Source organism: Lutra lutra, chromosome 8, assembly GCF_902655055.1.
Source record: "Lutra lutra chromosome 8, mLutLut1.2, whole genome shotgun sequence".
Lineage (NCBI taxonomy): Eukaryota > Metazoa > Chordata > Mammalia > Carnivora > Mustelidae > Lutra > Lutra lutra.
Window position 1 is genome coordinate 102,628,520 of NC_062285.1, and position 72,089 is coordinate 102,700,608.

The 72,089-nt window shown below is 38.7% G+C and overlaps 1 protein-coding gene, 1 long non-coding RNA gene and 2 pseudogenes across 2 annotated transcripts; 2 read left to right on the plus strand and 2 right to left on the minus strand.

The window, feature by feature from the left end:
* Positions 1 to 497: 497 nt before the first annotated feature.
* Positions 498 to 836, plus strand: LOC125106982 (putative uncharacterized protein C6orf52). The gene has a single exon (XM_047741536.1). It carries the CDS (start codon positions 498 to 500, stop codon positions 834 to 836), a length of 339 nt encoding a protein of 112 aa, XP_047597492.1.
* A 1,619-nt stretch (positions 837 to 2,455) lies between these two features.
* LOC125106983 (14-3-3 protein theta-like) lies at positions 2,456 to 36,323 on the plus strand (annotated as a pseudogene).
* On the minus strand, positions 31,662 to 31,805 carry LOC125108152 (uncharacterized; annotated as a pseudogene).
* A 443-nt stretch (positions 36,324 to 36,766) lies between the features above and the next one.
* Positions 36,767 to 42,622, minus strand: LOC125107726 (uncharacterized). The gene is made up of 3 exons (XR_007129643.1): positions 42,523 to 42,622; positions 41,110 to 41,184; positions 36,767 to 37,758 (listed from the first exon to the last, which is right to left on the minus strand). It is a non-coding gene; the product is annotated as an uncharacterized LOC125107726 (long non-coding RNA).
* Positions 42,623 to 72,089: the final 29,467 nt, after the last annotated feature.

The window sequence follows — 72,089 nt, forward strand, 5'->3', positions numbered from 1 at the left end:
TTATAGGGCCTGCAATCCCTAGGTAATATTCAGCTCTGTCACCGCCAAAAATAATAGGAAAGGAGGAGAAAGCCTTCAATAAAGAAGAAATTTCTTTTCTTCTTAGAAACTACTTGGAAGGCAGTAGTGGGAGGGACGCCTGGGTGGCTCAGTGGGTTGAGCCGCTGCCTTTGGCTAGGGTCATGATCTCGGAGTCCTGGGATCGAGCCCCGCATCGGGCTCTCTGCTCAGCAGGGAGCCTGCTTCCTCCTCTCTCTCTGCCTGCCTCTCTGCTTGCTTGTGATCTCTCTGTCAAATAAATAAATAAAATCTTTAAAAAAAAAAAAAAAAGGTAGGAAGGCAGTAGTGGGAAACAACGCTGAAGCCCCAAGCTCAGAGCAGCTGACAGCTGTGCCATCCTTTTCATCTTGCTGGGCGTCCCAATGTAACAAGAGGAGTGAGGAATTGAGGCCTTGGAAGCCTAACATTTAACCCATCTCATGGTTAACTTCTGTCTAATGGCTGGACGGGAGAGTTTTGCAGGTTTTGGCGTGACTCAAAATAATTATTACTGGTATTGGCAAAGGGTGAAGCCAAGTTCTAACCCTGACAGGATTACCCCTTTGATAAATAGTATGAGCAACAGCATAACTGTTACTCTCTTTCTGGCTATAGTTGCAGCTGTCATAGATGGAAATGGACACCACCTTACTTCTGTTCATGAGAACTCTGGACACCCAGCTGAACCTTTGGTTACACCTGAGGAGACCACAGATTTAGCTGAAAAACAAGATGAAAAACCACTAGAAGATCCGTGTCTTCATTTGAATATTGAGAAGTTAAATAGTTTATGGTGAACCTGCAGAAATTTACAACTTTCTCTTTAATTGCCCCGGCAACCTCTGGACACATTTCACTCTAAAATCCCAGATGAGACCTCAAAGAAGCCATGTTCATTAAGTTACCAACTATTATATTAATTGTATCCTGGCTTGGGAGGATACACACACACATGCACACACACAAATTTCCAGAGTGTAAATGTGATTGATGTGATAAAGTGTAATGTAAATAAATTTCATTAGCACAACAACAAAAGAAGTGAGACCTGCCAGAGACATGGCATGCCTAATTGCCCACCCCAGCTCTAACATAGGCCTTCCTTTATGAATGAGAGCAGGGACTGTGGAGAAAAATGTAGAATCAGGAAGCTGGTCCTGCCAACCAATCAACGAATAGCTCCCCGTGAAATAGATTTTAGGTGGCACACAGAGTAGAACCTTAAACAGAAGGGTTGAACTCTAGGGGCACCTAGGTGGCTCAGTCTGTTAAGTGTTTGCCTTTGGCTCAGGTCATGATCTTGGGGTGTTGGGATGGAGTCCCTGGGATTGAGCCCAGTGTCAGGGTTTCTGCTCAGCAGGGAGCCTACTTCTCCATCTCCCTCTGTACCCTCTCTCTCATTCTCTCTCAAATAAAAATCTTTAAAAAAAAAAAGGTTGAACCCTAAATCTTCTCTATGGCTCCTTCCAACTCAAATATTCTAAGACATGATGGATAAGAAATCTTCATCTTAAATGTTGGTACTTAGCAAAGTACCAAAATATAGATTTATTTATTTTATAATTTTATTTATTTATTTATTAAAGATTTTGTTTATTTATTTGACAGACAGAGATCACAAGTAGGCAGAGAGGCGGGCAGAGAGAGAGAGGAGGAAGCAGGCTCCCTGCTGAGCAGAGAACCTGACGCTGGGCTCGATCCCAGGACCCTGAGATCATGACCTGAGCCGAAGGCAGAGGCTTTTACCCACTGAGCCACCCAGGTGCCCCTAGATTTATTTTTTTTTTAAGATTTTTATTTTATTTATTTGACAGAGACACAGTGAGAGAGGGAACACAAGAGGAGTGGGAGAGGGAGAAGCAGGCATCCTGATGAGCAGGGACCCCAATGCGGGGCTCAGTCCCAGGACCCTGGGATCATGACCTTAGGTGAAGGCAGACTCTTAATTACTGAGCCACCCAGGCACCTCAAAATACAGATTTAAGTGAAAGTGAATGAAATGGTCAGTAAGAATTTCATGATGATTCTAAAGGGGACTCTGAACAACTTTCAAATATATTAGATTGAATTTTTCTGTTATCATTGATTTTACCCCCAGCATTGAGACTCTCCTGCAGGAAGGTCAAGAGCATGATCCTCAAGGTGGTAGACACATGGACAGTACTCTTTGAGATTGTAAAGGGAACAAAGAAAAGTGGAAGTGAAATTTTTCTATGAGTGCACCAAGATTTGGAAGCAGGAAGAAAGACCAGTTGAAAATGGTGTGTAGGCCATGGCCCGCTCCTTGCCTCCAGCAGGGTCCTCTGCTAAATCCAAATGTAGATCAAAGTGGCTGCAGAGATGAGTTCTCTTGAGGAGGACTCCTCCGTACACTATTGGTGCTCATACCCTTGGTGTCTTGCCCTCACTGTCTTCCATGTCCTGGTCCTGGAACACCACCAGCCCCGCACGCAGCCTGCTCACCAAGGAAGACAGAGGCAAGCTGGCTGAGCAGGTTGAGTACTCTGACATGTTCACCTGTATGAAGACCATGACGGAGCATAGCACCAAGCTGCCCAGTCAGAGTGTAGCCTGCTCTAGGCGGCCTATAAGAATGTCTTCAGATGCCCCTAAAGGATTTTTTCAAATATGGAGCAAAAGATGAACACCTCTGATAAGAAGTCACAGCTGAAAAGTCTGAACTGAGATTCATTTGCACCACTCTCTGACAATTGTTGGTAAGAACTTAATAGCCAATGCAACAAATCCAAAAAGTAAAGTCTTTTATCTGAAAATGGAGTTTACTTCTAGTAACCTTTGTTGAATATGGTAATGATTAAAAACAAACTATAGATAATTCTGGAGGAGCTTTCCAAAAGGCATTTGATATAAACTATGAAGAGAGGCAACCCATACACCCAATCCACATGGGGTTGGCTCTTAACTTCTCTGTACTCTACTGTGAGATCCTTAATAACCCAAAGCTTGCCTGCATACTGGCTAAAACTACTTTTGCTGTTGTTCTGTTTTATTGAAGTATAATTAACATACAGTGTTAAATGTTTATAACATAAACATTATACAATGATTTTACATTTGTATACATTACTCAGTGCTGGCAACTATAGGTGCACTTTTAACCCCCTTTATCTATTTCCCCATTTCCCCACCAACTTCCGCTCTGGCAACCATCAGATTGTTCTCTGTATTTAAGAGTCTGGATTTTTTCTTTGTCTTTTTCTTCTTTCTTTGTTCATTTGTTTTACTTCTTAAATTCTACATATGGGTGAAATCATATGGTATTTGTCTTTCTCTGTCTTACTTATTTCACTTAGCATTCTATCCTCTAGGTCCATCATTTATATTGTTGCAGATGGCAAGATTTCATTCTTTTTTTTTTTTGGCTAAGTAATATTTCACTCCACATCTTCTTTATCCATTCATCTATCGATGGACATTTGTATTGCTTCCATATCTTGGATACTATAAATAATGTTGCAAAGAACATAGGGGTGCATATATCCTTTTGAATTAGTGGGTAAATAACCAATATTTAGTGGAATTACTGGATCATATGGTAATTATATTTTTAACTTTTTAAGCCACCTGCAAACTGTTTTCCACAGTGGCTATACCAATTTGTATTCCAACCAAGAGTGCAGGAGGGTTACTTTTTCTCTTTATCTTTGTCAATGCTTGTTTCTTATCTTTTTGATGCTAGTCATTCTGACAGGTGTAAGGTAATGATATTGCATTGTGGTTTTGATTTGCATTTCCCTCACGATTAGTGATGTTGAGTATATTTTTATGTGTCAGTTTGGCCATCACTATGACTATTTTTTGAAAAATGTCTATATGAGTCTGCTGCCCATTTTAATTGGATTGTTTGTTGTTTTCTTTTTGGTGCTCAGTTGTGTAAGTTCTTTATATATTTTGGATATGAATCCTTTCTTGGAAATATCATTTACAAAGATCTTCTCCTATTCAGTAGGTTACCTTTTCATTTTATTGATGGTTTTCTTTGCTGTGCAAAGGCTTTTTAGTTTGATGCAGTCTCAATAGTTTATGTTTGCTTTTGTTTCCCTTGCCAGAGAAGACATATCTAGAAAAAATGTTTCTAGGGCCAATATCAAAGAAATTACTCTCTATGTTTTTTCCTAGAAGTTTTATGGTTTCAGGTCTCACATTTAGGTCTTTAATACATTTTAAGTTTATTTTGGGGTATGGTATAAGAAACTGGTCTTGTTTTATTCTTTTGCATGTAGCTGTCCAGTTTTCCCAGTACCATTTATTGAAGATTCTGTCTTTTCTCCATTGTATATATCCATTGATCTATTGTCTATTTTTTTGCCATGCCTAAAACCACTTTTGATGAAGCCATCACAGAACTTAATGCACTGAAAGAAGACTCATACAAAGACAGCACCCTTATCATGAGATAGCTTAGTGACAACCTAATATTATAGACATTGGACAATGCAGAAGAAGAAGGCAAAGTGCAAAAGAGGCAGAAAACTAAATGTATACAGGATGTCATCCTTTTTACCTTCAAGAAAACTTTTTACAATCTCCATTCCTTGGATTTTCTTTCTTTCTTTCTTTTCTTTTCTTTTTATTTTTTTTTCAAGATTTTATTTATTTGTTTTTGCAAAACAGAGAGACAGAGAGGCTGTGAGCCCACAGGCTGGGGGAAGGGCCAGAGGAAGAAGCAGACTCCCCACTGAGCAGGAAGCCCCCCATGTGGGACCTGGGAAAATGACCTGACCTAGACATGACCCTGAGATCATGACCAAGAGCTGGACACTTAACTGACTGAGCCACCCAGGTGCCCACCTCTACTTGGATCTCCTATAGTAAAGAAACCCGTTCATGTTTATGGAATCATCCATTTGATATTTCACAATGGATTACATTTCTTAGGGTAGGTGTTTTACTATAGATGTCTCATAAGCCATCTATTACTTAGATAGAAATAATATATATTGAGTTCTGTAGAGAATAAAGTGGATATTTAAAACCAGAATTAAAGCGGTGAAGGCAATGTAGAACAAAATCCCACTAGAATAGGATTATAGGTAGGGTACCGAGTCAGACAGTTCCCCATGCTGATCAACAGGTGGCATTAGAGTAGCTTGGATGTCAACTGGAACAGAGGGTGGAAATATTCAGGATCAAGGCAAAACCCTGGGTGAATGTGTGGGGAGGCAGTGTGACTGGTTTTCTATATTTAGGTATGTCTTATCTCTCCAAATTGTTTATTTCTTAAATCTAGGAACATTCTCACATACAACTAAAGGTTGTACTGAACTTTTCTGTGCTTTATTTTTCTCCCTTTAAAATGGATATAACAATGATAGCTACCTCATAGGATTATTGTGAAAACTGAAGAGTTAATGCATGTAAATGAACAATACAATTGCAGGGTAAATGCTCAATAAATGTTAGTCAGTATGACTGCACAATGACCTTGAGGTACATAGTAGGTACATGTAATATCAGCACGTATTAGTGGATGCATAAATGGAATGATGCTCTTAAACCTGATATTTATAAAACTCAGAGACTACCTGGCATTAAAATACTCATAGAACATATTGGTAAGGGAATAATCATTCACACTGGTAATATGATACTTTACTTTAAAAAGTATATAGTCTTGGGGTACCTGGCTGGCTCAATTGGTAGAGCATGCAACTGATCTTATTGTTTGAGCCCCATGTTGGGTGTAAAGATAACTTAAAAATAAAAACTTTTTTTAAAAAAGTATATAATCTCAAGAGTCTATTGAAATGGTATCTTCCTGAGTATCATTTAGAGTTTATGCATAGTTCATTGATCCTTTCCAGAGAGGTGTTATATCAATATTGCAAAACTAGGCAAACCGCTTATAGTTTTTCCTCAGGTAAGAAGGATGGTCCCTACAATGTTCAGCTCTGTCCATACACATGGACATGACATGTCTGTTCAGCTTTATGAATTCAGTTCTATCCCAAAAAAGAGGCTGGAATTAGTCTTCCTGTTCTAAGCTTGATAGTCAGTGGACCAGATGAGGACTCTAGGATACTTGCTTAGCCTTCAAGCTACATTTTCCCTTCCTAATTTTTGACTCCAGGAGTTCAGGTGTTAGAGTGGGGCTTCTACCCAGATGCCTGGTTTTTATGTCAAATTTTTCTGAGATTATCACTCAATCCTGGACCCCCAGCTAGGGCCTTGACAACCTACCTATCCATTTTTCACTTTCTTATCCTGATACCCCAACTATGCCACTGTCCCTTAGATGTTAGATGAGAATCTGCTTCAAGCATCATGGATTCCTGTGGAACAACCATCACTGTCCCTTTGACAAAAACTTCTGTAGTCTAAGAGACAGTAACAATTATCACATCCCCTCCTGGATGTGGATCCAAATTAACCCTGAATTCCCCACACCACTTCAGACCCTATTAATTGTGATTTCTGACAGGCTAGCAAAGGCTGGTCAAGCTACTGGGTTAATCTTCCCTTCCCTAGTCCGTGCTCATTTCTATCTTCCATACTGGCTCAGAAAGCCTCATTCATGGCTGATAGGAAAGGAAGATTGGAATGGAATAAGAGAAAGGCAGATATTGCAAGGAAGAGAAGTGATAAGAATACTTTTAGCTCCAGAGATATAAATTCTATATGTGGAAATGGAAAATAAAGTGATTCTGAAATTTTACCATGATTTCATAGAGGCAATATGGAAATAAAATGGGATTTAGCTGTTTGAGTTCCACCTATTCCACTTACAGGTTATTTGACTTTTGTGCAAGCCTAAGCTCTTTGAGTCTCAATGTCCTCATGTATAAAATGGGATTATAAAAATATTTATTTTGCAGGGTTGTGAGGATTAAGTAAGATAAGGCATGGAAAAATGCTCCATTTTGGAGTGATGCTTGTCCCCTTTTTTTCTTTTCCTTCCTTCCTTCCTTGCTTTCAACTTAGTTGCCATTCTTCAAAAATTAAGAAATTTCACTCAAGATTCCAAGTTCCTGGTGAAAACTCAGATATTGTGGCAACCATAGATTCATTTTTCCACAAGGAAAATTGGCAGTCCCCTTTAAATAAGACTTAAATTCCTTTAAATTCACCCCATCTCCATCACTGTCAGTCTTTTCCTTGTTGAGTAGAGTGCCGGTTGCCATTTAATGTCATATTTTTGTAACTGGCCATGAGCTGCTTGAACCAGGAGTGGCCAATGGACCAGAGTAAAGGAGAAAAAAGCAGACATGTGAAATACCAATGAGTCATGGTAATTAACAATAATACAAAAGGGTCATTTTTATGAATTTTTGCTGTTGAGGTCCCAAGAAATGCCGTGAATCCAGAACCCCATTTCTTGCACTATTACGGCAATTACTTATGGTAATGTTGTTGATATGACAACACTTTTATTGCAATGTACTATATAAACCCCTTTCATTAAAGTTAACTTGAATTAGTCTTTGTTCCTATCCACTCACAGATTACTGACTAGAATAGTGGAAATGTAAATAAAACATTGCATTTATTGCGAGTTAGTACTTTTTAAATCAAAGTTATTGCTATCATCGTCACTGCCAAGAATAGTTGGAATGGACTAAAATATGTCAATAGAAAGGTAAATCTTGTTCAAAGGAAATAGGTCTAATGAATATTCAAGTAGTTCTACGTATCAGTGTATATCCACTTATTTACTAACTCAACAAATGTTTACCAAACACCTACTATGTGACAAGAAAATACTATATAACAAAGTAAAATTTTATCTTTATATTCCTAGCATCTAGAAAAGTACCAGGCATGGAGTTTGGATTCGATAAATGTTTCCTGACTTTAAAAATAATGTTCCCTTATAAGGAGATCTAGAAACCCAAGCATAGAGATAATGAAAATAATTTTATTCTGTACAAAAAGGGAGAAATGCAAGTGATATATTACTTTAGGATTATGCTGCATGTTACCTAACTAGACAGATGTTTGAGATGCTGCTTTCTAATTCCAGTTAAAAAACTGGCACCAAAGCAGTTTAGAGGAGGGACTGCAACTATTCCAATGTGTATTGAATGTTTCATTCTACTAAAGGCAAAGAATTAGAAAAATTCTTTACTTGTCTACTTGATAATTTTATAACTCAGAAGGCTAAAGAAGCAATTAGGGAAGCTTACACTCTAGACTTGACTTTTACTAGTAAGGAAAAACTAGTTAGTGAAGTATATAGAAGCTACAAGAAGATCAAGAGAAGAGCAATGTCACATTAGAGTTGGACACTGGGAGTAGAGTCCGAATTTGTTAGTATTTTTAGTTGTCAGTGGCAAGAATCCAATTCAAATTGACATGGGTTCAACATGGGGCTCCAACCCAGGATCCTGGGATCATGACCTCAGCTGAAGGCAGACTCTTAACGACTGAGCCACCCTGGTGCCCCAGCTTATTTATTTTATTTTTGATGTTGTTGTTGTTTTGTTTTTAAAAGATTTATTTATTTTTCTGATTACCAAACTTAAATTTAATGTAAAAATAACAGAGGGATGATAGATATGATTACATAAAAATGTAGAGGTTTTATACATCAAAACACAAAATAGAAATAAAATACAAAGAATAAAATACAAAGAATAAACTGACAATAATATTTACCATATATAAGACAAAAACTTGATGTAATTAGTATATAAAGATTGCATACACATCTATGAGAAAAAAGTGGTAAAGTGGGTAAAGTTTACCCACAAACTAGTTCTCCGCATTTTTGAAAAATGGCTAATAAGCATAAGAAAAATGTATTCAACCCTAAGAATAATCAGGAGAATGTAAATGTTATAAGCTATAATTTTCACGAGTTAAAGTAGCAAATTGTTTTGGATAAAATATTTCATACTGGCTTAGGTATGGTGAGACAAATTCTTGTGTGCTTTGTTGGAGTGAATACAAATAAGGACATCTTTTCAGGAAAACAGTTTGGTTGTTTGTCTCAGAAGTGTAGGCTTATTTTAGATTCCAGACATATAACAGTGAATAATACAGACAAAAATCCTTTTTTATTGGACCTTGCACTCTAGTTGGGATGAGAAAACAATAAACAACTACATTAATAAAATATATAATATTTCAGGTAGTGATATGTGCTGTAGAAAAACATCAGGAAAGATGAAATTGCTGCAATTTTATGTAGGGTTATCAGAGAAGGCCTTATTGAGAAGGGGACATTTGAGCCAAAGCAGACAAGAGAATGAACTCTGTAAATATTTGGGGAAAACGGGAGAAGGAAAGCAGTGCATATGTGGGTTTTTATCTTGCAAAAGTGAGCCAGGGGAGAGTAAGAGATGAGGTCAAATATTGCAAAAGGCCTTAAAGGCTATTGACTTTGATTTTAATGAGTTGAGAAGCTGCTGGAGAGCTTGAGCAGAGTAATGACGTGAGGTAGCTGACATTTAAAAATGTAAACCAAAGGGAGGGCACAAGAGATAAGGAAAGAGATCAGTCCAGTAATCCAGATTAGAGACGTTCATAGTTTAGACCAAAATGGTAACAGTGGACTTGGTTAAAAGTGGTCAGATTCTGGATGTATTTTCAAGGTAGTGAATTGTGGGGGCCAGGAGAAGTAAAGGAAAGTATCAAGGATAACTCTGAGGTTTTTGGCAAGAGGGATCAGAAGGCTGGCATCGCCATCAACTGAGATGGAGAAAACTGTCAGAGGAATAGGTCTGGAGAAGAACAGGAGTTCCGCTGCATTATTATTAAATTTGAGATACTTGTTGAGGGTTCAAAGTGGAGATATTGATGGGCAGTTGAATATATGAGTCTAGGATGCAGGTAAGAGTTCTTGGCTGCAGAGTTTATCAGTATACAGATTATATAACGGCACAAGACTGGACGAGATCACTGAAGGAGAGAGTATAGAAGAAAGAACTCCAAAAATGAAGTACTTCAATGTTTAGATGTCAAGGTGATGATAAGGAATCCCTAAAGAAGACTGTAGGCTGAGAAGCAGCAGTCACTGAGATAAGAGGCAATCTAAGAGGATGAGATATCCTAGAAGCAAAAAGAATAATATGCTTCAAAGAGGGAGAGATCACTCTTCAAATGAAGAGAGGTCAAGTGAAAATAAGGACCAACTTTTGGATTTAAATACTTGGAGGCCTTGCCATGAGCAGTTTAAATGGTCTGAAGGTAAAAAAAAAATCTCTATAGAGTCTGTTCGAGAGAGAATGAGAAGGGAATTTGCAGATTGCAAATATTAAAAACTACAACATAGTTTGTGTCTGTGTTTTGCAATAAAACAGAGCAGAGAAATAAGGCAGTAACTAGAACAGGGATGCCAAGAGAAGACTTTTTTTTAAATGGAAGAAATTTATATGTTATAGAATGATCCAGTAGAGAGAGGAAACTGACAATATAGGAAAGGCAGAATTGATAGAGCAGTGTTCTTGAGGAGACATGCAAAACAACAGATGTCCACTACAAAAACATATGGGAGATTTTAGAAAAACAGATTTCTCAAAGCCCAGAGGAAGGCAACTATGGTTTTATGGCCAACATCATTTAAAAAGGACAATAGATTAAGAAAAAGGAGAGAGACTAAGGGGTAGAATTCTGATGCAGTGGAGGATTCTGGCTCGAATCTAAATTTTAATCACCATTTACATTCAGACACGTCTGCATGTGTAATGTCTGGGTATGAATCCCCTGTTGTGCATGACAGGAAAAGGAGTCTCCTGGGAAATAATTCATTCTAAAGGAAGAGAAAGTAGTATGCTTAGGTTTGGACCAATAACTGGTCACACAGGAGGGACAATTAGTAGAGCATGATGTCTATCTGGCCCAGAGGCTCTAAACCCATGTTAGAATCCTAAGGAGAGGGGACTACAAGAGATGAAATCTCTGTTTCAACCAACTATGTAAGATACCACGATAACAAGACAATGCCATCTTGTTACTCATCTGTTAATGTTACGCACAAAGGAGAAAAGCCTTGATCCTACTTTGGTGCAGCAAGCTTCAGTGCATTAAAGATTCATTAAAAATTGCCTCCTCCAACTTTGACATTCATTGAGTCTGGTAGTGGTGGCTACTAGAGGCCAACCCCCATCATCCTGCAGCAGTGAAAACCAGTTCCAAGAGTGGGAGATATTTTAATAGTTTGTAGCTTCAGGAGAAAATACCTTTAGTATGGATTTCACCTGCAGTAGTGGCAATGCCCGGACACTACCAAGTATCTTCATGGGAAGCAAAGGTTTTGTCAGCAGATATCTCCAAAGGTAGCCTGAGTCGGAAAGAATCATGGCAGACAGAGGAGATTGCTGACATGACTTGTTGATGGGCACATGTGTCATATCACCTATGAACTTCACAGAGACAACTGGATGAGACTTTAAGAGTAGCTACAAGTCCCACAGTAGGATTGGGGCAAAAACCAGAAAAAAGAATACTATTTATTACTGTCATATGATTCCATTTTATCCTTAGGTTGGTGTGGTTAGGGAAACATGGGTTACAAGAAGTTACAATCACACAAAAATTCGATGAGGAAGAAAATACCAAAGAAACAACCTGTGGCTGAAGAGAATGGGCTCTGTTGAGATAGATGCTGATGATAGAGGTGTGTACAACCAAGGACACAGGCGGAGGGAAAACTCAGAAGGATAAAGCACAGAACAAGCTGAAGCTGAGGATAAAAAAACAGTTCAGTTAAAACGAAACAAAACAAAGCTATGTTTGGAGGAAGAAAATGATGTAATGGTGACAGATGGCAGAGAAAATATAACCACTTAACTATTGGTTTACTTCTTTTTTGTTGTTTAAGTAAAGAAAATGGTCTTCAAAGGGGAAGGTAGAAAACATAACTAAGCTGGAAAATGAGAAATCCTCCTCATTTTTACTTTTCTCCATTTTTTAAAGTTTTAGAGTGAGTATTACCTTTCTTTACTTAAACAAAGGTTTTTTAAAAATATTTTATTGAAAAACAAGGAATTAGAATTTGAAATATATATTTAGTAAGAGTCCAATCAATGCTTTAGATGATGCCAAGTCCATAGTTCCAGATGAATTATAGCCTAAGGTATTGGGAGAGTACAGAGGTAATAATGGGACAACAGCTGATAGTCTTTAAATCATGATGAAGAACAAGAAAGTTGCCAATAGATTATATCTAGTATTGATATTTTATAAAGTAACTTTATATGTCTAATATTAGCTACTGATATCTGCTACATGCTAGGCATTGTGTTAGACCTAAGGTCAGTAAAGTAGGGCTCATAAACCAGTTTCAGCTCACTGCCTATTTTTATGCTAAGAATGGTAAATTAAATGGTTTGCAAAAAATTAAAGAAGAATATTTCATGTCATGTGAAATTTATGTGAAAACCAAACTTCAGGGTCCACCAAGTCTTATTAGAACACAGCCATGCCCATTTGTTTACATGCTATCTATGGTTGCCTTTGTGCATCAGTGGGAGAGTTGGGTAGTTTGTCAGAGACTTATGGCCTGCAAAGCCTAAAATATATATTTAGCCTTTATGAACAAAAAAATTCACTGATTCATGGGTTAGATATTTATCTGATGCTATCTCTAATCCATGACAACTATGAAAGTTTGTATCTCATTGGGTCTTCTCCAGGTCTTACCCAGGGATGTGGGTTATACAGCCACTATTATCCCTGTGATAAAATGCAAGCTTAGTACATTTAAATAACTTATGCAAGCTCACACAGCTCACATGGGGCTTGTGTTGATCTTCTGTTCTCAAAGCCCATGGTCTTTATAGCATACCAGACAGCCAGAAGATGAGCGATGGCAAAATGTTGCCTTTTTTCCCCCCAGTGGAGAAAAGGATACTAAAAATTTTGTTCTAATGAGTTTCATTTTATAAAGTTTTTATTTATTTATTTATTTGACACACAGAGAGAAAGCATGAGCAGGAGAGAAGGGTAGAGGGAGAAGCAGATTCCCTGTGAGCAGGGAGCTTGATGAACTACTTCATCCCAGGACCCTGGGATCACAATCTGAACTGAAGGCAGACATTTAACTGATTGAGCCACCTAAGCGCCCTCCAGTGAGTTTCATTTTAAATCTCAGAAAAAAAAAATTAAATTGCTAAATGAGTGACTATTAAAATGTAAGAAAAGTATTCACTAAGAATATTTTCCTGCTGGGGCACCTTGGTGGCTCAGTGGGTTAAAGAATATTTTCCTGCTTTGATCATGTTTCTATTTTATAAAACATTTCATATAATATAAATGCCTTAAAATAAGATTTATGATTGAAAAAATTATAAAGAAGGACTTTGACTCTTACATTTAGATAGTGCTTTACAGTTTTCCAAACAGCTTTACATTTTTCCTGTGCTTTGGAAAAATAAAATTAAAGTTGTATGATAAAAATAAAATAAAATTGTATGATAGTATGGTGTAATATTCTTCACCATTTTATGGCTGACTTTTGTAGTACTATCATAAATTTGTAACAAAAATAATTTGAGGCCTTCATTATTTCCAAAACGTTTCTTCTAATCTTTGATAGCCGAATCATTCTCTTTTGAAGTACTTGTCATCAGACCTGTTGATTTTCTTTTAGTACACACACATCAGGTGGAACTTGCTTTTCCATGGCTTTTATGTGATCCTACAGTTTTCCAACATTATGTTCATACTGACTTTATGAAGTATACCTTGTTTTTAAAAAATTCATAATCCACTTTAGGGTCAATTTCCATTACATTTGTGTATGTTTACATCCAACATTCAGGCAGTGGCTGCTGGAGAAGCACTTTGACAGGATGGGTGGGGATGAAACCTAGGGTTAAATTAGAGGATGTTGCGTATGTTGGGTGGGGGCAAATTTTACCAGTGGTCGGGTCATTAGCTGAATATGTGCATATTCAGCTAACTACTGGTTTATTAGGTAGCCTCCTAAATGGGATGGTGGGATAATGGAAACTCAGAGAACAATGACGCAAATATTGAGCGTAACTATCTCCAGGCAATACAAGTCCATGTAATTTTTATTTCCTTTTTTGTCCATATCAGTATTTTCTAAACTTCTTAGAATGAATGCATGTTATTTTTGCAACCAGAAAAAAGACCTCTATTACTTAATTATTTTTAAAATTAAGGTATAGTTTATATGACATGACCCGATCCGGTGGAGGCCGGCGAGGCTGGCAGTGAATGAATTCACCCTAAGCACAAGAAAAGAGAAGTTTATAGATACATTGCTAGGGAGAAGAGGGCAGGAGGGGAAAAGGTGAAGGAGATATGGGAACGAACACAATTTTTCTTTTTTCATACCTGTTCCTGGGTGTAAGTAACCCATTGGTCAGCTAGAGCTTTTGGATATTTTGAAGTGAGTCACCTAATGGGACTGTTTGTATTCAGCCCAGTGGTACCTGTGGACCCCTTTAGCTTACTCAGGTTTCCATTGCTCAAGTTGATCACTTAAAAGCAGCCTCCACAATTTACATTCAATAAAATACACAGAGATCCCGAGTGGTTAGTTCAGAGTTGCAACAGTTGTATACACCTGTGTACCCATCACTCCAAACAAGATAGGAACTATTGCCATCACCCAGAAGGTTCCTTTGTGCCCCCTTTAAATCAGAAATTACCTTAATATATCGTTCCTTCTGTGATAGACACTGCCTCCACGGCTTTCTAACCTCTACAGTTATTTCAATGTACTGCTCTGGCGCAGCACTCTATTTCCTTTCGGATTTTAGCAAATAGACGTTTGTGTTGGCCTCAAGCACAAAACTTAGGTATGCAGAGGGATCAGTGCTGCAGTCTGTACATCTTTCCATATATTCCTCTTTGTGTATTTCCAACTCAGAGTGTGTAGAAAATGAGAATAATTTCCCCTCCCCCATAGCCTTTCCTTTCTCTTTTTCCCTTCCTGCTTTGAAATAGCTGCTTACTGAACTGCCAACAGACGATTCTATTAAGATGAAAGCTTTGTCCTTGCCACCGCAGACAAAGGACTGTAAATAGAGCTGCTTGCCAGTGTCTAGGAGAAAAAGAGGCATGTGTCGCCCCTCTCTCCCATATCATGTCCCCACTGACATCCACATCTGCCCCTCAAATGTCCTTTATTGTTCTGGTTCATGGTAACAGTTGAAACTGCAAAAATAATGTTGAATAAAAGACAATAACGTTTAAAACACAAAAAGCTCTTTCATAAAGGTTGTCTCATTTTGTTAGGCATCCCTGCAATACCACTTAAATTCTGTGGGGGAAATACTAGCTTTCATTAGTTCATTCCCTTGTTCATTCACATAGCACATATTTATATACATAGTTACTGTGTTCTAGAAAACATATTAGGAACTAAGTAACAGTGGCAAAAAAAAAAATAGTCCCTCACAAAACTTATTGTACAGTGGGGGAAACAGATGAATAAATAGGTATTTCTGACTCAGTGTAACAGTTTGTGTTGTAAGACACTGAACTAAGTTAATTATAATACTGAAAAATTGGAAACAACCAAACTATCTTAACAATAGGAAGATGTCAAATTACAACAAAGCTGCTTGATGGAATGGTTTGTAACCATTAAAAGTCATTTTTGGGGAAGATACATTTGGGGATATATTAATAAACACACATTACCTTTATAATTAGGTAAAAAAAATTGTAAGGTGAAAAACACAATTGTTAAAAGTATGTTGAAGTACCACCCAGCCAACGCATAAAGATGGCAATATTTATCTTCATATACACCTTAAACAGAAATTTATTTTCTAATGAAGTTTTAATTTTAAAATGTGCCCTTATAATTCTTCTTTTAATAGGTTATCTATAATTAGTTTTTTTGGGTGTGTGTGTGTGTGTGTGTGTTTCAAAAGATTTTATTTATTCATTTGAGACAGAGATATAGACATAGATATAGATGAGACAGAGAGTGAGAGTGAGAGCATGAGCAGTGGGAGAGGCAGAGAAAGAGGGAGAATCAGACTCCCTGCTGAGCTGGGAGCCCTACCTAGGGCTTGATCTCAGGACCTGGAGATCATGAACTGAGCCAAAAAGAGATGCCTAAGCATCTGTGCCAGGTAGGCACCCCTAGTTTTTTATTTTAAAATCTAACATTAAAAACAGAGTTTTCAAATAGATACCTATATTTGTATAACTGTTTACAGTGTTTTCATACATTATTTCACTTCATCTCAAAAATAATCCTGTGAGGTCAGTGTTGTTAACCCCCTTTACAGAGGGAAATCAAGGCTCAGTGATATTCAAGAAAATAACACCAGAGTTAGTGGGTAGCAGATCTAAAACTCCAATTTAGTTTTCTTTTCTTTTTTTTTTTTCCTCCAAATCCAGAGTTTCTTGCATTTCACATTGGTATCTCACTAGTTTTATTACATCCCAATAGGCTGCAGACTTTTCAAACAGGGGTGTCTGAACTAGCATTAAGTATATGTTCTTAAATTTATTTTCACTGTTGCTTCTTAGAGTTAATTACCGAAATAAAATAAACTTAGTAAGTGCCTAATACATAGAAGCACCGTATCAGTGAGTCCAACTCACATATGCTTTATTTATGTATTTGAAAGTATTTTTAGTGTGTATTTGTATTTTCCTGATTACAAAAGTAACATTTCTTCATGTAGAACTTTTTATAATTAGGATTATTGTTATAACTGGTAAAAAAAAGAAAGAAAGAAAGAAAGAAAGAAAGAAAACAAAACCTTTTTCCTCCTCAGCGTGGTGGGCCTGCTATATAGTTTTTTCAAATTCAATGTTTTATCAAAATAATACATGGATTCAGATTTAAAAAGTCAAATAGTATGATTAAAGTTATAGTGAAAAAGAGCAGTCCCTCTTCTATTCCTCTTAATCCCAGTTGCCATTCTCCAACAGGTAACTAACTTCTTTTGCAAATTTTTAGCTACTTGGCGGGTTTATACTTTGATAGTCAAAAATAACATGTGTATACCACTATTTTCTTTCTTCTTCTTTTAATTGCAGTATTAGCTTTTACACGTTGGTGTTTGGGGGGCCGTCCCTAGCTCTCTCCTTTGGCACTCACTCCTCCAGGAAGGAGTGATGTACCAGACTAGCAAGCAGGACTGCCTTTGCCCACTCCTCTTTTCTCTTACGTGCATCTGCCCAAGGCAAGATACCTCCTACTTCCATTCCTCCAGCTGAGGCAGAGTCTGCCCTATGCCTGAGGCCTGAAGGGAGCAGCTAAGTGGGCATAACTTCTCGTTGAACTATTAGGAAGCTCACCCTTCATGGTTCAATCCAGCTTCTGTTTGACAGGAACTGTTAACACCCCACCCCATATGCCACACGCATCTCTATCTAAGCTTACCTGCCTGTGGATGTAGCAAAAACTTGCATCTGCCTTCCTCACACCTCCTGCATCTTTGTTTCTTCACAGGAAGCCTTTCTCTGGCCCCACAACTGCTCTTTGTACTACTGGAATCAGAAATGCAGAGTCAACACCATCTTCAGCTAGTGGAACCAGCTTCCCTATTCCCTGGTGTGACAATTCTAAGGTGGGTTCCACACAGTTTTTCAGAAGGCCCCCTCAGGGATTGAGTTCACTGATACATATTTTACTGGCTTTTTTTTTTTAATTCTTTCTTTCTCGTTTTTAATTCACAAATTTTTTTTAAAAAGATTTTGTTTATTTATTTGAGAGATAGTCAGAGAGAGCATGAGAGAGGAGAAGGTGAGGGAGAAGCAGACTCCCCATGGAGCAGGGAGCCCTATGCAGGACTCTACCCCAGGACCCGGGGACCATGACCCGAGCCGAAGGCAGTCGCCCAACCCACTGAGCCACCCAGGCGCCCTTAATTCACAAATTTAAAAAAATTGTAATAATTAGATACAATACTTTTTTTGGTGTTTATCAGCCATTACTAATTCTTATTTTAGAAAATACCTTTCATAGTTTTTTAGTAGGCAAGAAATAAAAAATAAACCAGAACAAATGCTAAAATTCTTCTTTGGCTCACAGAAAAAATGTATTCATTTAAACACTTATAAAGCTTTGCAAACTGAAGTCAAAATGATACGGTGAAATATAAAAACACAAAAATTCCCCTCTTCAGCCAACCTAAGATTTATTCTTCTTCTTCTGGCAGAGTCTAGTATTTATAGTCTATATTTCTTTTAAAGAAGAGAATAAATTCCCATGAAATGCTTCTTACCACAATCATTACTACCAAGTGTCCTGTAAAATTTCTGGGTATCTGTGCTGCCAACAGACTTCTTAGGTAGAGTCCAGTGTTACTGAAGAAACAGTCCTTTAGTGAAGCAGGCACAGGCAGCTTAAGTAAGAGGGAGCAAGTGCTTGACTTGAACTAACAAAAATTACCTGAATAACTTCTGGCAGTTATTTTTGAATTATAAAGACCTGACCAGAAGGTTAAGGAACAGATGGAGGCACTAAAAAGGTTTCTCTAGGAGAATCCTCAAGGAAAATATTGTCCACAGGTGAATGCCAGTTTTTGAAAACACTGAGCAGTCTGAATCTGATTACTGGGATCCAAATTCTGTCAACCCCACCCCCGCATCCCAGCCAGTGACTTGGCCTAGTGGTTTCCCCACTCTTAGGAGATCCTGAGATGGGTATTGTAGGGTATGTCTTAGCCGTTATTGAGACAAAGCCTGTGTTTGGCTCATTACCCCAGTGATGATTCTGCCAGACTCAGCTGGATCCCATTGAAAGGTAGCGGATATGGCTGCATTTATGAAATTGACCCCTAGAAAAGACTTCTTACTGAAAGTAACTTTTCTTGTACTAAACAGCACATGGATGGTGCTCAAGAAATAAAACAGCACTCTCTGAAAGGACTGAAAGCCTCAGAGAGCATCAGGAAGAATAGCTTTGGGTCCATTTTTATAGGTAGATAGAGGACTTTAGTGTATAGTTGTACACCACATATTTCAACAATATTTGCCAGAGGCCTGTCTGGGTTATTGGGAAAGGTCCCCAATAGTTGAAAATAAAGGGTTAAGCACTTGAGCATGGTATCTGACAGACATGGATTGAATTCCAATTCTACCACTCACCAAGGGCAGGCCCTTTGGTGAACTGCTCAACCATTTTGTTTGTTTCATTCATTCATATCGAATGGGGACCAAAGATGTTAAAACCTCATAGACTTTTTATAAGGATCAAAAGAGAAAATATATGTGAATGTTAACACAGTGCTTTGCAAGTTGAATTGTAACACTGCTTTGCTATCAGCTTATATCCATTTATGAAGATTGTCATACAGTTACTTTAAACTATAGACTTTTAAGTACCAAGAGAGACATGTGAGTGACTCAACTTCTTGAGAAAAATGACAGAAATAAATATTTTGCTTGCCTCTTTGGACATAGCAAGTGATAAATCTCGGCTTGTGAATCACCATTCTGGAGTCCCCTATAGGACAGAAAAACCAGGCTTAGCAACAATCCAAGCAGCAATTTACAAAGCTTCCTTGAGAGAGGGTGGTTCTTGTTTCTTCCTAAGAGTCAGTGACCAACCATGAACAAAAGTCCTCAGAAATTATAAATAATAACATTAGTGATTAAAAGAAACAGGCAACAGAGGCAACACAAATTGGTTCTGAGTCAAACTGATAGGGATGGGTCCTGAAAATTCTTATACTTTTATTTCATTATTTTGAAATTTTTGTGTTTCCTTTTGAAGAGTCTTCCTTGATGTGGTGAGGGAACAAGGAAGATATGGCAGGAGGGCAAATGAGGGGGGGATCTACAAATGAAATTGTAAGTTTCTTTTACATGATTATCATCTGTGTTGCAAAAGGAATTAGGTAAAGCTGATACTTGTTGCTGATCTCCCTCTAAATTGGGAGAGCAGACCTGCCCAGATTTTTTTGCTTTGTCTTGGAGTCATTTGTCTACATGAACACTGTAAGAGTAATTCTTTCTGCAAATTACTAGTTGTTTTTTCTTTTAGCTATCTTTTTTTTTTTAAAGATTTTATTTATTTATTTGACAGAGAGAGAGAGATCACAAGTAGACAGAGAGGCAGGCAGAGAGAGAGAGAGAGAGAGAGAAGCAGGCTCCCTGCTGAGCAGAGAGCCCGATGCGGGACTCGATCCCAGAACCCGGAGATCATGACCTGAGCCGAAGGCAGCGGCTTAACCCACTGAGCCACCCAGGCGCCCATCTTTTAGCTATCTTTTTGATGACGATGATGATGATAATGATGACATCAGATTTTACCTTTAGAGACAGTGTGAGTGTTGCAGTTAGGTTGATGTCTCTGAGCCTTTGTTTGTAAATGACAATGCCAGTCCACAGCACTAACATATCTGTACTTTATTGACACGTATCAAGAGAGGCCCATTTTGTTTATATATCTATCACTGAATTTCCTAATAATCATTTGGTTCTATAATGGTCAAAAGACCAGCGTAAGGGAAATGTCAAGATGATTTAAGTGAAACCATACTATACCATGGTTTAGCATAAAGAAAAGTGTGTGTGTATGTGTTATTGGTCAGACCACAGTCTGACAAATGCCCACATAAAATGAAAGCTCTTTATAAATTTGTTAACTGATTTTGCTGGTAAGAATCTTTTTACATAATACCAAAAAGACTTTTATGGAATTAAAATCAATTTTCCTGCTTACATTTGCATGTGAACTTTCAACCACATAAATGAACATTACTTTTATGTGTATCTGGAAATGGAAAGAGGTCTTTAATATTGAAGCAGCCATGGATTTCACCTTCAGGATATTTAAAATTCCAATTAAACTGTAAATTATGAATAGTGTGAAAACTGAAGCTTCTTTCTTAAGAATCAGTTCTTTGAATTAAAATATTGAGTGCTTGAATAAAGTGGAAAATATACTGCACACTTAAAATGATTTCTTCTTAAGGTTCACAGAGATTTACAAGTGTGAAATAATGTACAAAAGCATTAGCTCTTGTTATTTATGACAATTCAGTTAAGGAAAAGTAAAAGAATAGTCTTCAGGACATCTTTTCTAAAAATTAAAGTTCTTCAATTATTGATATTGTGAGTTTCGGTTAAATGCCATATGTTGGGGTTAAGCTTTTAACCTTTCTTGTAATGCAAGTAAATCCTAGAGGAACATAGGGGCAAAGGAAAAGTGTGTCAGCTGGGATGTATAATAGTGACAGGGGAACAAAAGATGTGAAGCTAGTTAGAGAGGAAAGATCCAGGCAACTGAAACTTCCTTGTTGCCCCTCCTAAATTCTTCCAAGACTTAATGCCTCATGTCCAGAACAATCTTGATCCCCGTGAGAGTACACCTCTGAATACCATTTGCTTGAGGGTTAACTCCTATACCTCTTAAAGAGGGGTATTTGAAACTGTAAAATATGTAAATGGAATGATGGCAAGAAAGTGTCATTTTCCGAAGTGTGGATATGTCCTAGGCACTATAAAAATGTAATAAATGATAACTCTCCAGCAGAACATTTCATTAAGACTTGCACTCTTTTTTTTTTTTTTTTTAGATTTTATTTATTTATTTGACAGAGAGAAATCACAAGTAGGCAGAGAGGCAGGCAGAGAGAGAGGAGGAAGCAGGCTCCCCGCTGAGCAGAAAGCCCGATGTGGGGCTTGAACCCAGGACCTGGGATCATGACCTGAGCCGAAGGCAGCAGCTTAACCCACTGAGCCACCCAGGCGCCCCAAGACTTGCACTCTTTTGTACCATTTTGTCCCCTGGTGTTTTCCACCAGGGACCTACCAGAGGAAAGAATTTTAAAAAATTAAAGTGTGATTCAAATAATGTTATAATCACTAGCAGAAATAATACTCTAAAATATCAGTATGATGTTAGATATTCCAAAGGCGTATGAAAATGTAGAGTATCAAACTTTCTCAAAATTTGTTGGAGTTTTAGTAATAATTACATATGTTGTCAATTGAAGTAGATTAAAAAAAAATAGCACCAGAAACCACCACCACCCCCCTTTTGTAGGTCAGTGCTCACTGCTGAGTGTGCTGTAATTATGTACACTAAATGAGCTACAGCTTGAGCTAATAATACCATACTGAGTACTAGAAAGCTGTAATTATACAACTACATAATGTATGCTTGGCAAGATTTTCAGTATTGGAGAACCTACTGTCAAATAGCATCTGGCAGAGTTAAAAGTCCAAGTTGGAGGTTAGAATAATTGGTCTAGACCGAACAAATGCAGGTTATTGTGGCTCAAGCAGAGTAAGTCATATGCCTATTAGATAAACCCAGTGATAATGAATACATCTAGAAATAGTGCAAAGTCTTAAATCATATAATCAAATTACTTTAAAACACGAAGCATTTCCAAGACTGAACACCTACTACACACCTATGTACCGTGCTGGGTGCAAGAAATTTTAAAACAAACAAACAAACAAAACAGGAGAGGAAGAGATAATTTCTGACTGCCGATTGCTCAAACTTATGACAGAGGGTGAATCTGTGTTTTCATAGAGATATATACAAGGTAAAATGAGTTAGCAATACAATTGACAGCTCTGCTCCCTTTAATGATGACCTTCATTAAGTCACTACTCTACTGTTCCGTTTCAAAAATATTTCCATTAAACCTCATGTTCTCATGTTTCCTGTTAGAATTACAGGATAACCATCATAAAGATGTTTCTGTTATGATTTTCTCCTTCCTTGCTAACCATTATATTTTACTTCGAGTCCTATTCTACAAAGGGCAGCTAAGATTATCCCATTGTTACAAATTTGTCTTTCTATCTGTCTCACTTAATGGATACAGAGAAGTCTGTTCTCTTTCATAAGAGCTAGTCTTAGAGTTTCTTTTTATGTCTTAGCTCTGAATTTAATATAACTTACAAAAAGCTTTATGTAGAAATCCAATTCATGCTGTTTAAAATACATATGCCTGGGAGTACCTGGCTAGCTCAATCAGTACAGCATGTGACTCTTGATCTCAGGGTTTTAAGTTCAAGTCTCATGGTGGGCATGTAGCTTACTTTTAAAAACCCAATTTTTTATTTAAAAAAATTTTTTTTTATAATTATTTTTATTAACATATAATATATTCTTTGCTCCAGGGGTACAGGTCTGTGAATCGTCAGGCTTACACACTTCACAGCACTCATCATATCACATACCCTTCCCAATGTCTACAACCCAACCACCCTCTCCATACCCCACCAGCAACACTCAGTTTCTTTTGTGAGGTTAAGAGTCTCTTACGGTTTGTCTCCCTCCTGATCCCACCTTGTTTCATTTTTTCCTTCCCTATCCCACAAGTCCCCCACTCTGCCTCTCAAATTCCTCATATCAGGGACATCATATAATTGTTTTTCTCTGACTGACTTATTTCGCTCAGCACAATACCCTCTAGTTTCATCCACATCATTGCAAATGGCAAGATTTCGTTTCTTTTGATGGCTGCATAGTATTCCATTGTGTGTGTGTGTGTGTGTGTGTGTGTGTGTGTGTGTGTGCATATATATATATATATATATATATATATATATATATATATATATACCACATCTTCTTTTTCCATTCATCTGTTGATGGACATTTAGGTTCTTTCCATAGTTTGGCTATTGTGGGTATTGCTGTTGTAAACATTGGGGTGCACATGCGCCTTTGGATCACTACATTTGTATCTTTAGGGTAAATACTGAGTAGTGCAATTTCTGGGTCATAGAGCAGCTCTATTTTCAACTTTTTGAGCAATCTCCATGCTGTTTTCCAGAGTGGCTGCACCAGCTTGCATTCCCAACAACAGTGTAGGAAAGTTCCCCTTTCTCTGCATCCTCTCCAATGTCTGTCATTTCCTGACTTGTTTATTTTAGCAGTTCTGACTGGTGTGAGGTGGTATCTCATTGTGGTTTTGATTTGTATTTCCCTGATGCCAAGTAATATGGAGCATCACTTTTTCATGTGTCTGTTGGCCATCTGGATGTCTTCTTTGCAAAAAAGTCTGTTCATGTCCTCTGCCCATTTCTTGATTGGAATATTTGTTCTTTGGGTGTTGAGTTTGGTAAGTTCTTTATAGATTTTGGATACTAGCTTTTTATCTGATATGTTGTTTGTGAATATCTTCTCCCATTCTGTTAGTTGTCTTTTGGTTTTGTTGACTGTTTCCTTTGCTGTGCAAAAGCTTTTGATCTTGATGAGGTCCCAATAGTTCATTTTTGCCCTTGCTTCCCTTGCCTTTGGCAATGTTCCTAGGAAGAAGTTGCTGTGGCTGAAGTCGAAGAGGTTGCTGCCTGTGTTCTCCTCAAGGATTTTGATGGATTCCTTTCTCACATTGAGGTCTTTCATCCATGTTGAGTCTATTTTTGTGTGGGGTATAAGGAAATGGTCCAATTTCATTTTTCTGCATGTGGCTGTCCAGTTTTCCCAACACCAGTTGTTGAAGAGACTGTCTTTTTTCCATTGGACATTCTTTCCTGCTTTGTCAAAGATTAGTTGACCATAGAGTTGGGGGTATATTTCTGGGCACTCTATTCTGTTCCATTGATCTATGTGTCTGTTTTTGTGTCAGTACCATACTATCTTGATGATTACAGCTTTGTAATAGAGCTTGAAGTCTGGGATTGTGATGCCACCACTTTGGGTTTCTTTTTTAACATTCCTTTGGCTCCTCGGAGTCTTTTCTGGTTTCATATAAATTATAGGATTATTTGTTCCATTTCTTTGAAAAAAATGGATGGTATTTTAATAGGGATTGCATTAAATGTATAGATTGCTTTAGGTAGCATAGACATTTTCACAATATTAGTTCTTCCAATCCATGAGCATGGAACATTTTTCCATTTCCTTGTGTCTTCCTCTATTTCTTTCATGAGTACTTTGTAGTTTTCTGAGTACAGATTCTTTGCCTCTTTGGTTAGGTTTATTCCTAGGTATATTATTGTTTTGGGTGCAATTGTAAATGGGATTGGCTCCTTAACTTCTCTTTCTTCTGTCTTGTTGTTGGTGTATAGAAATGCAACTAATTTTCTGAGCATTGATTTTATATCCTGACACTTTACTGAATTCCTGTACAAGTTCTAGCAGTTTTGGAGTGGAGTCTCTTGGGTTTTCCACATGAAGCATCATATCATCTGCAAAGAGTGAAAGTTTGACTTCTTTGCTCATTCGGATGCCTTTAATTTCTTTTTGTTGTCTGATTGCTGAGGTTAGGACTTCTAGTACTATGTTGAATAGCAGTGGTGATAGTGGACATCCGTGCTGTGTTCCTGATCTTAGCAGAAAAGCTCTCAGTTTTTTCCCATTGAGAATGATATTCGCTGTGGGTTTTTCATAGATGGCTCTGATGATATTGAAGTATGTAGCCTCTAGCCTTACACTTTGAAGAGTTTTGATCAAGAAAGGATGCTGTACTTTGTCAAATGCTTTTTCAGCATCTATTGAGAGTATCATATTGTTCTTATTCTTTCTTTTATTAATGTATTGAATCACATTGACTGATTTGCAGATGTTGAACCAACCTTGCAGCCCAAGAATAAATCCCACTTGGTCGTGGTGAATAATCATTTTAATGTACTGTTGGAGCCTATTGGCTAGTATTTTGGTGAGAATTTTTGCATCTGTGTTCATCAAAGATATTGGTCTGTAATTCTCTTTTTTGATGGGGTCTTTGTCTGGTTTTGGGATCAAGGTAATGCTGGCCTCCAAAAATGATTTTGGAAGTTTTTCTTCCATTTCTATTTTTTGGAACAGTTTCAGGAGAATAGGTATTCATTCTTCTTTAAATGTTAGAATTCCCCTGCAAAGCCATCTGGCCCTGGGCTCTTGTATGTTGGGAGATTTTTTTTTTTTAAGATTTTATTTATTTATTCAACAGACAGAGATCACAAGTAGGCAGAGAGGAAGGCAGAGAGAGAGGAGGAAGCAAACTGAGCAGAGAGCCCAATGCGGGGCTCGATCCCAGGACCTGGGATCATGATCTGAGCCAAAGGCAGAGGCTCCAACCCATTGAGCCACCCAGGCGCCCCATGTTGGGAGATTTTTGATGACTGCTTCAATCTCCATACTGGTTATGGGTCTGTTCAGGTTTTCTTTTTTTTTTTTTTTTTAAAGATTTTATTCATTTATTTGACAGAAATCACAAGTAGGCAGAGAGGCAGGCAGAGAGAGAGAAAGGGAAGCAGGCTCCCCACTGAACAGAGAGCCGGATGTGGGGCTCAATCCCAGGACCCTGGGATCATGACCTGGGCCAAAGGCAGAGGCTTAACCCACTGAGCCACCCAGGTGCCCCTGTTCAGGTTTTCTATTTCTTCCTGGTTCAGTTGTGGTAGTTTGTTTGTCTCTAGGAATGCATCCATTTCTTCCAGATTGTCAAATTTGCTGGCATAGAATTGCTCATAATATGTTCTTATAATTGTTTGTATTTTTTTGGTGTTGGTTGTGATCTCCCCTCTCTCATTCATGCTTTTATTAATTTAGGTCCTTTCTCTTTTCTTTTTGATAAGTCTGGCCAGGGGTTTATCAATCTTATTAATTCTTTCAAAGAACCAGCTCCCAGTTTCATTGATTAGTTCTAGTGTTCTTTTGGTTTCTATTTCATGGATTTCTGCTCTGATCTTTATGATTTCTCTTCTCCTGCTGGGTTTAGGCTTTCTTTGCTGTTCTTTCTCCAGCTCCTTTAGGTGCAGGGTTAGATTGTGTACTTGAGACCTTTCTTGTTTCTTGAAAAAGGCTTGTATGGCTATATACTTTCCTCTCAGGATTGCCTTTGCTGTGTCCCACAGATTGTGAACAGTTGTGTTTTCATCATTATTTGTTTCCATGAATTTTTTCATTTCCTCTTTAATTTCCTGGTTGACCCATTCATTCTTGAGTAGGATGCTCTTTAGCCTTCATGTATTTGAGTCTTTCCAACTTTCATCTTGTGATTGAGTTCTAGCTTCAGAGCATTGTGGTCTGAAAATATGCAGAGAATGATCCCAATCTTTTGGTACTGGGTGAGACCCGATTTGTGACCCAGGATATGATCTATTCTGGAGAATGTTCCATGTGCACTAGAGAAGAATGTATATTCTGTTGCTTTGGGATGGAATGTTCTGAATATATCTGTGATGTCCATCTGGTCCAGTTTGTCATTTAAAGCCTTTATTTCCTTGTTGATCTTTTGCTTGGATGATCTGTCCATTTCAGTGAGGGGATGTTAAAGTCCCCTACTACTATTGTATTTTTGTTGATGTGTTTCTTTGATTTTGTTATTAATTGGTTTATATAGTTGGCTGCTCCCGTGTTAGAGGCATATATATTTAAAATTGTTACATCTTCTTGTTGGACAGACCCTTTAAGTATGGTATTGTGTCCTTCCTCTTATTATAGTCTTTGGCTTAAAATTGAATGTATATGATATAAGGATTGCCACCCCAGCTTTCTTTTGAAGTCCATTAGTATGGTTAATTATTTTCCACCCCCTTGCTTTCAATCTGGAGGTGTCTTTGGGTCTAAAATGAGTTTCTTTTAGATAGCCTATTGATGTTTTTTTTTAAATCCATTATGTTACCTTGTGTCTTTTAATTAATTATGTCATTTAGCCCATTTACATTCTGGGTAACTGTTGAAAGATACGAATTTACTGCCATTGTATTACCTGTAAGGTGACTGGTACTGTATACTGTCTCTGTTCCTTTGTGGTCCACTACTTTTAGGCTGTGTTTGCTTAGAGGACACCTTTCAATATTTCCTGTAGGGCTGGTTTGGTGTTTGCAAATTCTTTTAATTTTTGTTTGTCCTGGAATCTTTTTATCTCTCCTTCTATTTTCAATGATAGCCTTGCTGGATATACTATTCTTGGCTGCATATTTTTCTCATTTAGTGCTCTGAATATATCATGCCTGTTCTTTCTGGCCTGTGAGATCTCTGTGCATAAGTCTGCTGCCAATCAAATATTTCTACCATTGTGTGTTAAAGACTTTTTGTCTTGAGCTGCTTTCAGGATTTTCTCTTTGTCTCTAAGACTAGTAAGTTTTACTATTAGATGATGGGGTGTGGACTTATTTTTATTGAATTTGAGGGGGGTTCTCTGTGCCTCCTGGATTTTGATGCTTCTTTCCTTTACCATATTGGGGAAATTCTATATTATAATTTGCCCCAATATACCTTCTGCCCTCTCTCTCTTTCTTCTTCTTCTGGAATCCCAATTATTCTAATATTGTTTCATCTTATGGTATCACTTATCTCTCGAATTTTCCCCTCATGGTCCAGTAGTTGGTAGTCTCTCTTTTGCTCAGCTTCTTTATTTCCTGTCATCTGGTCTTCTATATCACTAATTCTCTCTTCTGCTTCATTTATCCTAGAAGTAAGAGCCTCCATTTTTGATTGCACCTTATTAATAACTTTTATTGATTTCAGCTTGGTTAGATTTTAGTTCTTTTATTTCTCCAGAAAGGGATTTTATTTTTCCAGACAGAGTTTCTCTAATATCTTCCATGCCTTTTTCAAGACCTGCTAGAACTTTGATAATTATCATTCTGAACTCTGGATCTGACATATGCCTGTATTGATTAGGTCCCTAGCCATCAGTACTGTCTCTTGTTCTTTTTTTTTTTTTTTTTTTTTTTTGGTGGTGAGTTTTTCTGCCTTGTCACTTTAACCAGATAAGAATATATGAATGAGAGAATAAAATAGTAAAAGGGTGGCAAGGGCCCCAGAAAAATGTACGCTAACCAAGTCAGAAGAGACCCCAAACTGGAGGGAGAAGAATGGGGGTAAAAAGAAATTTAAAAAATTTCTGGTGAGTAGAACAGAGCCATCCACTTGATTTTGGGTGTATTTTGGTTTCTTAGAAGAAACTACCTCCCAAAATTTTAAAGAAAGGAACTTTCTTTATCAATTCCTTTTTAGTCTGGCTGAGCAAGAAGCCTGATTGATAAGTTGGTTGACTAAAGAAAGTAGAAAAAAAAAAAGGAGGATAGAATGTGCTCAGGCTGGAGACTAGAACAAAGCCCTGTGCTATATTTAGGGTACATTTTGATCTATTAGAAGAAATTGTATCCCAAAATTTTTTAGGAAAAAAAAAACCCTATATGTATACAAAAAATAATAAATACAATGAAGGATAAAATATGGCTATAATAATGAAGGTTTAAAAAGATTTTTTTAGAAAAATTGTTATTTTTCTAACATTGTTAAAATAAACCAGTTAAAATTGTTACGATAAACTAGTTAAAAAACGTTAATAGATGAAAGAGGAAAAGTTAAAAAAATTAGAATAAGAAAAAAATAAAATTAAAAAAATTAATTTAACTTTGAAAGACTAAAGGATTGTGGGAAGAAAGCCATGAATTCCATGCATTGCTTTCTCCTACCTCTGGAGTTCCACTGTTCTCCTTGATCAGTGAGCTTGGTCTTGATCAGTTCTTGCTGATCTTCTCGGGGAGGGGCCTGTTGTAGTGATTCTCAAATGTCTTTGCCTAAGGCAGAATTGCCCTGCCCTTGACAGGGGCCAGGCTAAGAAATCTGCTCGGATTTGCTCCTGGGAGTTTTTTTCCCTGAACACTTTCCGTAGAACTCTGGAGGATGTGAATGAAAATGGTGACCTCCCAATCTCCAGCTCCTAGGAGCTGAGAGCTTGTGGCCCCACTCCTCAGTGTGTCCTCAGAGAAAAGGGGTGAATCACACCCATCTCCCTGGTCTCCGGCCATGCTCTAGGCTCACCCAGCCTGTGACCAAGTGTTTCTGTCTCTGGCAGGTGTCCAAACCCAGCAGATACTGCCTGCTGCTTCTCCAGAGGAGGAAGGTGAATCTCCCTGGTGAATCAACAATTTTGAGATCTCTGCTCAAAGAACAGTGGCCGGACTGTGCCGTGAATCATGGTTTAAGGTAACCCCGAGCTGAGAGCTCACTCCTCAGCTCTGTCTCTGTAGTCGGCTTCCCTGCTCCAATACCTGGCAGCTCTACCACACTCAGACACCCCTGATCTTTCAGTGACCCCGCGGGCCCTGAGACCATATTGTCCCCATGAGGGGTCCACCCCCAGTTAGCCTCTGGAGTGATGTCCATCAGTGGAGCAGACATCTAAAAGTTCTGATTTTGTCCTCCACTGCTCCACTGCTTGCCAGGAGACGGCCCCTACCCATCTTGGTCTATCTTCCCGTGGGTTGGGATTCACTTCTCTGCACGTCCTACCTTTCAGAAAGTGGTCAATTTTCTGTTTCTAGAATTGATGCTCCTCTTCTTTTCGAACTCCTGTTGAGTTTTTAGGTGTTCGGAATGGTTTGATAACTATTTAGCTGAATTCCTGTGACCTGATGTCATTTCAGTCTGCTACTCCTCTACCATCTTGCCTCTAAACTAAAAAGTCTTTATTTATTTAATCGAAAGAATGAGCAAGTGAGAGAGAGCACTGGGCGGGGATGGGGGATTGTGAGGGAGTGGAGACAGAAGGAGAAGGAGAAGCAGCCTCCCCACTAAGCCAAGAATCTTATCCAAGCCTGGGACCCAGGACCCTGGGATCATGATCTGAGCTGAAGGCAGACACTACAGACTGAGCCACCTAGGTGCCCCCAAAACCCAATTTTTAAAAATTAAAACACACATGCTTAAATTTTGTCAAGTGCTACACATTTATTCTGGTAGAAACTTCTTGTTGGTCCAAATATTTCTTGGCTTTTTTAAATGAGGAAGAAATTTTCAGTCCAGTTGATGTGATAATTTTCAGAAATTTCTTTCTAAAGGCATCTAGTTTTATTGTGACTATTTTGGGAAATTTCCAGATTCTACAGACATGTGTTTGAAACTTCGTCCAAGTTTGTTACAATGGAACATTATTTTATTCTGTAACTATTGTTTGATTTAGGGAATGGTGTGTATATTTTGATGCAACTAATTTCTTGAAGCTCTTATCAAGCAATAAGTTTGGATCATCAGGAGAAAATGATCACTTTGACTTAGCCATTTTTGATAGTTCATCATTTAGGAAACTACCCAAGAGATTTTCTCCTCCTATAAATATATGCTTAATTTATTAAGCATTGTGAGTACTTCATTGTGAGTACTGGTAAGATGTTCAGAGTTATTAAATATGGTTATTCAAAGAAACCCATAGAATATTGATTACTGCTCTACTCACTGAAATAAAGCCGTACAAGTGCTTCTAACCTTTTATAACATAAAACATTCCTGAAATTCATAATTATTTAGGACAAAAAGGACTGAGCATCTGAATAAGGAAGATAAAAGTAATTATAGGTATTTATTAGATAGAACTGAATAAGCTGATCATTGCAAATGCAAAGCAGAAATTACCTGTGCCATTAAACAGACTAGCTGATTTTTAAAAGATTATATATTTATTTATTTGTCATAGAGAGAAAGAGCACAAGCAGGGGAAGCAGCAGGCAGGGCAGGCAGAGCAAGCAGAGCAGGCAAGGGAGGAGCAGGCTCCCAGCTGAGCTAGGAACTGGATGTGGGATTCAATCCTAGGACCCTGGGATCATGATCTGAGCCAAAGGCAGTTGCTTAACTGACTGAGCCACCCAGGCATCCCAGACCAGCTAGTCATTATAGTGTGCTCCACAGTGTTCAATTCTCCATTCTACTTGTTACATATAGATTACTAGATTTATTGGTTTCTCCCCATCTGCTTCAGAGAAAGTATGAATTTTTCTTTTCTCTTTTTCTTCCTTTCTTTCTTTTTTCTTTTTCTTTCTTTCTTCTTCCCTTTTCTTTCTTTTTTTTTTTGATGTGGTGGCATAGGGAGGGGAAAGCAATAATGCAGTCCTCCACTACCACAAATTATGTAAAGTTTCCCCACATTTGGGGAAATCACAGGGGTCAGCACATCCAGAGTGCAATGGATAAGATTTGCCCTGAGAAATTCACTCCCCTGCCAGCTAAATATCTGCTCTTTTTTTTTCCAGATAAAATAATCCCAGCTGAGTCAACAGAAAGACTATAGATCTAATAAGAGATTTCATAAGAATGCCAGATATAAGATCTATTTTACAAAAATCAGTAATGTTCCTCTGCATCAGCAATAGCTAACTAAATTCTATGATGCCGTTCCTAATAACAATCAAAACTCTAAACTATGAATTTAACTGAATAAACAATGTATATGATTTCTATGGAGAAGAAGTTTTAAATTTGTTAAGGGCATAAAGGTCTTAAATAAATGGAGTGTTGGGGCACCTGGGTGCCCCAGTGGATTAAAGCCTCTGCCTTCAGCTCAGGTCATGATCCCAGGGTCCTGGGATCAAACCCCGCATCGGGCTCTCTGTTCAGCGGGGATCCTGCTTCCTCTTCTCTCTGACTGCCTCTCTGCCTACTTGTAATCTCTGTCTGTCAAATGGATAAATAAAATCTTTAAAAAAAAATAAAAAATAAATGGAGTGTTATACCATGGTCATGGAATGGATGACAACAGGGTAAAATGTCAGTTTTCCAAAACTAATTTGTAAATTTAATTCAATCCCAATGAAAATTCTAGTAGGACTTTTTGTAGTAGGTCTTTAAAAAAATGAATTCAAGACACTTATTCTGCGATGTGTAAGAAGACTAAATATATTATGAAAATTTAAAGTGATTTTGAAAAAGGATCAGAAGTGGCTCACTGCAGGTATCAGACAACTGATATGTGCAGATGGAGAAAGGATTGATAAAACATTTAACAGATGATATTAGGAAAGTCTCATAGAGAAAAGTAATACTGGATTCTTAGCTTATAGCAGTGTTTCTCAACCCTTTTTGCATTGTTGTCTACTTAAGAAACTTAAAAAAAAACTTTTTAAGACCCTTTCCCCTAATTTTCTACCCTTTCCAATGAAATTTTAATATCACAAATATTTTATATATCTATATTTGTTTATATCCCCTGAGAGGGTGAAATTTAGTTGGATTAAAGTTCTAAATGGACAATGTAAATTTGAAAGGTTAATGATAAAGGTAAAAAAGAGATACACAGATTATTTGTCTGACTTTGGGGTGTGGAAGAACTTTTTTTTTAAAGATTTTATTTATTTATTTGAGAGGCAGAGATCACAAGTAGGCAGAGAGGCAGGCAGAGAGAGAGTGGTGGAAGCAGGCTCCCTGCTGAGCAGAGGGCCCAATGTGGGGCTCGATCCCAGGACCCTGAGATCATGACCTGAGCTGAAGGCAGAGGCTTTAACTCACTGAGCCACCCAGGCGCCCCTGGAAGAACTTCTTAAACCAACTCCCCAAAGCACAAACTCTAAGATAAAAAAGAAATGGATGGAAAATACATTAGAATTAAAGACTTTGTTTGCTTCATTGAAAGATATAATAGGGAGAGTTCATATACAGATCACAGATTGGAAAAGGATATTTGAAATAAGGTCAATAAGGGATAAATATCTACAATGAGGAAGACATCTTGCTAATTATAAGAAAATGGTAAACGCAGGATGCCTGGGTGGCTCAGTCGGTTAAGCATCTGCCTTCATTCAGTTCACGTCATGATCCCACGGTCCTGATGTCAAGTCCTACATCAGGCTTCTTGCTCAGCCAGGAGCCTGCTTCGCCCTCTGCCTGTCAGTCCCACTGCTTGGAATGTCATGCTATCTCTCTAGTCAAATAAATAAATAAAATCTTAAAAAGAGAGAGAGAGAGAGAAGAAAATGGTAAATCCAAGAGAAAAATGGGTGAAGGATATGCAGATGGCATTTGCATAAGGGGAGACACTAAGGAACACCTGGGTGGCTCAGTCAGTTAAGTGTCTGCCTTCGGCTCAGGTCATGATCTCAGGATCCTGGGATTGAGTCTCACATCGGGCTCCTTGCTTAGCGGGAAGTCTGTTTCTCTCTCCACCTGCTGTTCCCCCTGCTTGTGTTCTCCCTTTCTCTCTGACAAATAAATAAATGAAATCTTAAAAAAAAAGAAAAAAAGGAAGACACTAACAATGAACATATGAAATGATATTCATTTCAACTTCAAAAATAATCAGAAAATAGAGGTTTAGATCATTGAAGGAGAAGTCATGGAACCAAAAGGCCACTGTAGTGAAGGATCATCAATACACTGGTTTCTTCAGAAATCTTCAGAAAATGAGAGGTTTGTAAATGATTGCAATAAGAATGGGTTATCTGGGGGCGCCTGGGTGGCTCAGTGGGTTAAAGCCTCTGCCTTCGGCTCAGGTCATGATCCCAGGGTCCTGGGATCGAGCCCCACATCGGGCTCTCTGCTCAGCGGGGAGCCTGCTTCCTCCTCTCTCTCTGCCTGCCACTGCCTACTTGTGATTTCTCTCTGTCAAATAAATAAATAAAAATCTTTAAAAACAAAAACAAAAACAAAGCAATTTTGTTAAAAAAAAAAAAAGAATGGGTTATCTGATATTATAAGCTTCATAGAGGAGTATTTAAGAATGAAAGAGAAAATTGCATAGAAGGAGGTTTGGAAGACAATCTCCAAGCATCTCTTCAATTTTGCATATCTTGTGAGCAGACTGCTTTTGTTCTGGACTATCTTTTCAAGGATGTTTTTTTTTTTTTTTAAAGATTTTATTTATTTATTTGACAGAGAGAAATCACAAGTAGGCAGAGGCAGGCAGAGAGAGAGGAGGAAGCAGGCTCCTCGCTGAGCAGAGAGCCCGATGTGGGGCTTGATTTCAGGACCCTGGGATCATGACCTGAGCCGAAGGCAGAGGCCTTAACCCACTGAGCCACCCAGGCGCCCTTTTTTTTTTTTTTTTAAAGATTTTATTTATTTAGTTGAGAGAGAGAGAAAGAATGCACAGAAGCAGTGGGGGAGGGCAGAAGGAAAGGCAAGCTCCCTATTGAGCAGGAGCCTGATGCAGTACTCATTCCCAGGACCTTGAGATCGTGACCTGAGCTGAAGGCAGACACTTAACGACTGAGCCACCCAGGCATCCCTCAAGGATGTTCTTATTGTGAACAGTTTTGGAAGACTGATAACAAAAGACAGGTTTGTTTACTGTCCATTATAATGAAAATAATGTCTCCCTATATGGCAAAGATCAGGAAGGCTTCTTATCCATTTTAAAAGATTTGTGTTGCCTAAGCTCAGGGCTCCTCTCCTGTAATGTAAGTCGGGTAAAATCTTAGTCTCTTACAATTCTTGACATGAACATTCTTAGACACCTCCAAGCCCGGTGGAAAAAGTTATGTAGGCCAGAGAAAAAACCTCACAGGTATGTGGGATTAGCTCTGTTGGTCTATCTATATAGGTAGACTGTAGTGAGTGTGGTGAGGTAATGAGTGGGAATCTTTTCAAATGCATAGGACTCTGGAACTCGGCTTCATTCCTGGAGCACAGGGTGCTGTCTTCCTTTGGGCATATTCAGGACATACTCACTATTGACAATGAAACTGTAAAGGTCGGGAGAATGGGGGTCTTATCTAAATCATGTGGAACTCTGGGTTCTAGTTAGTTCTTTCACATAATTACTTAATTTAATTTGGAATTTACAAATTACAAATATGCAAAATAATGCTATATATTTTACAAGGTATAGACATATATAAGGACATATATTGTTTGTACTTTAGGGTAGATTCTTATGCTGGTGAGGGGAACAAGGGTGGGAATCAACAATTAAAGAGGAAAATGAAACAAAATGAAATAAGAGGGGGCACTTGCCCAGACTGATGATAGCAGTATGCCATGATTAAGTAAGTTCTTGCTACCTTAGGTTCAAAACCAAAACCAACAAAGTATAGATTTAATCACTTTCCACCAAGCAACTTGGAATGGTCTCAAACATGAGAACCCTGATTCCGACTTCAATTTGAATTGTTTTCATTCTTTTTTTTTTTAATTTTTCAGCTCTGTTAACTTTTTATGATGTCACCTCAAATGCTCTAGGCCTTTGACTTTCTGCTCTGTCTAAAGGACTTTCTATCAAACATGTCCCTCAGTTTCATGAATGTTTATTACCTCAGGATAAGATCCTCCTTGTCCTTCAGGGAACAACCACTCTGCCCCACCCTACATAGCTGGCACTGTGGCCAGGCTGTAGAGGACCTACAGGTGGAACCACCAGTACATGGAAAGTGTCTTGGATAAGCAGGGGGTCTCAGAATTGGTTGGAGCTATAAAATCTCTTAGGGATACTGTGAGCAAGTTTTTCTGGAACAAGGCAATGGTGGCGTGGGTGATGGGAAATAATTGAAGGGTGGGTGATAGAAGGTTTAGGAGCAAAAGAAGAGCATAAAGTAATGAGAAAGGAGTGAAAGAGGTGACTATGACAAAAACTAAAGTTTGTTTCTCATTACAGTTGATCAGAGTTCAGCATGTGATCTATGAGTTTCAGAGTAAGCATGTTGAAAGTAAGAAGGCAGCCATACTTGAGTGGCCTGAGGGCAATAAAAGGACAGGAACTAGAACATTTGACTTCCACCTCTTTGGAGTTGGACCAATGAATATTTATGTGATAGACAAATAGCCTGTGGAAATGTTAAAAGGAGAGGTTTTTCTCTCACTTCACAATTATAGGATTTAAATCTTAAAATTTGATAAAAAAAATTTTATAAAAGACATCCTGACAGTTTCACGTATCATCTACTGACTTAATATGGTCGTTTAAAAAAAATTATTTGAGAGAGAGAGAGAGCACAAGTGGGAGGGGTCAGAGGGAGAGAGAGAGAATCTCAAGCAGACTCTCTTGAGCATGGAGCACTACACAGGGCTCAATCTCACCACCCTGAGATCACAACCTGATCTGAGATGAAGAGTCAGACATTTAACCAACTGTGCCACCCAGGTGCCCCAGTGTGGTTATTTAGATACTAAACTTCTTGTTTTGTGCCAAGAAGAGCATTTGTAAGGTATGACAAATAAGAACACTAGCTGGTTCCATGGAATAAATATATTAATGTATACCACACACCAAAGTGGTTATTCAGTGATTTGAATGAGATAGAAGTTTATTTTTCCCTCATATAATACATAGTTTAGGAGTGAGCAGTCCAGGACTATTATGATAACTGTGTTGTGAGGTCCCAGAATCCTCTTACCTGTTTTTTCTACCATGTCTAGAGGAGGGTCTTTGTCTTTAAGGGTGGAGATAGTTCATCACTATATCCCTCATCCAAATAGTAAAATGCAGAATGTGGAGGTAAGAAAGTATTCTCCTCTTTCCTGGCACAAACTGGGAGGGAGAGTCCACACTTTGCTCACAATACAGTGCCAAAACCTCATTGCAAGACCTCATCTAGCTACAATAGAATCTGAGAAATGTATTTACTGTATTGTTTTATGCCCACCTAAGATTTTTGTTACTCTTAAAAGAACGGGAAGTATTGTTTGGTGATAACTACCAGTCTTAGCCATGTTGTAGGACATTCACAGAAAAACTTGATGAGTTTTTTTGGGGGCAGAGCTTACTCTGACAATGATGAGGGTTATGAAGAGTTCAGTTCAAATAATTAAAATGTCTGATACAATCCCTGTCCCTGTAAGTTCCATGAAGAGCCTATAGCTGCACCAAGAAAGACAGGAATATAAACCAATGATTTCAATATAAAATACACAAAATACAATAGAAGACAAATATGAGAATTGATCCAGATACGAGCTCTTAGAAGATGCTCTCAATGAACACCAAAGATGAACCAAGTTTCTCGAAAGAATAAACATATAGAGAGCTACAGAAATTAAATGTTAAAACAATTTTTCAACACTACTCCATAACTAATAAGTGTAGATTAATTCCTTCAGCAGAGTGCTAAAATTATCAGTTGTTCTCAGTGGCAATGTTCTCAGTGACATCTTCAGTGGGTCAGCAGCACCCCAGAAGCAAGCAGAACATTCCAGTTTTTTACTCCTGGTGCCAAAGCACGTCAGGAGTTAGGCCTGAGCAACATGGATCTCCATCTGTCCTTTGAAAGAAAAACAGTTAAGAGTCTGTTCACTTGGTTATTCCCTGCAAAGTAAAACCACACTTAGGAAAAGAATCATCTGGCCCCCTGGTTTCACTGGCTCTTGCTCCCACCTGCTATTACAAGATCTCAGTGTTCTGTAAGGGATCCTCTCAAACCAAGTATTTATGAAGGTCCCCCATGTGTCTCTCCAAACAATGCTGGTCAGTTAAATTACAGAAACAGCCATTTTCTTTCCTCCTCTCACCTCTACTGAGCATGTCAAGCTCCTTCTCTAGAGGGAGTCCATCTGTGAGACCCTGCCCTCACTTCCACTGGCTATGCCTGCTGGGCAATACTGTATTCCTTGATGCTTCTAATAGAGTGAAGCCCTCTAGGTGCCAATAGTGTGTGGAAATTGGCTCTCCTTTTAAAGATGTCCCATACAGTCCTGCTGTCTCACAAAATTTTTGAGAACAAATAGTTTTTACTTAGAGTGTTTTCTCTACTAGCCATTCCCACATCCTAGGTGGAAGGTGAGTCTTGGTGCCTAATCTGATGGGCAAGACTGGGTTGAGGACACCATGTAGTACTTGGAATAGCTTTAGCGCCCTTTCTACATCTGTGATGTTTATTCCTTTTCTCTGGGAATGATTTTCTCCAGAGGGCTCCTCCTCTTGCAAATTCTTGAAGCCCCATCCTTGTTGCTCACTAGAAGAGCCCTGAAACGTCTGAATTCCATTTGAGTTCAAAGTGGGACACCACCCAGCAGCAAGTTAAGGAAGGAGGAGGCACAGATTAAATTACACTCCCTATTTCCTGACATTGACTGTGAGCCACAACTCCTCCCCCAACCTAGCTGTAAATAGCAAATTTCATTGGAAACTCTTAAGCCCATCTCTTTGCTGTTTGGGCACAGAACAGTCATCTAGAACTGTGCAATAAAGATTTAAATACTCAGTGCAATAAAGATTTAAGAAATAGCTCCTGATGTGTTTTCCCTTGGCCAAATGTCATTTTGCAAAAGAGAAGGATATGAGATGTGGACCACGCCTGTTAGGCAGGAAGGGGAAATTGAGAGCCTCTCCTGTATTATGTGAGAAAAAAAAAAAAGGAAGCAAAGTTTACATCATTGGATGAGAGAGTCCAAGCACAATATGAGAAAACAAACAATTCACTTAGGTGAGCCAACTAAAGTCAGGAGGCAAGAAACCTGTGGGATTCCAAAAACCCTTCTTTTTCATGTGAATGGACCCTTTGGATAAGTGGTGCTGACCAAGGCAGCTCTCCACCGAGATGATTACCTATTGCCTTTTTTCCTTTTCTTTTTTTCTTTCTTTTTTCATTTTTTAAAAAATAATCTCTACATTCAACATGAGGCTTGAACACATGACCCTGAGATCAAGAGTCACATGCTCTACCCACTGAGCCAGCCAGGTGCCTTTTGTCTTTAATTCTGGCCAAAGCTCTTGGTATCTGGCCCTTGACAGTAGCTTGCCCTTTTATCCCTGATGTTAATCTGAGTGATGCAAAGCTAGAGTAAATCCGCATTGGTTTAACAACATGGATTCATGACTTTTGCCAGCATCATAATTCATGCTGGCAAATAAATATTGCTTCACTTCTTAGGTCATTTTAGAAGTGAGTTATTCAGAAAGCATCAGCTAACTCCCAGGGGTAGCCCCTTAACATTGGGCTGAATGGCAACAGATGCCAGCGGTGAACTGCAGTGACTATGCATTCAGCTGTGAGCTTTTAGAGCCCAGTTTCTGTGACATTTAACCACTCACACTTCTGCCACACATTTTTTCCAAGTAGATACTGCATGGTTCATTTAGTTGGTCAGGACAATAAGGACCCTTAGCTCGAAAGGAAATAATGATTTAATAGTTTGTCTTATTCCTAGTGAGGGAGAAAAACATTGTTTTCGTGAATTCAGCATTTGGAGCTGAACACATAATTCCCATCATGACAACAAAGAACAATAAAAGCAATTCTGCCTGTTCAGAGGCCATGCTCTCCCCACCCCTTAACCCCCCCCCCCCCAGGATTATCCTGAGGATTATAAAAGACTGTACTGGATGCTTTATAAGCTGGGGGAATCTGAATCCTTTAAATAAGGAGAAGAGATAATGGTCTGTGAATTTCATCAACAATCTATATTCCTCAAATAGAATTAGAACTGCCTCTTATATAGAAAAATGTTTATCAAATGGAAATTTTATTATCTGAGTATTGAATTCAGTGATACCAGGGGCATTCTTTTGCAGACAAAGGTCTTGCCTAGGTTTGATTTCTATCCCTTTACTGACTTAAGTGCATTGAATAACACCTTTGAAATACTGTTCAGTTTTTTTGGTGGGGGAGGGGTAGTCTTTTTTTTTTTTTTAAGCCAGTTGAACATTTCTTTTGGAGCATCAGTTCTTTTATATACAGTTTCCCTTTTTACCCACTAGTAAGCCAATACTTACTAAGGATCCATCATCAGAGGGAGCATAGCTTGTGCAGACATGTGGGGGTGAACATCATAAAGAAGGGTCTTCCCTTGGGCTCTTTTCTTTCCTGGTGTTTACACTGTTCCCTCCAACATTTTTTTCATCATGGTCTGAGGAGCAGTGATTTCTGTCACATTAAAACTGAACTGGTTTTCACCAGTTTGGGAGAATGTGCTGGGGAGAAACAAGTTCAGCGCCTGCCTCACCTTCTGATGCCTTCTGCTTTCTTCCCTCCCTTCTGCTTTCTTCCCTCCCTTCCCTGCAGGCAAGCAAACTCATCATCAGTCCTTGTCTAGCATCGGTTTAGTGACTAGATAACTGCTATGATTCACTCTGATTCAGGTTTTGCTTTGTTTTGATAACATAATTTTCCTAAATATTTTGAACTATTTTTGAATTGCTGCGGGGAGAGAGAATGAGTCCTGAAAAAGATTAATACTGAGTGTACATGGTGTGGATAAAGTTATATCTGGATTAACAAATCATTTGAATGTGTGTTCAACTAATAACACATTTCTGGCATTTCTTTAACTGCAGTCATATTTGTGAAATCCCCTTCTTTTATGCCTCTCCTTATTTTTGTTGGCTCACCTAAGTAAACTAGAGATTTACTCTTATTGAGTCTTATAATGTCCATGTCCAGGGTTTTTCAAAATTCTCTCTAAGGAGCTTGAAATCCCGTCATTTGCACCATCCCTAGGCCTTGTTTCCCTACTTTGTTTTCTTTCTCCTTCTTCTCCATTTTTTTTTTTTTTTCTGCTTCCTTTCCCCCTTTGGTTCGTCCCTCTCCCCTGCACTCTATTCTGAAGAGTGTAGAGTGCCACTAATTCCACTGCTTGGTACCTTTGCTCTCCTCCTAGATGCACTACTGACTTACATGAATTCTTCTAGGTTGGTGGGACTTCTTGGCCATCTTGAGCAGATGGGGCTGCACTTGCTTCAACATGGAGACCTGTGATTTGGGTAGGAAATAATGGGAGTCCAGGCTGTATTCCCCAGATTCAGTATTCTTATCAGAAAACAAGGCTTCCATCTCTGTAGTTTGCTTGGGCAAAGTACAATTTTCAAAAATTTAAAACCATGCCTTTCATACATAGTATGGGCATGTGTCAGAGATTTGTTCAATCATTAGTGAAGGAAGCAGTAAAATGGGAAAGCTGATTCAAAGACCACTTAAGTAAATGGGCATTTAAAGACATTGAGAAAAAGAATATTAGAATAAGATTGTTGGGTTAGCTATAAAACTGGTTAATATCCTACGAGGCAATAAAACCATAAGTTTGGGATAATTGTTCCACTAGACAGAAATCGTTTACATCTGTCCCAGAGGAAAAAAAATCTGTAAGTTAAGACGTGACTTCACAAAATCAGGGTTTTAAAATAAGTGCTAGATGGTGAGTCAAGGATTGGTACTTAAGTAATCCTTGCATGGCTTTGTTAAAATGTTTAATATTAAAAGAACATGCTCCTTTTCCTTTAACTTATTTCTAAATTTTGGATATTTTTTTCTTAATACCACTGTCCCTCATTTTAAAGTTGCCCAGGTGCAGGGATTAAACACCCTGGGCTATGCCACTCAGCTCCACATGGTAACTATTTCTCAACATATCAACTCTAAGTCTGTGATGACCTATTTCATGAAGTTATGAAGTGGTCTATTATGGCCAAGGTATTGTTGAAGTGTGGTGGCGAATGCAAGAATGGCACAGAAGTGATCCTTTTGTCCTATCAATATTTTACCTTTAAAATTTTGTTGTAAAGGAGCCATTTTTGAAAATTATGCTCCAGCAGAACTCATTACCACTGCATTTGATCTGGTAGGTAGGTGAGAGAAGTGTATTTATTCAATAAAAGAACACGAGCACGTTTCAAGTGCCTACATACTATAGTGGCTAGAGAAGCAGATCATTTCTAGTTGTAGTAATTCAGAGAGTCTTTTGCTGATTAAGAAGGAAGAAAGGAAGGAAAGAAAGGGAAAGAAAAAAGGAGAGAAGAAAGGAAAGAGAAAGAAATTCAAAACAATTTCTAGAAACTACTAGTTCATATTTAGAATCTTTACCATATTTGAAATGCTGTCTCATTTTTCCTTTTAAAGATTTTATTTATTCGTTTGTCAGAGAGAGAGAGAGAGAGAGCGCACACACAAGCAGGGGGAGCAGCAGGCAGAGGGAGAAGCAGGCTCCCTGGTAGGAAGCCTGTTGTTCTTTTTTCAGGAGTGTCTTAGCAATTCTTGGGTCTTTTTTCTTTGGGATAGTTTAAAAATATAGGTGTAGATTCTTTAAACACTTACCATTGAGAGGTGGGATCTATGTTTCTTCCCCTTGTCACATAGCATCACTTCTGTTTACTCTCTTGGTTGAAGCAGTCACAAGCCTACCCATCTAACGTGTGATCCTGGACTAGAAAAGTACATTAGCGACACAATTAGTAAAAATTGAATAAAGTCTGTGAATTATAGTATTATATCAGTGTGAATTTCCTGGTTTTAGTCATTGTAGTATGATTATGATTTGGAAGAACCTTAGAACACCATAACTCTGATCACTTCCCTCCTGAATTTAAGGATATTTTGTCCATTATTTTACCCTTTAAAAAAACCTCTACAAATTAGATAATATTTGTTTTTCACAGACAATATTTAAATATTTCTAGATGTTTACCAGTTTCTTTGCTTGCCATTTGTCTTGCATCTCAGACACTCCTTCTGGGATCATTTGCTTCTTCCTAAAGAACAACCTTTATACATTTCTATTGTGGAAGTCATTAAATCATTTGTAATATCTGATTATTATTCTCATTTGTATAATGAGGCAAATACAGGAAGTAACTTGATGTGGTGAAAAGACCCCTGGACTAAGCATATATTAATATAAAGCCTAGTTTCAGCTTTGCTACTAATGATTAAACTTTGTGGGCCTCAACTTCCTTGCACTTAACAGCAGATGGTGCTTCAGCTCTCCCCAGCTATAAAATGATACAGTCAGATAAACTTAAAATGAAATATTGGCCCTTCTGTTTTATCACTTACATGCAACTTCTCTCAAAGTATAGTTGCAGGAGAAGATTCACATATGATAACTTGGAATCTTTCTATAATTATAAAAATATGAGATATTGACTCAATTTCCCATTATTAGACATTTTCCCCATAAAGATCTATTGTCCATATAAAAACACTTGTCAAATATAAGAAGGGACAAGCATTACAATACATTTCTTTTCTTAAAAATGACAAAAAAACAAAACATGCATTCTCCTAAAAAGAAAATGCAGCCAGTTTACCTCCCTATAAGTAGAAATAAGGAATAAAGATCCCCCTGAAATACTACCGTAGATACAATTAAATATGAAAGAACTCAGAAAAGTCACGTCTTCGAGTCAGGGAAGCTTTGTGGCAAGCTCATTATAATTTTCCATCTCCTGTTCCTTAGAGAGCTGGCAATGAGCATTTCCAGATGGATTTCTTTTTCCCTTTGCATATTTATGACTATTTCTGTCCACAATGAATTTTATGCGTATTTTTCTTATTAAAAATATTCCCTATGCTTTAGCCAGCTTCTCCAATCAGGCTTCAGACAGAACTTGGTTGTGGAAATGGTTCATCTCCAGTGGCCTTACTGCCCCTTTTTACTTCAATCTTTGTCTCATTTTCCTTTCCTCAACCAATTAAAGCTAATTTCCTAGAAACTGAATAGAATGTTGGTTGCCAGGGGCTCCAGGGAAAGAGAGATAAGGTGATAAAGGTCAAAGGTACAAATTTGTAGAATATAATATACAGCATGGTGATTATAGTTAATAGGGTATTGTAAACTTGAAAGTTGCTGAGAGTACATCTTAAGCATTTTTATTACATACACAAAATTAAATACTTTATGTGATTTATTATCTAGATCTTGGTAACCATTCTACAAGTGTCTATGTATATCCAGTCATCACATTCCTCAAATACATACAATTATATTTGTAAATTATTTCTCAATAAAGTTTAAAAAAACTAGACAAAAGGATATAATTGCAGCCATTTGACAATTTGGTGTGAATTTGAATTAATAGGTTACATTCCCTGAGAGTATTTCTATTTTGCTTATCTGTAGCTTTATTATTCATTGCAGAAATACAAGTTTTATCTTTTTGATAATGATATTTTCTGATCTCTCAAATTTCAGACATCAGAAAAGTCTATATGGTCAGACATTTAAAGTTTTTTCCTGTTTCTTGTGGGGTGGGAGGGGGAGGATGGTGGTCTCAACATACTATCACATGGCACAGCCCTGTCCCTCCTGTGCTTAACATGTGAGCAAAAGTTGAACCTCCTCAATACCCTGGGGAAATTTCATCTTTTTCTTTTGTCCTCCTGTGTATTTGGTGAGAACATTTCTACAGAGAATAAGTCAGTAAGATTTTAGAATTTGAGAACTTAAATTCATCAACTTTTTCTCCTGTCTCATGCTATTCTTAGGTACAAATCACCTATTAATACAATATCTCAAGAGGGTAGGGATAAGCATCTCCTAGAGGACTCCTGTCCAAACAAACCTCCTCAGTATGCAGATGAGGAAAGGAGAGCTAGTTGGACCAAATCCAGGCTAGTGGAAAACCTTATACAACTGGGGGAGCTTCTTTAAGAAGAAGAGTACATAAGTATGAATGAAATAAGTTTTACAAGCAAATAGCTACATTTTTTTTCTTTTTATTTATTTATTTTTAAAGATTTTATTAATTTATTTGACAGAGAGAGATCACAAGCAGGCAGAGAGGCAGGCAGAGAGAGAGGAGGAAACAGGCTCCCCGCCCAGCAGAGAGCCCGATGCGGGGCTCCATCCCAGGACCCTGAGATCATGACCTGAGCCGAAGGCAGCGGCTTAACCCACTGAGCCACCCAGGCGCCCCAAATAGCTACTTTTTTTTTTTTTAAAGATTTTATTTATTTATTTGTTAGAGAGAGAGAGAGAGAGAGAGAGGGAGCGAGCATGAGCATAGGCAGACAGAGTGGTAGGCAGAGGCAGAGGGAGAAGCAGGCTCCCCGCTGAGCAAGGAGCCCGATGTGGGACTCGATCCCAGGATGCTGGGATCATGACCTGAGCCGAAGGCAGCCGCTTAACCAACTGAGCCACCCAGGCGTCCCCCCAAATAGCTACTTTTAATGAGAAAAAAACACAATATATTATAAACTTTAAAAAGTTGATAAATACCACAAATACTACAAAATCCAAAAAATATCGAAATAACCTTATTAACCATCTGCTTGACATAACTGTTATTCTTTCCTAACTTTTTTAACTACATACTTCTTAATCACCTCTCCAAATGATAATGTCATAATATTTTCTTTTAAAAAAAAAGGATTTTATTTATTTATGAGAGAGAGAGAGAGCAAGGAGAGGAGCAGAGGAAAAGGGGCAAGCAGACTCCATGCTAAGTGCAAAGGCCGACACGGGGTTCAATCCCAGGACCCCCAGATTGTGACTTGAGCAGAAACCAAGAGTTAGAAGCTCAAATGACTGAGCCATCTTTCAACTGGAGAGAATCAAAAGGTAATTTGATCTTTTCTCCAACATGGGTGACCAAAGTTTGTTTTGTTATAGTTTAGAAAATTTTTTTTCAGTTTCATAATCCTTATTAGTAAGATTTTGTACAATTTTAGGATTGTCCAATTTGAAAAAACCTCTTTCATGTATGAACTGCAAGCTTCTCAGGGCATTTAAGGTTTTTTGGTTTTGTTTTTGCTTTTTTTTAAAGATTTTATTTATTTGACAGAGAGAGAGAAAGCATGAGCAGGGGGAGCAGGAAAGGGAGATGCAGGCTCGCTACTGAGCAGGGAGTCCCATGCAGGGATGATCCCAGGACCCAGGGATCATGATCTGAGCCCAAGGCAGATGCTTAACCCACTGAGCCACCCAGGTGCCCCCAGGCATTTAAGTTTTCTTGAGTAATGTTTCATTTTATAAGCTTTATTTTTTTTTAAAGATTTTATTTATTTATTTGACAGACAGAGATCACAAGTAGCCAGAGAGGCAGGCAGAGAGAGAGGGGGAAGCAGGGTCCCCGCAGAGCAGAGAGCCCCATGCAGGGCTTGACCCCAGGATCCTGGGATCATGACCTGAGACGAAGGCAGAGGCTTAACCCACTGAGCCACCCATTTTATACTCTTTAAATTGATGATAGCTGGGGTGCCTGGGTGGCTCGGTTAGTTAAGCATCAGCTTTCTGGCTCAGGTCATGATCCCCCCACCACCGCTTGGGATCTTTGCTCTACGGGTAGTTTGGGTCTTCCTCTGCTTCTCGCTCTCTCTCCACTCCTCCCCCTGCTTGCTCACTGTCTCTCTCAAATCTTAAAAACAAACCCACAGGACAACTTAAAAAAAAAAATAGACAGCCATTAACTACTTTATCATCAACTTCTCATTGTAGTTGTGTAAAACGAGTTTTGTGTTATTTTCATAGATATCAACATTTCATGTTTTATCAGTCTGGGTCCAACCAGGAGAGAAAAAACACACGGTAATTTGATAGGAAAGGTTTAATAAAAACACATAAAAGGAATATGGAATATAGAAATAGCAAATAATAGAGGCAGCTACTACTTTCAGGGCTCAGATAGAGAGCATGCCAAGCGCCGTCACCCTCAGTCAAGGCTGAGGTGCATTGTCTGTGACTAACTGAATAGCAGAGAAGTTGCTGTGGTGCCCCCTAGTGGAACTAGCTGGATATCCGCTTACCGAGTGTTGGGAAGCGGCTTTCGAGGGGACGCCTCGGGCTGCGGCGCACAGCAGGAATTGGGTGCTGGAGAAGCTTCAAGCGCTGTAGGACTGGATGCTGGAGAAACCATGCACTGCAGGAATCTGGGGCTGGAGAAGCTGTGAGGAGTCTTGTGTGCGGCAGGAACCGGCCAAAGCACGCCAGAATTCAGAGGCAAAACTCTTTTTTCCTCCTGCATTGTGTCTCCAGCACCCTCTACTGACAGTACCCTCTAGCCTCAGTGCGAGCTAGGAAAGAAAACCCATTTTAGGGCCTACATCCATTTTTCAAAGAGCAGAAAAAAAGGGTGATTTGAAACTGACAGGCAGTAATGACCACAGACATATCAAGTAAATGAGAAATGTCAACCTTTCTCCATGTGATCAACTTCTCTTAACAGAGTATCAAACAATCCAAGAGTCTTCTTTTTTTCTTCTTTTTCATTAACAAGTTATTGTCTTTGTTGGGCTCAAAAACTTCTTGTTACTGTTTGCCTCTCGATGTCAGAATAATTTCCATTGGTTTCGTTGCTCTTCTTTACCCCCTTTGTTTCATATCACATTAAATTTGTATGACTTTTTATCAGCTCTTTAATCAACTTAAAGCTGACAAAAGAAGATAACTTTGTATATTTTCATATCAGAAGTCTATCATTTCTGGGTAGTTTTGCTGAAACATTCAAAAATGACTTTCCAAATTGTAGTTAAAGTGGTCCGTTTCCAACTCAGCTTTCCTTAGCTAGATTCTCAAGATGCCTATTGCCATTCCAATGACATCGACATTTGAGAAAGCCTAAAAAATAGGAGTTCTGAGTGGAAAAAATAGTGGTTAAATATCTTATTTTTCCCATTTTTAGGAAAACATATAATCGTATTAAAAACATGTAAAATTATATAGCCATATAGCAGCAGTCCCTGACCACTAGTTCATTCTTTTTTCCATTTTATTAAACTCTCTGGTCTACTCTTCATGCTTTAAAAAAAAAAAAAAAAAAAACAGACCCTATATACCATTACAAGCCCATGGTGGGACCAGGCAAAAAAGTGATCTCAGATGGCCACATACATAGGTGTCTAGGCCTGCTCCCCACTGCTGTTTTACTCATGGCTCTCTAGATGCTTTGGATCCACTTCATACAATTTCCTGGCACCTGTTCTTTTACTGGCCTAGGGTTTGAAAATTTTTCAGAATTTAGAAGTAAGCAGGTATTGCAAATGAGAGCAGCAGCTCCGTTAGGAAAGGGGGAATTATGAAGAAGAGGAAAGATGTTTCCCATTGAAAGGGTTACTATTGTCATGCAGAAATATCCACCCAGCATAATTATATCTTCTGATTTTTCAAGAGAAAGTAAAAATTTAGATTTAATGTGAAATCTCCCAAATATTAAAAATTGGCAGTTAATGTTAAAATATTTAAAACACCATAGATCGGGGCGCCTGGGTGGCTCAGTGGGTTAAGCCGCTGCCTTCGGCTCAGGTCATGATCCCAGGTCCTGGGTTCAAGCCCCACATCGGGCTTTCTGCTCAGCAGGGAGCCTGCTTCCTCCTCTCTCTCTGCCTGCCTCTCTGCCTACTTGTGATTTCTCTCTGTCAAATAAATAAATAAAATCTTTAAAAAAAAAAAACAAACAAAACACCATAGATCAATTTTCTTCTGAAGTAAATCTGATATGTGAAAGACGACTCAACCAAAAGTGGCCATCTTCTACCCTTCCAGTCTCACCTTCTAATCATATCATCTTGTTTTATTTTAATAATAGCACTTATTATTACCTGATATTTATTAATTATGTGACACACACATAGCCCATGCAAAGAAAGCTCTGCAAACCATATATAAATTGTTCACAGCTGTACCCCAACACCAAGAAGAGCCCCTGACCTTGAATATACTCAGTACATCTGTTGAATGAATGAATGAATGATGTGTGATTTAATGCTTTTGAACTGCCCATCTTTGTTTCTTTTTCAATATGAGTGTAAAGATATTCCGTCTGGTCCTAGGAACACAGGCAGCACTTTCCCCTTCTGTTCTAGTCCCAAACTGACAGGAGAGGAAAAGCAAAATTAATTATCTTCATCTCCATTTCAAAAAGGCACAGAGTTTTTAATATAAAGCATTATAGATCAATATTTTAAAATTTACATTTCAATTAAATTTCATTTAAATTTTTAATTATATTTGAATCAAGAATGTTAGTGTGTTGGTCAGAATCTAAGATTCAGACAAATATCTTTAGCCAAGAATAGAAAAGATAACTGATAGAAAATACAAAAAACAGGGGCACCTGGGTGGCTCAGTGGGTTAAAGCCTCTGCTTTAGCTCAGGTCATGATCTCAGGGTCCTGGAATCAAGCCCCGTGTCAGGCTCTCTGCTCAGCGGGGAAGCCTGCTTCCCCGTCTCTCTCTGCCTGCCTCTCTGCCTACTTGTAATCTCTCTCTCTCTCTCTGTGTCAAATAAATAAATAATCTTTAGAAAAGAAAAGAAAATACCACCCCCCCAAAATCAAAAGTTGTCATAGTCCCATGAAAGTGGTTTTTTGGTTTTGTTTGCTCGCTTCATCAGAGCCAGGGTGTGGGAGGTCCCCAAGACCACCTCTACATTCAGAGATGAGCTAAGAAGCACTCATGGAACTTACCATGTAGTTGTAAGTGACTAAAATTTACCAAAGCAATGGAGTAAAGATACACGTTTGAATTGTAAAGGAAAAAGTCTGGAGGAATCTATTTGCAGGAACCCCCATGCTCTTACCCTTAAATAAGGGCTCACACAGATCACACACTTCTCCCAGCAAAGAAAATGTAGCAATGTGTGTACAATATTTTTGCCCAGGAAAGCCCATGGAAGACTTAGCACCTGAAGATTTTATTGGGGGGCTGCTCATATAGGTACCCTCTGTCTAATGTATACTGAAATTCTAGACTCCCAGGTGGAAAGCAGGGGTTCAGCATAAGCATATTGTTTGCATAATCTGTCTAGGCATAGTGATTCACCCTTATCAGTCAGGGAAAGTTTTATAGCCCTGTGAGGAACTGTTTACCAGCCAAGTTCCCAGATGCTAGCCAAGGGCCAAACTTACAAGTTGGCCTTTCTAAGGATAGCTGTCTTGGGCCCACCCTGTTAACTTTTCTTCACAGTGCAAAAATAAGACAGCAAAAACCACCCAAGACCAAAGCCACTGTGTTTTTGCAATGGAACATCGGCAGTGACATTCCATCACCTCTGCCACATTTTATTCATTCGAAGCTAGTTACTACATCCAGCTCTTAAGGGGAGGGAATTTCATAAGGGTGTAAATACCAGTAGCCAGAAATCATTGAAAGCCACCTTAGAGGCTGGCTACTACTGGCCTACTTTTTATTCCTCAAACACCTTCAGGATTATTCCTGCCTCAGAGCCTTTAAATGTAATGTTTCCCCTTTCTGGTATTTTCTTCCCTCACTTAATTCAGGTTTCAGTTTAAACATCCCTCCTGAGGGACGCCTTCCCTGATTATCTAATTTCAAATAGTACACACTCCTTCCTAACAATTTTCATCCTTTTATCCTGCTAGATATATTTTTATAAGAGCTATGGTTATCTGCATTTATAGATTTGTTCACATAGTTTGTACACATTGCATGACAAAAATGGTCTTGTATGTTTTGTTCACTGTTTATACAAAGATATAGCAATACCTAATACATAGTAAATACTTAATATTCATTAAACAAATGAATGAGCAGAATTCCAGATCACCCAAAAGCTATATTTTTTGGAGGGCATAAATATTGTTTATACAGCAGACTCTTTTTTTTTTTTAAAGAAATATTTTATTTATTTATTTGACAGACAGAGATCACAAGTTGGCGAGAGAGAGGAGGAAGCAGGCTCCCCACAGAGCAGAGAGCCCGATGCGGGGCTCGATCCCAAGACCCTGGGCTCATGACCTGAGCTGAAGGCAGTGGCTTAATCCACTGAGCCACTCAGGTGCCCCTACAGCAGACCCTTAAGAGTTTGTTTAGTCTGAGTCTACCTCCAAGACAATAATCAACTTTAACTAAGGCCCAACATTGAGTTCCTAGGTCTGTAGAGCTGAGGACCTATACTGGAGCAAACCACCTCACTGAGATAGTGCCAACTCAGAAGTCTGCCCAAGCCGCTAGTCACATACCTGTGAGATGACACCTCTATTTCATCTATTAGCTCACAATGTACCTCCTTCACAAATATTTACTAAGGATCCACCTGTGCCAAGCACTATGCTGGAAAATAAAATCCATTTGTGAACAAGACAGTCTTTGCCTTCAAGAAGCTTATAGTCTAGTAAAGAGTCTTAGATTAAATAAAATGTAATTCAGAATATAAATAGATTGTTTAAAAAAGACATAACAACAAAGGCAATATTAAATATAGCTCTTAAGGGACGCCTGGGTGGCTCAGTGGGTTGGGCCTCTGCCTTGGGCTCAGGTCATGATCTCAGGGTCCTGGGATTGAGCCCCACCTTGGGCTCTCTGCTCAGCGGGGAGCCTGCTTCCCCCTCTTTCTCTCTATCTGCCTCTCTGCCTACTTGTGATCTCTGTCTGTCAAGTAAATAAATAAAATCTTTAAAAAACAAATATAGCTCTTAAGTATGGAGCAAAAGCACTAAAACATAAAATTCAATACTTAGATGAGATTAGGACATGTTGTTAATAACTGTTACTCATAGACACATTTAGGGAAGACTCTCAACTGGTCACTGTGCTGAGTCTAGGGGTACAACTAAATAACCAAATCTCTTGGTAGCCAGCAACCAAAGCTAATGGGCTTGTTACACCGTTAAGAGGGTAATCAGTGGTGATCAGTGGCTCATAGAACTGCCTGAAAACCTGGAGAAACAGGCTCTCAGTTGAATTTCCAGGAGTGACAACAGACACAAAACTGGGCTGATAGAGGAAACTGCTGTCACTGTCACAAAGCACGAAATGGTAGTGTTTGTAATGATGTCACTTCTGCACTGGAAGCAGTTTTAAGCGGCCCATGCCACTGTCATGTCTGCCTCAGAGCCCTGACTGGGAGCCACCACTGCCACAACGGGCCTGCAGCTGTGCCTCCTCCAGTCCTTCCCTCCTCTGCCACGGACGCCTGCATCAACACTTCATTAGCGCTGCAGGAAGAAGCCCAAGGTTACCTGCTTCTGGCCTCCCTTCAAGGAAACCCAGCAAACAAAAGTGTGAGCACTTTAAACACTTACAGGGTAAGAGGATCTTTGTTCCACCCAAACTCATAAATAAGAACTTCTACGACATAGAATTTGGATGCTGAGATGCCTAAAAGAATAATAGCATTTCATTTGATCCTCACAACAACTCTGGGCATGGGTATTATTTTCTGAAAAAATCAGGGTTGAGGAAATACCTTACCCACGATCACAGTTAATGAGTAGCAATGTTGGGACTCAAACTCTCATATGTTTGGCTCCAAAGCCATATTCTTAACCAAAATTCTATACTCCCACTGCTCTGGAGGAGTATTTATTTCCTGGAAGTGTGCTTTAAAAAATCTGAGACTAGTTTGCCTTATAGAAACAGAATATTCCACGGGTAATTCTAAATGGAATCATCTCTAAAGCTTCATACTTAGTAGCAGTAAAAACTGCCTCAACATATGTTACCTTTTTTTGTACGTGATGATAATGCTACTGACAAATAAAACACAGCACATATCTCTTTCCAATTAATTTCTAGTGGGTGACAGATTCGTACTGGATTATATACATAGAATTATCCAGACTTCATTCACTACAGCAAAAGGCACTTGTAAAACAAATAGATGATGTTACTGCAATTGACATAATTACAGTGTAACTAATGATTTGTGACTATGACATAGCCCCAAATTGAACTGATCTGCGTTGTGACTGAACCCACGGCTTAACGTTATCCTTCCAGCAATTGAGTTTACTGGGTGAGGCCGTGTAAGTGCAAAACCCTCAGGCAGACATTTGTTCACTCGAGCACCATTTGGAAATGCATACCGGGGCTGGCCTGGGTCAGGGATTGTGTGATAAACAAGCTGTAGAAGTTATAATAGAAGAAGGAGAGGTGGGTGATTATGGAGAGAGCTTGAACTCAGGGACTTTTCATATCTTGCCCAATCCAACGGTTTATAGCACCTCTTTCTGGACCTTTGCTGCCCACTTTTCTTTTTCTTTTTTTTTTTTTTTAAAGATTTTATTTATTTATTTGACAGACAGAGATCACAAGTAGGCAGAGAGGCAGGCAGAGTGGGGGGGGGGGGGAAGCAGGCTCCCCGCCGAGCAGAGAGCCCGATGCGGGGCTCGATTCCAGGACCCTGGGATCATGACCTGAGCCGAAGGCAGAGGCTTTAACCCACTGAACCACCCAGGCGCCCCTGCTGCCCACTTTTCAAAGAGCAACCACACGAGTGAACTTTTAAAAACTTGTCATATTACATTCCCCAACTCCTGCCTTGGACTTTGCCGCTGTTTCCAACTGCACTTTGAATGACATCCAAACTTCTTACCACAGCTATAATGAGCTGGCTTGTCTAGCCCCTGCTTCCTTCTCCAAACTCAACAAATACTCTGTCATTACTTATTCAGTGCCAGACACAGTGGTCTACTTAGTGATTCTTTTTTTTTTAAACATTTTATTTATTTATTTGAGAGAAGAGAGAGACAGTGAGAGAGAGCATGAGCGAGGAGAAGGTCAGAGGGAGAAGCAGACTCCCTGTGGAGCTGGGAGCCTGATGCAGGACTCGATCCCGGGACTCCAGGATCATGACCTGAGCTGAAGGCAGTCGCTTAACCAACTGAGCCACCCAGGCGCCCTACTTAGTGATTCTTGAAGTATGAAACATAGGGTCACACTTGCCATTGCCCTTAATTGAAAACTTCTGTCCCTCTGACTTGCCTGTGGGGGCCTCCTGCTTGTCATTCAGGTCTCTGTTCCTAAGCTGCCTACTCAGACAGTCCCTCTCTGGGTCGCTGCCACCAGAGCCCACCAATGCCCTATTTCTGATAACCTTGTTCTACTTTCTTTATAGCACTACCACTGAGTGAAATTATTTTATGTGTCAATCTATTTACTTCTTTATTTTAGTCAACTAGAATATATGCTCTCTGAGGGCAGGACCTTACCCATCTTGTCACAAACATTTCCTCGGAGCATAGAATGATGCCAGGCTTATCATATGCACTCAAAAAATGTTTTTTGAATAAAGCTTAAACTACAGTAATCTTTTATCTTCTTTCTCTGTCTTCAATCTTGCTTGCCCTAATTCATCTACCATATTCCACAAAAGTCTTTCTACAGCATAAAATTAATCCTACTGCTTCCCCTATGCATGGCTTGTATGATGAGGTTAAAAGCTACTGAATGGCCTGGGAGACAGATAGCTCCAATATGGCATTATATATAGATATATACATGTATATGTGTGTGTACTTTTTAAATTAAATTTACCACTTTTATCTCCTTTTTAACCTCCACTTTCTACCTTACTACTTTAGTATCTCAAGGGAAAAATCTTTGCCAGATACATCTTTGTATTAGAGAGCCCAGTGGGATGCCTGATAATGATGAACTTACTGATGGAATTCACTCATTTATTCGTTAATTCATTTCAACATTCAAGAAATAGTTGTTAAGCTCCAGGGTGTGTTATGAACTAAGCACTGTGTTCCGGTCACTGGCAATACAGCAGTGAATCGAAGTCCCTGTTCTTAGGAAGCTTGCATCCTGGTAGGGAAACTGGCCATAAAATTATAAACAAGTAATTATATTATATGATGTTGGGTAGTGCTATGTGTCTTGAATCAAATGAAGAAATTCACTTATTGTGAATGAGTTTTCCATAAAACAACTCTAGATCCCACATGAAAAATAGACCTTGCTGATCTGATAAGCATTAAGAAGGAAAAAAAGACCATGGGCCAAAATAAGACTGGCAAGCCCCAAATACAGGAAGGACAGATAGATTTCCTGAAAGTAAATGCCAACATTGGCACTGCAGGAGAGGAGCTCTGGACTAGCAGCAAGGTAGGGGAGGTGAGGTAGTGACTTTTAGGCTGAACTGAGATCCCAAAAGGGAACTTGTGTGGTGCCAGGTCAATGACATTTTTGGATCCCAGAAAAACATCACAAAGCCTCTTGGAAGAAAGCATCCCCCCGATATATGCTCTTAATATTAGCTCACAATAAAGTTCAAGTCCCAAATTCATACACCACAAGAGTCAGCAGAAACAACAAACACAGTAGACCCAAGCACTATACATATATTGAATATCGGACATAGAATGCAAAACCAGGGGTGCCTGGGTGGCTCAGTGGGTTAAAGCCTCTGCCTTCAGCTCAGGTCATGATCTCAGGATCCTGGGATCAAGCCCCACATCGGGCTCTCTGCTCAGCAGGGAGCCTGCTTCCCCCTCTCTCTCTGCCTGCCTTTCTGCCTACTTGTGATCTCTGTCAAATAAATAAAATCTTAAAAAAAAAATGCAAAGCCAATATAAAATATTTAAAGAAATAAGAAAACAATTGCAAAATTAAGCAAGAAATAAGACTACAAAAATTATTTGAAAAAGAACCAAGTAGACAATTATAATTGTTACAGTGAAAACTCAATGGATGAGTTAACTAGCAGATTACATATGGCAGCAAAAAATAGTAAACTGGAAGATAAATTTGGAAAATGCAGCATAGGAGATGAAAACAATGAAATATTAGTATTGATCAGTATCTCCCATTTTGTGAAATAGTCAAGGCAGACAAAATAACACTAATAATAATGGCTGCCTTTAAGAGAGTAGCTTCTACTTGCTAGGCATATGTAATCTTAATTAATTTTCACAGTGACCCAGGAAGTACGTATGGTTCCTGTTTTACTTTTATCTGCTTGGTGGTTCTCACAGTCTGCCTATATTAGAATCACCAGGGTACATCTTAAATATACAGATTCCTGGGCCCCATACCTAGAGATTTCCTGGGTCTGAATGCAAGGACCCAAGAATTTATATTTATCCTTTATGGACTACTTGTTAATTTTTTTTGTTTTGTTTTGTTTTAAGCAGGCTCCATGTCCAGTGTGGGGCGTGAACTCAACAGTTGCATGCTCTACTGACTGAGAGAAGTATAGTTTATAATAGTTTATAATAGTTTATAATTTTCAACTGATTCCTTTACCAGATTCCTTTATACTTAGTTTTATATGCAGAGCAACCAGAGGTCCTCTTTAGTTGTTTGTATGATTTGGGAAATTTGAAAATTTGAATTGGGTAGTTCTTCTAACATAAAAATTTCCCCTGGAGATGGTACCCTATAATCAGAGGTATGCCAAGAAGGTACCAGTACTAGATATTCTTTCAAGTTTGTGCACAAACATGTAGCTATCAGCAGGGAGGAAAAGTTTCCAGCCTTCCATTATGCCTATGTGATAAGTTTCTTCAAAATTTCTTTGTGTTGCAGAGTCTTGTGTCATGATTACTACAGCAGTGTGTACCCTACTAGGTAAAGTGGCTTGTGGACATTGGTTGCAGGAAGATCAGAAGCTTGGGTTCCGTGTCTTAGGTCAGTGCAGCATAGTCCAAAAAGAATTCCATTTTTTTTTCACTCAGCAACCTAATGTGCCAAAATTATTTTTGAGGTCTTCATTATCTTCAGTCAACATCCAGATGTCATTTTTTTGATTGTTTTGATTTTGTTTTTTAAAGTCCTATACCATAGAATCTAATCTAGGGTTAGCATGGAAGACCAGAATATCACAGAGATCATAGGAATTGTGGACCAGAAACACTTATTGTACAGTGTGTCTTAATGATAGTCTCTGTCTGTATTGTATCGGCAATGCCCACTCCCCCTGCACCCGCCTCCGTTTTTTATTAATTTGCGAGAGGTTGATTTTTACAAAGCCTTTCCTCCTTGAGAATGTTCAGTAATGATTTGACTGACTAAGGTAAGTGGAGGTGGATGAAGGTCCAAGGCTTTCTTGGCCATATATTTGCAAGGATCTGGTAGATGGGTATACCAGATGCATCATGCACAAGGGCACCAGGCCTGGCAAGTTGCAAGTGGAGGCTGACATCAGACTGTGCTCTAGACATCAAGCTCTATGCCCTTGGAAGGGACTTCAGTTGCTGAGAGGAAAAGATTTCAAAGCCTCTCCATAGTCCTGTATTAGACTTCAGTTTAGTACAATCATGAGTTCTTGTAGACTTCTACATAGGAGTGACTGGTTCTAGGACCCAACCATCACAGTGATAAACAAGACATCAAAGGACCAAGAAACCCATGTAATTACATATGTATATCCTGGCAAACATACCCCCTTATAAAATGCTTACTTTTTTACTCATTCTTTATTGGTTCAAATCTTAGAGTTCATAGTGGACGGTAACCACATTCTTATGAGGAGAGTAGAAAAATCAGTAAATATCAGGTCTTAATTATGGAAACCATACAGGAGCAAAATATCAATGTAATGAGTGTGGGGAAACCTGTGATTCTAGCTCATATGTTATGTGACACCAGAGAGCTCCTATTCAATTAAATATGTGGGTATGCAAAAAATATGAAAAAGTGAAGACTTAGTGGGATGGAAGATTTCCCATTTGGATTGAAGGTCCTTTAGCAGATTTTTTGCTTATCAAGAATAAACCCCATGTTTTTCTTTTCTTTTTTTTTTTTTTAAGATTTTATTTGTTTATTTGACAGACAGAGATCACAAGTAGGCAGCAAAGCAGGCAGAGAGAGAGAGAGGGGGGAAGCCGGCTCCCTGCTGAGCAGAGAGCCCAATTCGGGGCTCGATCCCAGGACCCTGAGGTCATGACCTGAGCCGAAGGCAGAGGCTTAACCCACTGAGCCACACAGGCGCCCTAACCCCATGTTTTTCTAATTGCATTTTGATTTTACACAGCAAAACGCTATTTAGTTGTTATTGGTGGACTGAAGATGAATGAAAAATCTCTTATCTCCTTGAGATTTTTCTTTTTTCTTTTCTTTTTTTTTTTTTAAAGATTTTATTTTTTCATTTGACAGAGAGAGAGCACAAGTAGGCAGAGTGGTAGGCAGAGGGTGAGGAAGAAGCAGTCTCTTCACTGAGCAGGGAGCCCAATGCAGGGCTCAATCCCAGGACCCTAGGATCATGACCTGAGTTTAAGGCAGACGCTTAACGACTGAGACAGCCAGGAGTCCCAATTTTTGTTTTTCCTAAATGTCTATTGCCTGAGGCATAATCTCTTGCCTTTTCCTATGTTCTTTTCTATGCCTGGAATTTTTTCCTCATCTCTCCAACTAAAAATTTTAAATGTCAGTTTCTTTTCTATCTTTTAAATGTCCAGCTGCTTTTAACTTAGTTCTAAGCTAAGTTAGTGAGTGTATCTAATCTGAATTTCATTCTTTATTCATAAATGTACTTCAGCTCTTGGCACTATAATGGTTTGTTTATCACTGCTACTCACTTATTAATTTTTATTGTTGTTTTAGTTTCTGGATGAATGGATATTTCGGCAGTGTTAAAAGAAAATATTTTCATTCAGTTCAATGTTTTTAGAAACATTTGTAGCTAAAATAAAAATAAGAATTTAAATAGGTATTTTTTATTGTGTTCATACCAAATGGAAAGCACTACAGAGAAATAGTTAGATGGGATCTTTTTCCTTAAAATAAGTAACAGCAGTAAGAAAGATAAAACATTATTTTATTTTTAAGATAAATAAATAACTACAGGGGTTCCTGGGTGGCTCGGTCAGTTAAGTGTCTGCCTTTAGCTCAGGTCATGATCCCAGGGCCCTGGAATCAAGTTCTACATCAGACTTTCGCTTCTCTCTCTCTCTCTACCCCTTCCCCCTGCTTGTGCTGTCTCTTCCAAATAAATAAATAAATCTTTTAAGGAATAAATAAGTAAATAACTACAAAACAAGGCAAGAGGAGTGTATTAGTTTTGTCAAGAGAAATACAGATAAAGTGCTATGAAAGAGCAAAAGAGGAAGACATTATTTCCTGCTTTGGGTTGGGAGTGGGAGGATTAAATGAAAACTACTGGTTTTTTGTCTTATGTCCATTTTTTGGTCTTTTATTATAACTAGTTTAATAGATGAATATAATATTGTGATTTATAATAACAAATACATATTTGGTCTTCATTTACATTTCTAGCACAGAGCTCCTAACATCCTTGGAATTTCCTGAATGTTGAGAACAAATAAAATATCTTTTGTTATGTTAATGAGGTGACTTTTGGAAAGCTGCTATGTAACCAAAGAATGGGGACTGGTTTCCAGTGGAGTCAACCATGTCATTAGAGGGTTGGAACTTTCAGTCTCCCCCACTCCCCACTGACCTCCTAGGAGGGGAGAAAAGCTAGAGGTTGAGTTCAGTCACCAGTGGCCAATGTTTTCATCAGTTGCCTATGTAATGAAGCTTCCATAAATACCCAAAAGGATAGGGTTCAGAGAGCTTCCAGGGTTGGTCAACATGTGGAGATTTAGGGAGAGTGGTACTCTCCAGTGTATGGAAGCTTTATGCCCTTCCTCTATACCTTGCCTTATGCATTTCTTCCAACTCATTCCTGAATTATATCCTCTTATAATAAACCATCAATCTAGTGAGTAAAATGTTCCCCTGAGTTCTCAATAATTAATGAGCCACTCCCATAAATTAATTAAACCAAAGGTGGGAAGGGGGGGGTCATTGGAACCCTCAGTCTAGAGCTGGTTGGTCAGAAGCACAGGTTAACAACCTGGACTTCCAACTGGCATCTGAAGTTGGAGGAAGGACAGTCTTGTGGGACTGAGCCCTTAGTCCAAGGATCTTTATCTCCAAGTAGAATCAGAATTGAGTTGAATTGCAGGACACCCTGCAGGTGTTAGAGAATTACTTGATGGTGTTGGGAAAACCACCACACAGTGGAATCATAGGCCAGAATCATTAGTGAAAAACAAAGTTAAAATATGTGTAATCCCAGAGGAATGTTTGGAACATGGAAAAGATAAAGGAACATTCTGGAACATCTAAGCAAAATCTAAGGAGTTTTCTATAAGGATATCATCATTACAAACCTTTGTTAGCACCTAATCTTCTTCATTAATATGTAAATTTCTATGGATAAAAATGGCATTGTTATATATTTGTCCACATCAGGACATAAAATTTTAGGCATCAATAAATTAACAAGCATAACAAGATTGTAGATGTTTTATCAGTTAAGGTTTAAAGGAGTCTTTATAAATGTGAAAGCTTTACAACTTTCTGCAAGATATAATGCCCTATTAAAGTAGTAAAAAGGGAAGTAATGAAAAAGTTATGGACAACATTATCAGAGAAGAGCTATTTATTTCAAAAGCTTCAAGAAATGAATGCAGAACATTTTCTCCATAAGCATACTGAATGTGAGAAGAAAAGAGTCACATGGTATGTTTGACCAGAAAGTAAATTGTGCAAGGGGAAGAAAGCAAAGTTACCCCCAAATAAAGGTTTCAGTTTCATTTTGAGAGTAAAATTAAGAGAAATCATGTCATGAATGAAATTAGTTGTGGTAGAGAGGCTAGCTGGGCACTTAGCTGGGTAACTTTTCCCAGTCTCCCTTGCAGTCAGATGCAGGTGGGTGCCTGAATTCTGGTCCATCAAATGTGAGTTGAAGCGATGTATGCCACCTCCAGAACTGGTCCATAAGACTCCCCTCAGCCCCAGCCCTGGCTGTTCTTTTCCTTATCTATAGTTTGATGGAGATGAACACTGTAGTTTAGAAGTCATGTGTTAAAGATGAAGGCGACACAAGATGGGCTGGCTCTTAGAAGGGAGCCATCTGCCAGGAGGAGCAATCATTTTGGACTTCATGTATATGTGAAATAAACTCTTACTGTGTTTGAGTTATTGTACATTTTGAGGTTTGTTTGTTACAGCAGCCTGTGATACCTTAACCGATATAAAATGGGTCTGTAAAAAATTTCTTATTGATAGTGGCACACTTCAACCTAGATTAACCTAAAGACTTCCCAACCAAAATGGCTGATATATTTTGCCTTTATCAGGCTGTCAATACAATCCATCCCCAGTATCGATATAGGTCTTAGATAAAGGTGTAATTGGGTAGCCTGTATTTAGTATCATGAACTCTTGAATCAGTTAGCTTGAATCGAATCCCATCCCTGCAACTTACTAACTGTATGGACTTAAGCATGTTTTTTAACTTCCTCAACTTCCTCATCCATTAAATGATAATAAATATCATTATAATTAAAGGATAATAACCCTACTTTAGAGTTTGCTGTAAAGATTAAAAGAGGTAATATAAGAAAATTTCTCAGAATAAGTTTCCCGCAAGATGTTTAGTAGTTAGGTTAGCTATAACTAAGATCATGCGGGAAAATACATCCTTGCTTTTTGTCTTTTTCCACCTTTGGGTTCTTCTTTGTATTTCTCTTTTTAGATTCTTTGGAATTCCATTTAAGTCCTTCTGTGAATTATCTCTCATGAAACTCCATGTGACTAGTGCCATAAACAGCATAGTAGAGCCCATCCTGTCTTGCTGGTCCATGGGAAAAGAGATCTCTCCCAGGCCTTCTTCCAGTCCAGGCAAAAGGAATAATCTTAATTCAGCCTAAGCACTAAGTTCCATTAGAGATTTCATCCATAGCTTCAGAAAGAAATATTGAAGGAATTTGTAACCTAATAGTCGTTGTTGTGGCTTTGGTAAGTAGCTGGTTCAGGATACCAGACTTGGGGCATTTTCTTGTCTCTTTCTGCCCAGAAGACATGACTACCATTCAGAGATATGTTTCAACTTTCCTGACCTCAACTTCAAGGAATTAGACAAAAATGTCTTTTTTAATTAAAGGGAATAGTTAATATCAATTGAATATTTAATTTGTGCTGGTTACTGCTTTTAAGAATTTTGAAGTATTCTTTATTGCTTGAGATAAATGAGGGTGTTTTCTCCCCATAATTCATATCTTTCCCAGTGTTCTCTATACACATCACTATTGATCCAGGTGTTCACATCAAAATCCTGAAGATGTCTTAGATTCCTTACTTTCATTGCATCATATATGCATCAGCAAGTCTTCTAGGCTCCACCTACAAAATATATAATTTCACCATTTCTTAGTTTTTTGTGGTCACCGCTCTAGGCTAAGGCTCTCTCTCTCTCTCTCACCTAATCTACTGCTGTAGCCCTTTAACTGTTCTACTTCTTCTGTTGAGCTACTAGAGTGGATTCCTTTTTTTTTTTTTCCTTAAGATTTCATTTATTTATTTGACAGAGAGAAAGAGAGAGAGCACAAGTAGGCAGAGCAGCAGGCAGAGGGTGAAGGAGAAGCAGGCTGTTCACTGAGCCAAGAGCCAGATGCGGGGCTCCATCCCAGGACCCTGAGGTAATGACCTGAGCTAAAGGCAGCCACTTAACCGACTGAGCCACCCAGGTGCCCCTAGAGTGGATTCTTTAGGCAGCAGTGAGAGTGGCCATGCTATAAATATAAGACACATCCTATCCCACCACTCATCCTCCTTATTCTCCTAGTGGCCTCCAGCATCCATTCCAGTCTTCCAGTGTACTTTCTCATCCTGCAGGGACTGGAAAACTGAAAGACAAGTTTCTTAGATTCTCTTGCAGCTATGGCTTGGACACGTACGAGAAATTGGGAGGGTGGAAGTGTGATAGAGGCCATGTTCTAGCTGCTCAAGCTGTGATAGCCGATAAGTATCACAGAGACCATGTTTATACTGATGTGGGTTTTCAGAGATGTTTGTGGTAGCAGCAATGAAGGCTAGCGAATGTTCCCTGGGTCACAGCCACAGCATCTATTCTGGAAATTATCTTTTCTTTTCCTTAGCAAACCTTTTTTTTTTTTTAAAGTTTATTTATTTATTTTAGAGAGAGAGTGTGTGTGCAAGCAGTTTGTGGGTTGGGAGGAGGAGAGGGAGAGAAACAGACTCCCTGATGAGTGCAGAGGCAGATGCGGGGCTTGATCTCATGACCCTGAGATCACGACCTGAGTCGAAATCAAGAGGTGGATGCTTAACCAACTGAGCTACCCTGGCACCCACCTTTTGCAAACTCTTGATTGTCCATCTTCCTGATGGTGGCAGAGGTAGTAGCTTTTCTGGCAGGCTGGTTTGGTCGTGGTGCTCTGAATCTCATTCCTGAGGATCAGCTTAGTACTTGCTTTATAGCTTTTTTAATGGTTTTATAAAAGTAAGTGCCTGAATCTCTTTCTCATTAAATAATGAAAGTATTTTCTTTTTCCTTTGACTGAAAATTAATTGCTATACTCTAATCCCACTTAGAATCAGTCTAAAGTCCTTATGAAGGCCTGCAAGTCCTGGGTGATCTGGCCCTTAACTACTCTCTCCTGTGGACTCCATGTAAGCCACACTGCACATTTGCACTGTGCTCTTCATTGAGTGCGCCGGGTCTGCCCCTCCTTAGGGATTTTGCACCTACTCTTCTTGTTGCCTTAGGTCTATAGCATGACTCATTCACTTTTTTTTCATGTTTCCACTCAAACACCACTTCTTTAGAGAGGTCTTCTCTGACCACCTAAGTAAAATATCACTCTGTCACTCTTGTCCCTTTAACTTCCTTAACTTTCTTCAGATACTTAATATCCGTCATTAAGGCATATATTTGGTTAAAGTGTGTCTGCCCCCTGGAAAATAAGCTCTCTGTTTTGTTACTGGCTCTATCCTCAAGAGGGCCAAACAATTCTTGACAAACAGTAGGTATTTCATAAATATTTTTTTTAACAGATTCCCATTTTATAGAAGAGGAGACTTGAGGCAAAGAGTGATCAAGGAGCTCGTCCAAGCTCATACAGGAGTGGCAGCTTGATGTGGGAGCCGTTAATGTCCTTTTAGGCAGGATACCACACTGCTTGCCCAGCATAGCTTGCCTCCAATCAAGTACTCACAGACTCCATCTGAAGAAAGACTGATACCACCATTGGGTGGCGGAGAGCAGGTACAGCAAAAAGGTTGAAAAAGAAAAGGAACAAAAATGCTTACGGGTTTGCCTGCCCAGGAGAGGGATGTCCCGACCCACAAACACAACTGCGGCCTGTGAAGCAGTCGCATCCCTGAGGTGGAGCCAGGTGGCAGAACACAAAAAGAGAGATGGCTCAGTGCCTCACCTGTGGGACTATCCAACAATCTCCCCAGCTCAGCCTGATTCTAAAACCACCAATTCCTCTGCTTCCCTATCTCCAGATATACCAAAAAGCTTTCAAAATTACATTACTCCTGGGCGCCTGGGGGTCTCAGTTGGTTAAGCTTCCGACTCTCCATCTCAGCGCAGATCTTGATCTCAGAGTCCTGAGTTCAAGCTCCACTTTGGGCACCACACTGGGCAGGGAGCCTACTTTAAAAAAAAATTACACACTACCCTACTCAGCAGCTGGACATTCTCTAGGTTGTTGTGGATATTTTTAATACTGCAAGAGCTAATTTTTACTTTTCTTTATTTTCCTTTTTAAAAAATTTTCTTTTTCCTTTTTTGTTTTCTCTTTATAGTTTAATAAACAAAGGAAGTTCAGTGCTAATTTTATAACCTGTTAAAATTCAGGAGTAACAGAAAGTGTTACCTTGTTCACATTTCCACTTCAGGCCACCAGAAAGTGAGGTTGAGGTTTTGTATCATCTGTCACTAGTTGAAGGTCAATATCCCCATCATTTTCTTTCACATGAAACCTTAGTCTCTTTGGGAGTCTGTAGGTCAGTTCAAATACAGGCCTACAAGTTTCTTGCCTCAGCCTGATTCCTTATCTCTAAAATCAGACAAAAACATCTTCCTTGGGGGCACCTGACTGGCTCAGTCAGTAAAACATGCCACTCTTGATCTCACAATCACGAGTGCAAACCCCACGTTGGGTGTGGAACCTACTTAAAAAAACTTTTTTTCCAATAAACTAAAAAATAAAATCTTCCTTGCTGAGATTTGTATTAGAGATCATATACATAGAGAACCTGGCACAAGCAATAAAAAAACCAATCAAACTACCAAAGGAAAGCAAGAATTTTTCTTTTTCCTCCATGTTAAAGCGTAATAACATGAAATGATTATTGTGATTGCACATGGAATTAATTTGCACAATTCACTTTGTGAACATACACACTTTCTACTGGAGATTATACATACTTCAAACATTTTTCCTTAAGTGCCTGTTGCAAGATGTTTTTCTTAAAGATGATTTAAATTGACACTCTATTTTCTTTTGTATCTGAATTTTCTAAAAGCCAGACTTTCGTAAAAATAATATAGAGGTTTTTTTTGGTCTGAATTTTAATTTTATCATGTAACACTGTGCTAGTATAACCCATTTATATTTAGACTGAAAAAGCTCTACTGTGGTCTTCTCCCAGAATGAAGGCAGATTAGTCAAAATAACATTATATTGGGATCAATACTATTCTTATGTTCTGTGCTGACTTTAGCACCTTCCACAAATAATTTTTAATTGTAAATGCTGGATACTTAGGGTGCAAGGTAATAGGTGCTTTTAAACATTCTGATAGAGGTATTAATTGAAGCAATCTTCTTGAGAGCTACAGGAAAATGGATGGTAGAAATTGTATTTTTTCTTTGTCATTTTCTGTACTTTGTTAATTACCTACAATAAAAACATATTATTTTGATAGGAAAAAAGTTATAAAACAGAACAAAAAATATTCATGTCGTCTGCTATAAAGGTGGAGCCCTTGTGAATGAGATTAGTGAAAAAAGACCTCAGATAGCTCCCTTGCTCCCTTCACCTTGTGATGGCACAGCAAGAAAAAGGCCGGAAGCAGGTTCTCTCTAGACACCAAATCTGCCAGCACCTTGACCTTGGACTTCCAGGCTCTAGAACTGAAATAAATTTCTATTTTTTATAAGCTACCCAGGTTCTGGTATTCTTTCATAGCAGCCCCAAATGAACGAAGACATTTTCTCTCATTCCTTCCTGGCACTCTCAGTTTCCCTGAGATCCACTAGTGTCAAGCAACTGTACTTGCCACTGGAGATGTGATGTTGACTTCTTGGAGCTCTGGAGAGAGAAACAGAAGAAGTGGTAGAACACTGCGTTGACTACCACAAAGAGGTAGACCTGGGGTGCTGCAATGGGTCAGAAGACACCTGAGCCCAGCCTATAATTACCAGAGAAGACTTCTTGGAAGAGTTTATTTATGTTCCCCATTTACTCCAAATGCATACATGTCTTTAACCCCCGCAGTCCCACATCCTAGCTTAAAAATTCTTTTACTTATTTTTAGTCAGTTCCATCTCATATTCTGTTTAGGGACTTCTGAACCTTCACCCTCTTCACTGACATAGCTCACAACCCCTTCACGCTCAGCAGTTAAACCTGTATTTCCAGAAAAACTTGCATTCTTCTTTTCGTGTGCCACTCACAATTACATAACAGCCACTTTCCATTTTTACCTTTGCTACCAAGAAACTCAGCATTAAAATGAGAGTTCAATTATTATTAGAGTTTTATATCAGATTCTCTGCCTTGTAAATGACTTATGGTTTTTGATAACAATGATATCACTGTTTCTTTCTTTTCTTTTTTTTTTTTAGATTTTCTTTATTTATTTGAGAGAGAGTAAGAGAGAACAGGAGAGGGGAGAAGGTCAGAGGAAGAAGCAGACGCCCCATGGAGCTGGGAGCCCTACGCAGGATTTGATCCTGGGATTCCAGGGTCATGACCTGAGCCAAAGGCAGTCACTTAACCAACTGAGCCACTCAGGTGCCCTGATATCACTTTTTCATTAGGAAGACTGAGACCATTACATGTCAACTACCTGTACTTCTTTTCCTCAAACCCACTACTTTTCTGTCTTAGTGCTTTCCCTCCTATCCTCCAGTCTCAGGGGAATGAACTCAAATATATGAGCACCGCTAGTGAACTCTGATGGAATTTCTTCGCTTGGTTACCTAGCCTCTCTAGTTACCTTATTATGTGACTAACTCTTGTCTGTAGATATATACATAACTTCTGTCCAGTGGGCAGACAGACAACCCTTCTCTTCCCTACTGCTCAATCCCTGCTCCCCGTCCCTATGGAAAAAGCTAGTTTTGCAGTCATTTGTGAAATTCCTTTCAATGTTCTTTTCCACCACATAAATTTGCGATTCTCTGACTTCAGACTTGTTTTAATATCTTTATGATTTCCTCATTAGAAATAATCTTTGACACGTCTTCATTTTATAGCTATATGAGAGGTTTGATTTTAGACTTTTTGAAAATTATCCTTAACATGTAGATAAGCTTTTGAAAAATGAAATCTATCTTTTCTAGTTCCATCTTCTCACTTTTGAATTACCCATTTAAATCTATCTTCTGCATCCCATCCCACACCAAATGTATATATACGCTCATCAACCCTATGCTGAAACCACTCTGGAAAAGATCAGACAGGATGAACATTTTTCAGTCTTGCCGTAATTTGCTGCACTGATAGTGTTAAATCCAAATGATATTTACTGGTGGGAAAGACAAAGAGTCTATCTCCTGGCCTCATTTGTACAACCAAAACTGTTCTGGCACAGATGTCTGTGACCTTGGTTTCAGTATTTTACATAGTTCTTTCTTTCCTTTTTTTAAAAAATTCTGGAGGAAGAAGCTGGGATAAAAAGTACAGATGTCTATGTAACCACAACTGTCTCTCATTCTGTGCTTATAAAATGTCCTCATCTTGGTAGGGAAAACTGCTCCAGCTATACAGCTGAACAACCTTGAAGCTTTAGACATTTAAAAAATAATGTGGTCCTTTCCCATAATATCCTGCAAAATTTTTTTACTCCATTAATTTTTTTAAAGATTTTACTTATTTATTTGACACACACAGAGAGAGAGAGATCACAAGTAGGCAGAGAGGCAGGCAGAAGGAGGGAGGGGAAGCAGGCTCCCCACTGAGCAGAAAGCCCAACTCAGGCTTGATCCCAGGACCCTGAGATCATGACCAAGCCGAAGGCAGAGGCTTAACCCACTGACCCACCCAGGCACCCAACTCCATTAATGTTAATGTCCTCTTTCAGGTGGAGTACCCCAGAGCTCAGTCTTCAGATCTCTTCTCTATCTATGCTCACTCTAGTCGTTTTCATCTAGTCTCAAGGCTTTATATATAGTCCGTTCCCTGAAGATTCCTAAATATACTTCTCCAGCCCAGACTGTTCCCTTGAACTCCAGATTTGTATATCAAACTGCCTTCTCAGTGTCTCCTCTTGGAAGTCTAAATGGCACATCTAACTACTTAACACGTCCAATACTGAACTCTTGATTTTCCCCCACCACCTCCTAAACCTGTTCCTCCCACAGATTTACCCATCTCAGCAGAAGGCAACTTCATCTTTCTGGTTGCTTGGATGAACTAGAGTCAGTTTTCATCCCTATCCCCAACCCTTTCTCTTACTGACATTCAATCCATCAGCAAATCCTGTTGGCTCTACTTTCAAAATGTGGCAAGAGGCCCATCTCTTCTCACTACTACCACTGCTACCACCCAGTTTCAAGCTTCCATTGTCTCTTGCTTGGATAATGGTCTCCTAACTGACCTCTTTATTTTGGGGCTTCCCCTCTACCACCTATTCTCAACACACCAGATAGGGCAGTTTTTATAAAACACAAGTCAGATCACGTCACTCTTTTTCTCAAAACTCTGCAATGACTGTCCATCTCTTTCAGCATTAAAGCCAGAGTGCTGAGAGCAGCCACCTCTGATCCCTACCAGAATCTTGACCTCATCTCCCATTTCCACTTCTTTATCATTCATGCCTCCTTGCTTGTCCTTGAATATAGTAAGCACACTCTCACCTACAGGTCTTGGTAGTCCTGAACTCTCTGTTTGGAAGGCTTTTTGTCCAGGCATCTACAGACATCTCCCGTCTTTCATACCTTCATTCAAATATCAGTTTCTCAGTGAAGCCTTCCCCAACCCCCTTATGTAAAATTATAACTGCCCGCTAGCCCTACCCTCTAGCCCTCCCTGTCCTATCCTTTGCTTTTTATTTCTCTATAGCACTAGTCATCATTACTTGACATTCCATGCATTTTACTTTGTTTACTATCTAACTCCCCAGGGAAAGCTATCTAAAACACAACATTGACAATGTTTTTTCCTTAATGAAAGGCATCATAATCATGTTTATGATCCCAGGTTATAGATATAAATAGAGTATCTCTATAAATATAGAGATAGTCAGACTGCCTGGATTGAGCTCTGCTTCTATCACTCAAACTCTCTATGACTCACTTTTTTTGTTGTTGTTTATAATATGAGGATAATAAAAGTACTTTTCTCATGGCATTGCAGTAAGGACTAAATAGGACAATGCATATAAAATACTTAGAATAATGCCTGGTACATGGAAAATGTAAAAATGATAATTTACTGGTTTCAGGGCATAGGGTATGGGCAAGTATTTGATAGTGTTTCCTTCTCAATACCTTTTTTCTTTTCTTTTTATTCTTTTTAATTGTCTGGTGTTAATTTGGTTATTAGGATGGATAAGTGAGGATTGGTTTGGATAGCTTCAACCACCATTTGTTCTTGGGCTCAGAGACGCTGTAGAACACCCAAGCGAAAATGTGGCCTCCTTTGCTCCTTGGGGCAGATAGCAGAACACAGCTAACAGCGATTCCTGAGTTTTATACATTTATTACTTAGGCAGTGAGAAGCTGACTAGACAGAACTTTTGGATCTCCAGTCCATTGGCCCATTGTCCAACATGAGCCAAGTATTCACCTCTAGTTCAATCACTGTGGTAAGAGCATGGAGTCAAGAAATCCTGGTAGCATGGAGTCACTATGGAGCTGCTCCCACTGTCATAAATAATATGGTTGGAATCAGCAGAGATAATTTTTGAAATAAAGCAACGGGGAGAAAAGAGTGCCATAGGCATCCACTGCATTGGTACAGTATTATTACAGAAAACGATTGAGATTTCCCACAAGTTTATCAGATTTGAGTCGAAATGATAAGATGTATCCATAACAAATCTGTATATTTTAGTTTCTTCCAAGGGACTCCATATCTTGAGTATTCAAAGAGGCTTTAACTTCTTGAATATTTTACATGGCAAATCCTGCCTTCTGAGAAGGATATATCATTGACTTGCTAAATTGGGATTTTCCCAGTTGTTATTTCCTTGTGTTTTTGTTTTTGCTTCTTTCTTCTGTATATAAAGAGAAAACTGCAACTACATCAGGAACTGATACAGCTGATGTTTCTGTATCTTTCTGCTGACTAATGAGTTTTCAATATCTGAATTTTTGGTAAAATGTAAATTAAAATTTACTAATATCTTTATAAATGCGTGTACTCAGTGCCTTAGCCAGCCTGGCAAATAGTGCAAAAGCATTTCAACCACAAAGAAAAATGAAAGCAGCCAGACTCCTCTCTCACCTGCTAGGAAGCTTACAGATAATAAAATATGAAAGTATAATTTATTTCATCTTGCTCAGCATGAGCTTATGTATTCTCCTATTTTGAGTGTCAGACTGTGAGTTATATATCTTATGATCTAGTAGCTACTATCTATGACACTAGACAAGTCACAGTTGCTGTGGCTTCAGTTTTCCCACTGGCAAAACAGACTGCTTAGAAGAAATGTCTAAGGTCCTCCCAACTTTAGAAATCTCATTTTGCTAATTATGAGTCTCAGAGCAGGTACATAAACGGTTATTTATAGGACTAACACCTACTATAAAGGCAGGGAAGCAAAAATAGCAAAGAATCTTGAACTCCTCAAAATATAAATGGACAAACTATTAATAAGCAAACATCAGTTTATCAGTTTGTCAGGGAAAAACAGTGCCTTAAGAGAATCAAGAGCGAAGAGCCAGAGGATTGTATAAGATTTAGGAAGTCGGGACTCAAGTGGTTTATGGCAGGTATTTCAAAGTGCGGGCCAGATTGCAATTGGGCAAGTTTGTGTGAAATAATAGTTGAGAGTTGATGGACATAGTGAGGTGAGAATTTTGAAATGAGTCTTGATAAATAAACTATGGTTTGATAAGGGAGACTGTTGTCTCAGATAAACTCATTTGCAGGGATTTCCTAAAGCAAACAGTGAAGTTATTTATTGGCTTATGGTTTCATCTTCTTTGGGCAATGTTTCCTAGAACAAATAGCTAAGTTGTGTTGACACAGGTGGTCCCAGTTCTTAGGCCTTCCAGTGATACCATACCGATGCAGGGGGCCACAGATATGAACTTTATTTAAGTTGATACAGAACAAAATAGCCTGCAGCAAGAAGTGTTTGATCAAAGTTCTACTCCTGGGCTTTCATGAATTCCATACTCATATATTCCACTTCCTACTTGACATTTCTTTTTGGGTGTATTATATATTTATCCAATTCCAAGTAGAACAAATAAATTCCAAAGAAAACTCTCTTTGACATTCTACAGTTCCATAAATGGCTCCTCCACCCACACAGTTACTTAAGTAAAAAATGTAGGCACCTCTCTTTTCCTTATATCCCCTCTTTAAAAAAAAAAAAAAATGCATGTTTATTCCTGTGTCAGAGTTCTTGTACTTGCCTCCTGTCTAGACCACTATTTCACCATATCTCTTCCCGGTCCTTCTCATTGTTAAGATTTCATCATTGAGAGCCTTTATTTCCTCAGAGAAATCACTTCCTAAAGTTGGCCTTTCTCCTCTATCACTCCATCTTATCATCATATGTTATTTATTTCATAGTAATAAGCAATTGCTGAAACCATATTATTCTATACTTAACTTCCCATCTGTCTCTACCCCATGAATACAAACTCCATCAGGGTAGAGATTCTGCCTGTTATGTACCAGACTTTGTATCCAAATTGCCTTGATAGAACTTAACACATAGTGGAATTCCAAGAAATAACTGAAATGATTCAACAAGAAATTTTCAGCAAAAATAAATGAGTGGGTGGATGTAAATATAAATTAAGATGTTAATTATTTAAAAAGTAATAACCATTTAGTGTTAATATAGTCAAAGATTTGCCAGACATATAATCTCCCTATCCTTATTAATGGTTTAACACACTTATCTCATCACTTAAATTATATTAATCACCATCTTTCATCCAGTGAATCCCGATGCTAGGTGATGAAATTTGTTTTGTGATGGAATTGAATACTATCAGATTCATAAGTGGTATATTTATTGGACTACTTAAA

Excerpts from the sequence above, each read along its gene's own strand:
- LOC125106982 (XM_047741536.1), top strand. The coding sequence starts at position 498 with ATGGCTGGACGGGAGAGTTTTGCAGGTTTTGGCGTGACTCAAAATAAT.